This window comes from Ischnura elegans, chromosome 12 (genome assembly GCF_921293095.1).
Source record: "Ischnura elegans chromosome 12, ioIscEleg1.1, whole genome shotgun sequence".
In the NCBI taxonomy this organism is placed as follows: domain Eukaryota; kingdom Metazoa; phylum Arthropoda; class Insecta; order Odonata; family Coenagrionidae; genus Ischnura; species Ischnura elegans.
The window spans coordinates 20,966,442-21,038,329 of NC_060257.1; the positions used below are offsets into that span (position 1 = coordinate 20,966,442).

The following is a 71,888-nucleotide window of genomic DNA, read 5'->3' on the forward strand; positions in this document are numbered from 1 at the left end:
TCAAAAATCACAACAAACGACCACTATTTGAATAAAGTGCTCTTTTACGTTCATATGTATGTTCTTTATGTGTTCTTTTTGTCAAAAACCCACTAAAAGAACAGCAAATGAACCATGTGTTCTTTTTACAACCCTATGCTCTTTAGTTGCTCCTTTTCATATGTTGAGTTTACTGGGACTAGCCATGGTGATAACTGCATATGATGGAGTCACCCACAATGTATGCTCCTATATGGAAGTGAGGCATGGACAATGACAGCAGCAGAGAAAGCAAGGATAGCGGCCTAGCGGAGACCGGTTTATTAGACCATCCCTGCATCTCTAAGAATCTACCCATCATCCGTCGGGCTTTCCTCTGATTCCATGAGTTGAGGTTGAATTTCCCGCTCTTAACGAAAAAAAAAATCGTTACGCCAATGGGCTCATATGCCCGCGACTGGAGCGCGTTTCTTTTTTTTTGTAATCCTATCCTGGAGTATGCTCCTATACGGAAGTGAGGCATGGACAATGACCGCAGTGGAGAAAGCAAGGATAGAGGCCTTTGAAATGTGGTGCTACAGAAGAATGATGAAAATCAAATGGATCGACCGAGTTAGTAACGAGGAAGTCCTGAGAAGAGTAGGAAAGAAGAGAAGCCTCAGGAAAACCATAATAAGATGAAGGAACAACCTTATAGGCCACATCTTGATACATGAAGGCCTGATGAAGACAATCTTCGAAGGACAAGTGGATGGCAAGAACAGAAAAGGAAGACCTCGAAAAAAATATATGGAACAGGTAAAGAAAGATGTGAAAGAGAAGAAATATTTAGGTGTGAAAGATTAGCGGAAAGGAGAATTGAGTGGAGAGCACAAGGTTTCCACAATGCATTGCATTTTCTGTATGCCTGGAGATTACCAAAAGCCATAATTAGCATTATCTACTCATTAGAAGTTGTGAAGATATCTAAGAGATGCTGTAATATGTACACCTATATCCACTTTTGAACTTTGCTGCAATGTTGTTGGGCGGGTCCTTGTATATTTGACAGATATGCATACAACAGTAATTGGATTAACATGAATATTGTACGGATGTCATATGTTAACACCAGCAATGTTGTCTGGATGTTATAGGGATGTTGTACTGCTTGGGTAGAGGTCCCATGTCATTCCCTTTTCTCGTATTTAGGTCGATAATTTAAGCACATCAGAACTTCTGATCAAGAAATCGAGGCCATGATGTCATCGAAAGAGCTGCATTCTTTTGCCCTGCACTGCACTTTATTGATTTTGGCTGTTTTTGTCTTGAATATTACCGAGTGAAATTGATGGAAACCTCTAGTTTTTGGAAATTTATTGAGTGGGGCTTTCCATTAGTAGGTACCTCATTAAATTTCAAGCCTGCAATTCATTTGGAAGGAATGGAGACTTCTCGAAGTCACTGTGTGGCGGGTTGCTTAACTTAGAAACTTATTTTTTTCCATCCGTTGAAGTCTCCGGAAAACATTAGTTCTGTACTTAGAATTTGATGATATTTTGCAGTACTGTTGTTGGCAATAAGGAAATGAGTGGCAGATCGCATGGATTTTACATCTATCCAATATTGAAATTAGCAATGATATTCAAAGTAATCTTAAAATTTTCGCAGCTCGAACTATTAGAGTGGTGAAATGTACTTAAAAATTGTAATTTCCGCCTTTTTGAATTCTTTTGGGGGAAAAGAAGGGGATAGTCGGAATTTACGCAATTTTTCTTAGGACCGTTTTCGGTTCCGTGCATCCAATAAAATTTTCAGCTTCACAACTTTTCCGAAAGAGGCCGGGACTTTGTATGCGTTAGTCAGTCAGTGAGTCACGCAATCATCTGTAATATGGTATTCCTTACCACCATGTACTTCTCGGCTCGACGTGGAGAATGCGACCGAGTGGCCGACACTTCCCCGCTTTCCCTCCGCCGCCGTCTTTGCTGTGGAACCGTTAGATCTGCGTGATGACGCACTGCCGAGCATTTCCATTACTCTAGATGGGTGGGCAAATAACAGCCCGAGTGACCTCGTATGGTGGTCCGCCGAGTTAGTTGAAAAACCTTCCGTGAACCTTGATTCCTTCCCGTGCTCGACCAATGATTCAGCTAACAATTCATTAGGAGAGTCATTTCAAGGCATCTACGAAGTACTATGCAAGCCACTACCAGGGTGATTGGAACGGGGTGATTTCACACCAGGCATGCAGCACTCATCCTAGCCTTAATCCTTTAAAGTCCATAACGATTTCAGCTGTTAAGGCCGTTTTACACGGTACACGGAATTGCGCAGGTTAGAGCTGCATTAATTTCTAAAATGGCGTGGAATTGCGCGAATGCATGAACGAAATTAGAACGGGGGCTATTTTGCCGTCTCGCATCCACGCATTCTCGCATGTGTTCTAGCAATTCACCGCTTTACACGATGCAATTTTGACTGCGCCTTCGTACACACGTCAGATTGCGCAAGTACGTGCCCCGTGTAAAACGGCCTTTATAGTGTCTGAGATACAGTCTGAGAAGTGAAATAATACGAATACGAATTCTCCCTCCTTTATAGTTCATCGGGACACAAGTGTCACGTGACATAATAACACTACTTTTGTGAAAATGTAACCACAAATGCGCAGTTTTTCGTACCAATTCCACAGGATAGGTAGACATATAGGATTAACCGAAAGTCCTGTTAGGTACGACCTTCTCATTGATTTGTTCTAAAATGTCGAATCCCTACTTCGTAAACAGCATTTTAAGGGAAACTTCTTAACAATCTGGAAACTACATTGTTACTGCCAATGAACATTGTTTTAATTGGTTGAAATTCCTTTTAATTAAAGTATTTTCTACATAACTTTGTCGCTTTTCGTACGACTTTATCCTATTTTCATTGTTCCTTATAATTTTTTTGGAAGAAGGATATTTCAGATTTCGATTTAAACATTCCTTACTGAAAAAATGGTCATTTACAGGAGTAACCGCCAAAGATGGGTGGCCGGTTGGGGAGGTTTTACTGTATATGAATAAATATGTAGATGAATATCGTAGGATGTGAAGTTTGGATTCCCATTTCCGAACGCGACAGGAATAATGAAACTCAGTGATATTTTATAATTTAATATATTATCATCACCATTAGACAACAGTCCTAACATTTGTTTGACGCAGCCCTCCATTCCTCTCTCTTATTCGCTAACCTTTTTAAAGCGACGTATTTCTTCTCTTTTACATCCTGCATAACCTGTCCTATGTAACTCATTCGGGGCCGTCCCTTGCCCTTCTTTCCTTCCACCTGTCCTACAACGATGGTCTTTATCAGGTCATCATGCCTCAAAATGTGGCCAACTAAGTTGTCCCGTCTTCTGCTTAAGGTTTTCAGGAGGCTTCTCTTTCCTCCCACTCTTTTTAGCACTTGCTCGTTACTTACACGGTCAATCCATTTTATCTTCATCATTCTTCGGTATCACCACATTTTGAATGCTTCCCCTCTTGACCTCTCTGCTGCTGTCAACGTCCAACCCTCGCTTCCATAGAGAAACATACTCCATATGCAGCATCTGATGAATTGTTTCCTTACTTCTATGCTTGTATTCTCAGCTGTAAGAAGAATTCTTCTTTTTGTAGAAAGCCCTCTTTGCCAGCGCTTTTCTTCCGACTAATTCTTTCTTGCTTCATCCATCGTTGGTAATTCGGCTTCCCAGGCAAGAAAACTCTTTCACCTTTTCAAGCAAATTACTTATTAATAACTTATTGGAGTATATATTTTATTACTCATTCCTTTAACACCGAAAATAGCACCATTGGCCTTTTACATCGGGGTTCATAATCCAAAAATCAAACACACAGGAATATTCATGCCTTTCATAGGGGCAGCCTACCTAATCGGGACTCGAACCCACGACCTCTTATGTGGCAGGAAAGGACTATACCCGGCTGCCACTGAATAGGTCATTTTAATGACAATTTCAAAATATGTATACTCTACCGATTGTACTTTATCGACTAATGGTTACAAAAATAGGCTGTCCAAACAAATGTCTCTAGAAATTCGAATTGATAACCTGAATTTTTATACGCACCTTGCATGTGGATTCGATCCGCTAACCTTCAGTCAAGCTCTATTTTCTATACTGGCTAGCCAGGTTCGCATTGTTAAGACCGAAATGAGGTATGTACATATATTTCATGTACTCTGGACTTACAATTAGTTTCTTTCCGTCATAAACCTTTTTTCCATTAAACTCGAATTCTTCATTTATTCTTTTTAGGTGACAGGATTATTCATTGTAGATTTTTTCCATCTTACAGCATCGCCAAAGCAAAATACACCATTAAAAAACTTTAATAGGGTAGTTTGCTTCATCAAAGAAAACGAAAGGCATTGATTGCTATTCGTTACCCACCATTAGTGTATTCATAATATACAAATTACTTGGTTTTAGAAATACCGGTTTAGACGAATGGCAATGGTCAATTTTTATCCTCATTTGAAAAAGGCCAGATTGGCACCCATGCGATGCCACTCCACGAGACGTCACAGGGACCTAGTTTCTATACGAGTAGATAGGAGTTATACATCGTCTGAGATTACCAATGCATGCATGAGGCACAGAGCTCAGGGAAAGATGTCTCAATAACAACTTATTAAAACTGGCTAAGATCGGAAAGTTTTCTTCGTTTAATAAGGTTTTAATAATCCTTATTTAAGCCAAGCGCTACCAGCTACCAGGGTACTCTGCTACCTGCTAGCATCCTGCGTCGTATCAGCGCTCAAAGCCTCGCCCCTAGGTCACCTCACTTGCGGCAGCGGGAACCAGAATGACGTCACACGGAGTTTTCCCGGCATTCATACTTAGCCGGCCCGTTTTCTTGAGCTTGAACATTTCCAGTTTTCATTTAATCGCGAAAAATAGGTATCGTCATTTAAAAATCTAAAAGCGTGAAATGCGCACTCCAAGAGTAATAATCTTTCGATTTAGGCAATTAAAAAACAATAGGTAACCACCCTATTGGCGTAAGTTTACTGTTGCTCAAAGTTAGTGCGGCGGTATAGCGTATCCAATATTTCTCTATTTCTCTGGTCTTGATGATAACGAATTTTCCCCTTCTTTCAGGTAAATTGACGTCTTGATGGCTCCGCGCTGTCACTCACCAAGAGTTGCATCATCTGCAACGGTTGTCGCCTTACAGCCCGCTACGTTCGTCACTGGAGCAAGAAGAAATACTAGTGGCAGAGCACTGAGGCTCATCACATAAATAAATCTATTTCTTACCTGAAAGAATAATTTAGATATAATTCATCTCATTTAAGATGATTTCCATCAAAATGTTATAAAAAATAATAAATAAATATAATATATGTTGTGTACATTTTAATTTTGATTTAAAAATATCCTGCAATTTATAGAACCCGCACTGTAATCCAAGAATATCCTCCTGCGTTCGAGACCCGCACTGCAGATACTATTTGCTGCCATTAATGCTTATGAAACTGAGGAGGAATAATTATGGTACCCAGCGAAGTGATAAAGTTATAGATAAAACTTCAATAATAAAATAAAAATGGATACAATGGAAAAAATTAGACAGTCTTACCCTAAATTAAGACAGTAGGTGTCGCAGGTGGGTGGGGATGGGTTAGACTAGGCTCTACCTCCATCCTTAAATACTCAGTCTAATACTCTGGTTTGGCTCACGAAGTAATGCTGCCTGGAGACACATGTTTTTCAAATAAAACTTAACTTCCTGAGTTAATTATCGTAGGAAATTCATTTGAAATGATTTCAATGAACGCGATGATTACTGAGCATAAAATCCATCAATTTTTGTTACAAGGTTTTCGTATCTTCTTTTGTCAATCTGATCTGGAAAATGCTGCATGGAAATCATTGTAATTCAAAGTTACACTCCTCCAATTGCCGTTGTCAAGAGAATGAGAGCGACCTTCTCGTCTCGATCTTTTATGAAGGGGATGAGAAGCCAAGGGGTACAAGTGATTTTTTTCTCAACAGAGTTAGTCAAAGTTAATTGTTAAAAGAAATATAGAACTTGGACCAGATAACACGGAAGTAGTCTTCGAGCCTTATATAATGACGTTTCAAATGGTAAAAATTAGTGTATAATAACCTCAAATATTTACTCCAGAAGATACTACGATATCAAATTCCTCGCAGAAAAGCAGATATAAGCTGAATGGACGACGAGATGTACCGACATGTTGATAAATAAAAGCACCAACATTTAATAATAAACACGGATAACTTTCCTTGTCTAAGCATTCAACAGAACAAACTGAGGCAAGAGAATAGTAAATGAATGCTAGCAAAAAATCAAAAACAACTATAATCGAAAAAGAATAAAGAGTTATCCTCTCCAGCAAATCCACAAGCTTAAATATGTAGCCATTCTTAAGAGGATATATCAGCCCTTGCCCAATTCCTAACTTGTATATGACTAACTAGCATGTATAAAAGTGTATACATCAATTGCAGCGAGTTTCACGACGAGTAGAATACTGTGAATAAATAAAGAAAATTGAACGAGCAGAGAAAAATTGATTGTAAATATTTCTTGACGGGAGCCGATTCAAATATCTATCAATTATCAACATAATATGTTGCCCACCGCAGTTTTTAAGAATAAATGTTTCATAGTATGTAAAATACCAACAACAGAGAAAACCAGGACAGGTACGCAGTAAAATCACACGGAACAATAATTAAATTCAGCAAATATCTAAAAAGTAACTTCGTCAAGATTCGAGCTAATACTATAATTCACGGGATGGTCAAAAAACTCTATCGCACCTCTTCATTGAATAGAGAGTACTGGAAATTCAGCCAGAAAATGAATATATCACAATGAATGGTTATTCATGTTATCGCAAGAATAAAATCTCCACATGGACATGCATGAATAATGAGCAACTCATTTTATATTTGCTACATTTTGGTTCGTAACAAAGTCTCTTGAACTCATAACGGCACAAATCATCATATTAGTGGATTTAATAAATTTATAAGCAAATTAACATAACTGTCGTACACCCGCATTTCTGACGCGAAATTCTCACTCGTAATTGAGCTCTGTTCTATTCCTAAATCCAGTGGCGTAGCTATGGGAGATATGAGGGGATAGATCCCTCCCAAAGCCTCGGAGAAATAAAATAAATATTTAAAACTATTGTCTATATTTGATACATAATAACTGCATCTGCTCAAAGCTGAATTTTAAGTGACAAAATAATGTAAACTGTATTTCCAGGCATGTTTTTTTTCAAACATTTTCCCGGACCGGATTTTGCCTGGGGGGATCACCCCATACTGTCATATATCAAAAACTACTGCCTAGATTTGATAAAAAATAACTGTATCTGCTTAAAGCTTAATTTTTAGAGACAAAATAATGTAAACTGTATTTCCAGGCATGTCTTTTTTCAAACATTTTCCCGGACCGGATTTTGCCTGGGGAGATCACCCCATACTGTCATACATCAAAAATTACTGCCTAGATTTGATACAAAATAACTGCATCTGCTTAAAGCAGAATTTTTAGTGACAAAATAATGTAAACTGTATTTCCAGGAATATCTTTTTTCAAACATTTTCCCGGACCGGATCCGCCAAAGCATATTCCTAGTTAGGCCACTGCCTAAACCAATGATGAGCGTTGAAAGTCATTACAAACTAAAAGTAGGGAATAAATGAACAGCAGAAAACGCAAACAGTCAAATATTTCTAACACTTCGAAATAACGTTAGCTCCATTTTGATGATGAAATGTTTTTTTAAATATACTCGTAAGGCACATTTTTTTGGAAATTTAAGGGCAATCCTTAATCATCTGCTCAATGTTTCTGATGAAATACATACGCAGACGCCCATAATTTACCGATTAAAAACCACTGAGTTCGGGCGGCTCGATATTCTACCTTCACTCAGCTCTGTGGAACTTTCGAGGAATTTTCTTTTGTTTTGCTTTATTTTTTTCCGCCAATGTACTTTGAAAGGGGATAGAGACGTGTAACTCATAAATAAATTTAATTTTGTTTTATGGCAACCATCTACGTATTTTTAATAGACTTTGCATATGAGGGAGGAAGAGTAGCCCGTGACACATCGCAAATGCAGCTAATGTTAGGAGCCTTGATGCGGGGCTGGACTACGCGGAAAAGGTAGTAAAAATTCACTCCACAGTCAACTGCCCTAATGGTTGTGCAAGATAGGAATTTAGATTCGGAAAATAAATAAACGCGTAAGAATTCAGTAGCCATGCAACATCCTGTAGTGATAGGTATTGCGAAGTTTCAAGATCAGAAAAATTTAGTGCAAGCAGCATCAAATTTTCCTGCCACCGAGACTTGATCTGTGGAACCTCGGATTCTTTGCATGATACTTTACTCACTACGCCACCGAAACGATTGTGCCTTAAGGCAGTATCAAGCCCAATGTGTCGGCTGCGTCCACTGATGTCCCGATGAGAGTAAACCCCATTCTAGGTGAGCCGTGGGCGAAGCATTCTTCGGAGAATATAGGAAAGAATGCGTAGCTGGATCTTCTGCGCGGTCTCATAACGCCACGGATATGATTATTTTCCCCGTATATTGGGCATATAGCTTTTAAAATTCCCGGTTGTATGAGAGCATTACGAGGGCTAAATTTTTGAAGACAAGTAGTTCCTCAACTGGTAGCTTTCAGACCCCAATGAACTGTGCTTTAATTTTTTCCGCCACTGTACTTTGAAAGGGGACAGACACGTGTAACTCATAAATAAATTATATTTTGTTTTATGGCATCAATCTACGTATTTTTTATAGACTTTGCATAGTGGTGTAATCGCTCCAAACTAGTCTTACCTTAAAAAAGTCATCCTCAGGTTACTTAGGATGACGCCACCGCGTCGAAACAAAAATAAAAATTCGCTAAAATAAATTGGTGGATTGCAACAAAGTTTTTCGTTTCATTTAAGTTAAAGTTGGTGAAGGAGGACGAGAGAAGACTCGAGGCATTCGAGATGTGGGTGTGGCGAAGAATGGAGAAGGTGAAGTGGACGGAGAGGAGGAGGAACGACGAAGTGCTGGACATGGCGGGTGAGCAGAGGCAGCTTTTAGATGAGATACGGAGGAGACAGAAGGTATGGATGGAGCGAATACTTAGCGGGCATGGGATCTTGAAAACAGTGTTAGAGGGAAGAATGTTAGGTAAACGAGGGAGGGGAAGGAAAAGAATAGGATTTTTAGATGGAATGAAAGGTAGGAGGTCTTATTGTGCACTGAAGAGGGAAGTGCATGATGTAAGGGGAGGCTCCCGGAATTCTTCTTAAACACTCCATGGAAACCTACCTTGATCGGTAGAATACTTTAATAATAATAATAATAATAATAATGGTATGTAATTATTTTTTTATTACAGCCTACTATGAAGAGTAAGTTTAGCCACCACGCCAACCCGGGAAATGATGTTGAGGACAGGAGGGAGAAGTGGGAGGGGTAGGGAGGGAATGGGAACTCGCCTGTCTGGTGGACCTCCAAGCAGGAACTGGACTTGATCAAATATTGCATAGAGCCGAGATTTGAAGAGGACCTTGGCTTTATTTTTTCCCCTGTAGGAGAGCACCGAGCGAATGAATAAGAGATGTGGTTCCGAGGAATGGGTTGAACGGCCGTTATGACGACTGAAAGGAATCTAGTAAAAATGGGTGCGGGGGCTTTCAGGGAAGGGAGACGAGTTCGACGAACTGATGTTAAGACAAAACGGTCAACTTGGGGAATGCAGAATTTTAAGATATTCAAACGAAATGGCGAGAGCACCGTCCGTTTCAAAATTTAAAGCGGCACGTATTTGAATACTTACGCGTGGGTGTTTAGGAAGAATCTGCAATACTACAGGAGTTGGTAGGGGAGACAATTTTAAGCGTTTTATGTCCTATAATCATGGGATTGCAGCTCCTTAGTCACTGAGCTATGGCAACGTAAAAATTATTACAACACAAATGCACGTATACCATAAGTGGTTTTTTTATTATACCATATAAAAATTTTCTGAAGGATATTTCAAAAGGAATAGGGTAGTTTCCTTCATCAAAGAAAACGAAAGGCTTTGATTACGATTCGTTACCCACCATTGGTGTATTGATAATATACAAATTGTTTGGTTGGACGAACGTTAATGGTCAATTTTAACCTAATTTGAAAAAGGCCAATTTGGCAGACATGCGATGCCACCCCACGTGACGTCACAGAGAGCTAGATGTTACACGAATAGTCAGGAATTTCACATCGTTTGAGATTAACAATGCATGCATGAGGCACAGAGCTCAGGGAAACATCTCTTATTAATCACTTATTAAAATTGCCTAAGGTCGGAAAGTTTCCTTTGTTTGATAGGGTATTAACAATCTTTATTTAAGCCAAGCGCTACCTGCTAGCAGGGTACTCTGCTACCTGCTAGCAGCCTGCATCGTAGCGGCGCTCATAGCCTCGCACCAAGGTGGCCTCACACAGCGGAATCCGGAACCAGAATGACGTCACACGGTCTATTCCCTGCAGACATGCTTAGCCGTCGCGTTTTCGCGCAATTGAAAAGTTTCACTTTTAATTTAATTGGAAAAAATAGATATCGTGATTAAAAAATGTAAAAGTGTGAAATACGTACTCAAGGAGTAATTTTTCGATTGAGGCAATTAAAAAAATAGGAAAGCACCCTACTTTTAATGCCTCAGGAGGTGTTATGGGAGAATTATTTGAGCACTTTTTGTCCTATGAACATCAGAATTTTTAATACTCGTGTGAGTCACATCCTAAAGGGTATGGTGTATATTAAGATAGGCCGAAGAAAAACTTCATTTCAAGATCAAAATTTCCATACGCGGGAGTTTTAACAACAAATTTTCACCACATTTCAATTTTTTTATAGTATTAACCACGGCGGCTATGGCCCCTAAGTTTAAAAGTAAGCCGAATTTCAGGATAAATTTGGAGTCAAATATACATGGAGAAGAAATCTCTGCAACGTGGCCAATTTGGGTAATAACCAATGATGAGTATAACTTATGCATAATATACAGGTGCTTCAGGAGGAATATGCAATACTTCAGGAGATGGTAGGGAAGATAATTGTATGCATCATTTTTTTCCATAAATACGGGGTTGTAATTCCTTAGTTATTGAGCTATGAACAACGCCAACAGTTTTTGGGTTCACTTTGCAGTTACCATGAAAACGGCTATTCTTGGGTATGGGAAATTCCATTTGTGACGGAATTACCTTTAGAGAAAATTATGCGATTGGATATTTCCATGATATTTTAAAATACAAAATAATTACAAAACTTCTAACTGCGCATGACAAAAAAAACCTTTAAGGAGGTGATTTTTATGTACAGAAACAAAATTAATTATCGAAATACCTTCTAAATATGCCCAAAATTAACATGTGGCGGAATAACTGCCATGTCACCCTCCTAAGTATGATTTCAAACAATTTCAATACTCTGTGAATCGAAGTATAATTTAAAAACTTTTAATAAGGCTACTCATAATGTTTCAAATACCGATTCTTTAAAATTCAATCATTTAGCTGTTGATTTATCAAGATAAAATATTTCCAGCCTAGATTTTAGTATGAGAGAAAAAGTCGACATTTTCATAGAAATCTCCGTATCCAACCTTTTCCACATATTATTTAATACTCTGTATTTTAATGTACATTAAATAATTAAGGTTGGACGAAAATGAGTGATAGTAATTGTCTGAAACCATGAATTTTTTAGCTTTATTAAGCGAGAATTTCAAGCGAGTATCAACAACACGATTGCTGATATAATTTTGAGGTTGAAGTATCATTCATGAATCCGAAGAAAACTGTGAAGAACGTAGGACAGGAAGAAAATTTGAAGGGAGCTCGATATCAACTAGTATTTCAAAGAGCAAAATCGAGTAAAACAAAAGAGAATTTTATTATTATTTTATTATATAGCTTGAAATATATTAAAATGGGAGGGAATTATTATCATTACTACAGGAGACGACAAAAGAAGTTCTTGGAAGAAAAAGAACTGTCAAGAAAAATCCATGGATCACAGATGAAGTCTTAGTACTCATTAAAGAAAGAAGGAATCACAAGAAAGCTAAAACCTAAGGAGGCCAACTTTTCTGCAAGAAGAAAATAATGAACGAAATCAGTTGCAAAGCGAGGAAAGCTGGAAAAATTTGGATGAGAAATATCTGAAAAGTTGTGCACAATGACCTCTCACGATGTAAAGTATAGGGTGCCGATAAAGTAAAGAGGCATAAAGTTAGAGGATCAGAGCAATGGATGCAAAATCAATAAGAGTAAGATCAATGATCTCTTGTTTGAAAAGTGTGATAAATTGAAGAGACAGAAGGAGTACAAGGAAGAGTTCCACAGCGCAAAAAATCTCACAGCGCAAATTATTGAAGAGGAAATTGTAGTCGAAAAAGGATGATAAGGGAGCTTCAATATTAACCGAATCTAATGCCGCTATTGAAGAATTCCGGATGAATAAATCACCTGTAATTTACAATATTCCCATATAAATTATTAAAAATGCAGGAGGAAAGACCTAGAACCAAGTGTACACAATCATAAACGAAATCTCACTCAGCATGTGAGATACAAAAAGGCTTCGAGAGGAGTATCCTTATTCTTACTCCCATCGGAATATAACGGAAAAATGTAAAGATTTTAGGACATAAATACTGATGCATCGATTATATCAGCAGGAATTATCTACAAGAGACTAGAACGGAGATTAGAAGAGTTCCTGGATGAAGATCAATTAGATTTTAGGAAAAATGAGGGCGAAAATGAGGACATATTGGGCTTTAGGCTGGTCGTATAGAAGATATTGAAGAAAAAAACCTACCTACTCCCCATTTTTGGACTTATAAAAAGCTTTTAATAACGTGATTGCAATGCAATTCTCGCAATTATTAAGGAAACTGGAGAATTTTATGATGGCAAAAGAATTAAGATAAAAAAGATGTAGCTATGACTCAATTACAATCTAACTACAAAGAAGCAAGAATAAGGAAAGGCATGAGGCCAAGGGTTTGCTCTGCCACGCCCCCTAATTTCCAATGTCGTAATTGATAAAGCTATCAATGAAATAAAAGAGAAAAAACGGTGAAAACAAAAGCTTGATGCGGTTTCCCGATGAGCAACCATATCGGAGACAGAGGAAGACCTGAAGAAAACTCTTATACCTATGGGAAACATAATAAGTATAACATTATGGTAGATTTGCATGGTGTATTTACGAAGTATTCTGACAATATCACCTTCCTTAATGGACTTCCCTTTGCAATTAAGAAAAATGCCAACTCCTTTTTATGCTATCTAAAAATTCTATTCTCTTCCTTCCTCTCCCTCATTTACCTAACATTTTACTCCCTGAAACTGTTTTTTCGCCTTTCCGCTCGTACTACTTCTATCCATACCTTCTATCTCCTCCGTATCTCATCTAGAAGCTGCCTCTCCTCGTCTACCATGTCCAGCACTTCGTCGTTCCTCCTCCTCTCTGTCCACTTCACCGTCTTCATTCTTCGCCACGCCCACATCTCGAATGCCTCCAGCCTTCTCTCGTCCTCCTTCCTAAGTCCACGTTTCTGCGCTGTAAAGAGCTCCAGAATCTCTCCAGAGATAGTAAGTCCAGATTAGACTCCTCACTTACCTTTTCTTCAAACTCTTACATGGCGATCCTCTTATAATCTTCTTCCTGTTCATGAACGTCTCCTTTGCTAATGCGCTTCTCTTCCTTATTTCCTTCCTACTGTAGCCATTTTCCTCTAACGTGCTGCCTAAATTGTTGAATTGTTCTACCTGTTCAAGTTTTTCCCCACCCACCTTTATCTTTATCTCATATTCCTCGCTCACGATTCATTACAAAACCGCTTAACCTTGGTCCTCTTCTAATTAATCCTCATCCCATACTCATCGCATCGTTTGTCTAACGCATCCACTACAGCCTGCAGTGCCCTCGCTGACTGGCTAATAAACGCCTGATCTTCCGCGAACTTAACTGATTTCAACGTCACTCTTCTTCATTCATTCCAGATTCCAACTAATCCCACGCCTCTCTTACCATCTCTTCACTATACTTATTTAAAAATCAATGGCGATTGTGGGTAGCCTTGCCTCACTCTTCACCCAATGATTGCCCACCCCGATTCTTCATCCGCTACCCTATCTTGCGCGGTCTGGGCCATTTACAGATTGCAAATGAGAACGCCTATCCCTCCTATCTAAGCCTATATTCTTCATAGTATTCGTTATATATACCCTGTCCACTTTATCACAAGCTTTTTCCAAATCCATGAAGACGGCATACATGTCCTGGTTATATTTAAGGTTCCTTTCCCCTATGGATGGACTTGACGCTATTGAATCGCGAATTTACTTTCCTTTTCTGAAGCCAAATTGATTGTCGCCCAAATGCTGGTTTGCCCTCACCTCCATTCATCCGTTTAACCCTTAGCTACTGGCACGGTTTTTGGAGACGCTAGCACTGGCGTGGGGTCATATCAGATACCCAAATTATTTATTTTATTTCTTAATATCTATTGATATTTTGTCAAAACCACCATGCATTTTTGAAAGTTTAAATTGTTTTCAAAAGTTGTAGATCATTAGATTTTGATATTTTCAATATTTTATATTTTTTCATATTTTTAGGAAAAAAACCTTGCATTTTTAGCGAAAACGTAAAATCATACTTAATTTTCTCTTCATTCAGGTCCTGGGAACTCATAATTCAATTATTATAACAAAATGCAAAATAAATTAACATGAACCACTTCACTTCGCAATGGTAATTACTTTAAAAAAAACGAGGTATCTATAACGCAACTAGTGGCGCGGGGACATACCGAGTCCCAATATCACTTTGCATAGTGTTGACACTTCATAAGGGTGAGATAGACTGGCAAAAACCAGATCGGTGGGAGGGGGAGGAGTAGACTTGAAGCTACTAAGTAGCTAAGCGATGTTGCCAAATCACCATGGAAGTAAACAACAAATTTACCAGCCTTGGAATCTACCATCACCTCACGCCAGTAGTTAAGGGTTAATATCCTCAGTACCACTCTCGCCGCGTGCGATATAAGGTATTTACTCATATATTCTCCGCATTCTGCATTTCCCGTCTTTTTCGGTAGCGGAATAAGAAGTATTTTTTCAGGAAACCCTCCGGCCAAAACCACTACTCAACCTGCGACAGATCCTGCGAACAAGTTCAAAAAACCTTTTTCTTCCCACATTCCCTAAATTCTTCAACAGCCACAGTCCACCCCCACAGCTTTCCTAGCCTTCATATCAGGAAGGGCTCTCTCGATTTCGTCATCTAAGATCCCCGGTCATAGGTTATCCTCCTCCACTGCACTTTCCTCCTCTAAATTTATTCCCCTCGGCCTGTTCTTCCATATACGCCAGCACTGCTCTCGCTCGGTTATCATCCTTCCACCTTTATCTTAATTTTCGACATGGCTTGCCCTCTTTTCCCGCCCGATAGCAACTTAACCTTGATCTAAAACGCGCCTACCTCCTTCCTTCCGATTTTTCCTTTTTCTAACACTCTTCCTCCTAATTTTCCTCTGTCTTTTGGATCTTACCCTGTGTTTCGCTAGAATGAGGCTGTGACCTCAATTCCCATCCGCCGCAGGGAAGCTGCGCCGGTTTTTCACAACTATTCCTAAACATCTGTCTTACAATGGTGTAGTGTATATGATATCTCGCACACCCTGGACTCTTCCAATGGAGTCTTCCATATATATCTCCACCTTTTATGATGATTGAACCATGTGTTTATTTAATATTTTCCACTTTTTCCTGATATTCTCTCCTCTTCAGAGTATCAACATTTCATTTCCTCGCCTTCCTAACTTTCATGAGTCTTCTGAATAATACGTTGCATATCATAAGTACTAGATTGTGGTCTGAATCTGCATCCGCAGCAGGGAAGATGCGCGGGTTTTTCACACTAATCCAAAACCTCTGTCTTACATGATTTAATAAATCTTATATATCCCGTATCCCTTGAAATCTTCCTTGGAAAAGATAATGACTGAATATAGATAAAGATAAGCTAAAAATCAAAACAAAGAGGAGAAAAGTATTTGTCGGCAGTAGAAAAGAAAAACCTGTAACTAGGAAATCATAAAATTGAGGAGTTGAAGTTCTTCTACTTGGGTAACCAAGTAACCAACAATGGGCGACGCTAGAAGAAAATAGTCAGTTGTGTAAGTCACCCGAGCAAAGAGGGCATTCCTCAAAAGAGTCGTCTTACGCCTGGAAACATAAGCGTTGAAGTTAGAAGACACCTTATTAAGACTTACATTTTGAGCATGTTTCTTTATGGTAGCGAACCATGGACGATGACAGGAGCGGAGAAGTCAAGGTTGGAAGCTTTCAAAAAGTGGTGTCAAACAAGAATGACTAAGATCAAATGGATAGATCGTGTTGGCAATGCAGAAGTTCTAATATTAGCAGGAAAATGGCAGGGGTAAGTCGTGGATTAATCTATATAGCAGGTGATGAAGTATGTGAATCAAAAGAATTATAGAAGTGTTAAAAGATTAGCCGATTGAAGAATTGAGTGGATCACTCTTCCATACGAATTTTATGATTTATGACTCTTTTCAATTGTGATGCTTACCTCTTGAGCTGTTTGCAGCGAAAAATCAATGGCCGCAACCCTTTTACCGGAAAGTTGATGACGTCACGAACTCATGCCGAGCGGACCGCCGCGGTGCGCCGCTGGTCTGCCTCTCACATTGTCCTCATGTTATTCACTGATGTTTATACTTAACTAACTGACCCAGTAAACTTCGCACCACCTAGCAAACAATAAAAAGGTAAAGTTATAGCATTTATAAATTAAGAACGGCTGTACTGATTTCAATAATACTTGACTTGCTATAAAATAAGTAAAAAACTACAATAAAACTCCAAATATAAATGTAACAATGGCTTTTCAGAAATATATTTTCTTTATTCAATCTATATAGTAGATACGCATTCGGGTTTATCCTCGTGAGTGAAGCGCCTTCTGATATAAAAAAGTTTCGGTAAACGCAAGTTTCGGCTTAGGCGCAAGAACAAGTAAAGAGGGTGGTTTACCAAAACGTGAACATATAATTGACAATGAAAAAAGCATGGGATTTTTGGTGTTACTTGACAAACACTCAACGATTGCTCTTCTGATTTGTTAATCCTTAAATTTGTTTGCCTTACTTTCAAATTACGGAAGATTAGCTGAGTAAGGGAGACTTTTCTTTCATCACAACTTATCTTCCCATTTCGTCTATAGAATCATTTTCATCTACATGCTACCCCACAAGCCGCCTAAAAAGGCGTGTGGCGGGGGTGTTAGGACAACACACATTTACATATAACAAGCAAATGCTCTAACGAGATTACGACTAGCCTTTATTCAAGTCATGTATGGTTTGAGGGAAAAACTAATTCCCATCGTATAAAATCGTGTCCGGTTCGATTTTGTGGAATTTCTTAATATCCATGATAAAAAGAAGAACAATGGTAATATCCACACTTTTAATATTACAACTCAGCACCGACCATGGTTTCAACACATAAGCGTCATTATCTTCAAGGTAATACCTTGATAATGACACTTATGTGTTGAAACCATGGTCGGTGCTGAGTTGTAATATTAAAAGTGTGGATTTTACCATTGTGTTCTTCTTTTTATCATGGATACTAATTCCCATATCTATCCGTTTGGCTAAATATCTCTCTTAATTTATCGCTTCTGTCGGACCTGGAAATAGACTAATACGATTTTCTCCGATACGATTCTCAAATTCTCAAGCAATCAAAGCCTAGCGCAACCTCGGAGTCTCTAGCACCTCCCAGCCTTATTCGTTTAACATCTGTGTGACGTTTTCTGTACGACCGTAGCAGTTTTTGACGAATCGCGAAGCTCCCTTTTGTGTTGCATTCAATTCTCGGATTAAGTCGTTCTACACCAGATCCCATATGCTCGCCTAAATTCAACGTGTAGTCGGACGAGTGCGAAACAGCACTTCTCTTCAAATTTCTCACCCGAAAATCTTCCCTCAATACGCTAGAAGAATCCTAACTTCTTCAGGGTTTGACCAAAATGCTCCTTGCCTTTGTTGTTGATAGGTTCGAAGTTATGGTAACTTCCAAGTACTTAGCTTCGTTTGTGGCCTATATGTTAACACTTTTCACAGCACATACATGGAGATAGTTGGACGACCTCCGCAAGAAATGTCCCGCCGTGCATTTGCTCCGAAGTTTGATTTCCCATCTCTTGGCTCGACAAATGAACGTATTTTAAATCCGATGATAGAATTTAAAAATAAATGTGACCACTAAAACCGCGATAGATGGCACAGTCGTCAGCAAATAAACGTATTTTACCGCTAATTCGGGAGTAGAAGTCATTGATGAACATAATGAACAAAAAGGGACCGATTTTGCTTCCTTGTGGGACACCTGATATCATTTAAACTACACCAGAGATAATTCCGTGAAGAACTACTTTTTGCTCCGCAATAAATGTACCGCCGTGTATTTGCTCATTTGTATATTTTATTGTCCTAAGGTTTCAAAGTTATCGACCCAGTTCAATAATCTTTTCTTCGGTCATTCTCTTTCTTCCACAACGTGCGATGAGTTCACCGACATACCTCACCCATTTCCATAACATTGTCCTTTCCCGTTTCTCTGTAAACTCTTGGAAAACTCGACGTGAACGTTATATGAATACATATATATATACGATCCCACACTGTTGTGCTTCGTCATATCCCGTTTTGCTTCTCCAATATCATCTTACCGAGGAGAAGAGGAACCGTGACTTACGTCTGAGAAGGGTGACTTTGAACCACAGGCGACCTCGGAGGAAGTAAAAACAAGTCTTTCGACCGGTCACTCCCCCATGGGCAGTGTACTAGTAACCGAAATATGAGAGCAACAATGAGACGACGTGAATTCAGAAAGAAGCTTAATTATCATGCATAAAAAGGTAATATAAAACTTTCTGTCATATTTTTTTCTTCACTATGGTATAGGGTAGACCAGGGCTATTTCAATCATTCCACTACCAATCCGTTGTAGAAGTTGTAAAGGTTTTTAAAGCAATTAATTAGCACCTTATTTCAGCGTAAACACTGCTATTTGCTTTGCGACTTCAAAAATTATTTAAACATAAAAACTTTGGGCAATAATGCGGTATAACTCACGTAATGTAAAGTTCTAAAATAAAAAAATGACGTAAATATTAACATCATTTTAGTGTTTACAATTACAGCCAAATTTTATTTCATGTCTCCCCTTATAATTAGAAACGAAAAATATTAGACCATACTAAAGCAATAAAATAATCCCAACGTCATAATTACTTTTATTTCAAATCTAAAATATTATCCTTGCAAAATGAGGTGGTCTCATGAGCTTGGTCCTGGGTATTCTATGCAGATCTTCACCATAATATTTTCCGCCATTTTTCTTCTTTCTATTTGTAATATTCATAATTGCCTTGTAATTTCTCCCAACTATTTTCCCAATAAAAAATAATGCCATAGAGATTGAGTATGAACAATGTCCTGAAACAAATTAGCTTACTATCAACAAATCCCCGTAAAAGTGATCTGAATAGCCCCGCAGCGCAGATAAATAAATTGATTAGCTAAAAATAGGTTACAGCACTCTAGGATAAATTTGATATTTTATTACGAATATAATAAAGAGTCGTCAATAAATTGACGGAATTGATAAGCTCCAAGGTAATAATTAATACTCGCAGTTCAGAGAGTTTCATTTGTGCCTGAAAATTCTTTCAGCCTTGGATTCAGGTAGATTTTTCAGCTCCTGATTCTTTTTTGGTGGAATACAGGTACGTAGTAATATTATATTATTCACAAAATGTAAGTAACGAGAAAAACATTCGCCTTACTTCGCATTCCTAACAATCAAAATGCCTACACAGGCACTCCATAAACAAATATCACATATTGATAGCAACGCATTTCTGCACGTCGGACCCTAACGAATAAAATCTCAAAGACCGGGTAAAAAAATCGCAGATTTTATTACCCGGGCCTTGAGAGTATTATTTTATTCCTCAATTCTGCTCCGTTCAGAAATACGAGAAAAAAATATTTGGTATACATTTACACGAAATAATAATAACTTATTACAGAATTTTATAGGATCATTGTTACATTTCCTCATTTTTTTAATAAAGAAAAGATCGTAGCACTTTTCCACAAATTTTTTTACTGCGTACATCGCGTTTCGGCACACTGAGCCATCATCTGGTACAAGACCTTGAATCAGATGATGCCATGTACTCAGTGAACCGAAACGCGTTGTACGCAGTAAAAACATTTTGTGGAAAAATGCTACGATCTTTTATTTATTTAAATGTCTTACCTTAACCAATTAAAGCCTGAATCTGTTGACATTTTTCTCACTTTTTTTACACAATTTTGCCTTAAATAAATTATATTTTTTTAAATAATTTTTTATTTTTTATATTAAAATTTTAATATTATGAAGGGTGCATTTCACAACCTGTTTTTTTAGAGGTAAGTTTTGCGATGAGGCTTCCTTAGACTATAATTATTTCAAAAGTAGTTGATATAGCTTCTGAAGATTCCTATAAAAAATTCTCCATGGAATTTTAATTGAATTAAAAATTTTGAGAGACTAAAATAAATTCTTTCCGTAGTTCAGCCGCAACGGATAATTGCAATACTTCTTCATCGTCATTTAATATAAATAATTATATTTAACTGGAAAATATATAATTAATAATGTAATTTATCAATTTAAAAATGATTTAATCAATTAAATTAAATAGATACAATTATAATTAGCGATATAAATTACCCAGACAGCACAATCCCTTGTACACAGATTGTAAACCTGTTGCACAGTTACAAAATGCATTAATTTTTGTAAAACTATTTTATTACCGTTGCATTCCAAAACCTCGCAAAAAAATCAATCGTAATACGATTGTCATTCAGAACATATGCGAGAATACGTAATTACGAGGATAAAAAATATTTTGTCCGGAAGAATGTTATATGTACCGTACGACGGGTCCCTCAACTTGCAAAAGACGTCCACGGCCACTCCATAAGGTATTGACACAGAAGATGGTGTTTGTCCGAGATGGAAGAACTCCTTACCTTACATTGTTTGCTCACCCTTTCGGAGGAGCAAGCAAACCCCCCTTATATCTCGACCACCTATTCGTCTATTGACCGCTCTGTTGGCGGGGGATGGAGGGGAGTATTCTGTTCCGGCCTGAAGGGTGGGACCCAAGCGACGACCTGCGGGCGACAACCACCGATGTCCTGCTATATGTACATTCCAGCTCAAACACGTGCATAACTCTTAGATGGAGGGTGCCGACCATAAGAGTGGAAACGGAATGATATTTAAATAAAAAAAAGACCGGCTCAAAGGGTCGCGAGCCGTTCCCAACATCGATATAAGGGACCGGGAAGGAGAGGAGCCCCTCACTCAGGGACGTATAGAACCACCATCACCTCGGATATCGAAACCGACTTCGTCTTAAACGCCAGCGCAAAGGAAAGACTTCAATCCATCGGGAGCAGAGTTCCAAACAGCCGGCCCCGAAGCTTCATCCCTTAGCAATGGACTTGCGCGGTGTCTTTCTGGTGCTTCTCGTCGCTGTTCTGACGGCCGCAGACCCGTTGGACGAGGAAGGTGGAGGATCTGAAGCTATCAGCCGGAAGGAGAGATGTGAGTTCATTTGGATACACTACATCATCCATGATAAAAACTACAATGGTAATGTCCACACTTTAAATCACAACTCAACTAACGACCATGGTTTCAACAGATTGGGCTAGTTTTGTAATATAACTGATAACTTCAGGCTATACTTTGTGAAACCTCTCCATATTGGAAATAAAGGAGTAAAACTTTGTCAGGTTCACTATTATATTAATATGGGCACGACCCGGGTTTCATAATGTAGTTACATCATAGTCACCTGAAGATGTAACTACGTTACGTAACCCGGGTCGTGCCTATTTTAGTAAAATAGTGAACCTGACAAAGTTTTACTCATTCATTTCCAATAGTTTTATAATGTCTGGTAAACGCTAACAGTAGGATGATATAGCCTTTGACTTTTCCTACATGTGGTTGAAAGTTTTGTTTAGCTGCAGAGTAAGATCAGACTTCGGGCGATCCAGAACTTTCATTCACCCCAAGGTAAACCTAACGGATGTGTAATCCTATGGTTATCGTTAAAAGACATTATAAAGCCGGCTGATCATGTCATTTTAAAGATGAAAAGGATATAATATGTTGAAACCATGGTCGGTTGTTGAGGTGTGAATTAAAACTTGAAAATTACAAATTTTGTAGTTTTCATCGTGTATATTTCTGCACGTAGGACCCTAACGAATGAAATCTCAAATACCGGGTAAAAGAATCGCAGATTTTATTACCCGGCCCTTGGGATTATTATTTTATTCCTCAATTCTGCTCCGTTCAGAAATACGAGAAAAAAATATTTTAGCAAAAAAATATTTATAATACAGTGAAGCCGTCCCAAGGAACAAGCGGCGCAGCCGCTGGTGGGTTCATCCCCCCCCCCCCCCTGGGCGGCAAAGCCGCCCCTTAACAAAAAACGGCGAAAGAGTTCGGATCTGCCACTACCCTCTGGGCGACGAAGCAAACCCCTTACGAGGAACGGCGAAGTCAAAGCCGTTCCGAGGACTGAGCAACTTCCACCTCGTCAAGCCTGAAACTATTAAAAACATTTTTAATGGGATATTGGAGTTGGCGTGAAATATGTTGAAACCATGGTCGACAGTTGAGTCGTGAGTTAAAGTGTAGAAATTACCATTTGTAGTTTTTATCTTGGATATAACAAACTTCCACCAAGTTAATCCTGAAATGATTTTACGCAACATCATGGTTAAAAAAGTGCAGTAAAATTCGCTAATAACGAATTTCAGGGGATTATCGTTATATTTTTTATAAACGGGATTTCGCTAAAGTAAAACTAGTCATTAACTACTCATTATGAGAGAATATGTTGCGTTCCCTCTTGATAAAAACAGGTGAGTGCTAAAACCAATCGAGGTTGTACCAAACGAAGCTGTTTGGAATAGACGAGGTTATCAATTTACAATAAAAATTGCCAATAAAAATCAACGAAATCCTGCATATAACGAGGTCGGTTCCCGGTCCCTTGGAATTTCATACGATCGACAATGTTTATTTCCCCGTACGTAACGAGTTCGCATGGTGCTAAATTTCCGCAATTACTAACAATTCTTTTTTCTCTCGGTGAATATTTTCTCTTCTATAAATAAGTCATTGCCGCCTTCACTAATTAATCGTTCCTTACCTAATTATCAGTTGTTTTCACGTTTGGCTATGAAATTCATTTCTAATATATTTAATAATCAGATCTACTAATCTAAAATCAGATCTGCTAATTTCAAACAGATGAAAGCCGAAATACGGACCATTCGGCCGATTCGGCCAATACATCTCGGAGGCTATAGAATTAACTTACGGGGGTAATACGCAGTGCATAGTGATAATTGCTTTGAGTTCGGCGAATAAAATTGGTAAACGAGTCCATTTTACAGAGGCCTGCGTCAAAGTCCTCTTGTTGCTGGCATTATTGATCGGTGATAATGATTGGCCTAAAACGGTGAGATCGGTGTGACGCATATCCGTGCTTAAAACTCCCTAATCAGCTTATCTTTTCGCAATTATGGGTTGCGAGCGTGTGCTTACATATTTTCCTTAAATCTTCAACCATCTTATCTACATATCTCGTGAAAAGCCTTACTTTATAACCCATCCTGGTTCCACTGCGACCTACGTCAAAGCCCTCATATTGTTTGTATTGTTGATCGTTGATTATGATTGGCCTAAATTTGTGACATTGTGATGAACGTCCGAGCTTTAAATTCCCTGATGAACTTATCTTTTAGTTTGTGCGCATTTCCTGCACCGGCTTACCTCTTTTTTCTTAAATCTCCAATCATCTGATCTACATATCTTGTAAAAAGCTTTACTTTGTACCCTTCCAACTTCCACAGAGACCCACGGAAGGCGAATGATTTTTTGCTCTGTGGATTTTTCGCACAATTTGTGCATTGCGGGTGACTCCGTAAAGCCGTGGCTAGTTTTGGTGTAATTAAATTCACTCTAATCACCTTACTTGTTCGTTATTGGGCATAGAGAACGCCTGCTTACACCATTTTATATGAATCTTTAATCATCTGATCTAAATATCTCGTGGAAAGCCTTACTTTTTAATCCTTCCAACTTCCTCTACGAACCTCTTATTGCTCGTATTGTTGATCGTTGATAATGATTGGCATAAATTTTCGATATTATTGTGACGAACGTCCGCGCTTAAAACTCCCTGATGAACTTATCTTTTCGTTATTGTGCATTGTGAGCGCCTGATTGGCCTGCTTGTATGTTTTCCTTTACATCTCCAATCATCTGATCTAAATATCTCGTTAGAAGCCTTCTTTTGTCATCCTTCCAACTCCTAAAAGGGCCTGCGTCAAAGTAGTAGCGGATATAGAAAAAACTCAAGGGGGGCGCAAAATATATCTTGAGTTTTCTTTACTTTTATCGTAATAAAAAATGATCAAGTCACAGGCAGAGTATACGAGAATTTAATTTAAAGTGATTATACACATGTTAAATACAATGCCATCTTATGATATAAAAAAGTTATAATAGGGAAGTGCACTAGTGTTTCAAATGCACCAAACACATTTTTTAAATTAGAGTTCAGAATAACATAATGTCATAAAACCACAGTTTAAATCCTAATAGTGAATACTTGATTCGAGATGACCGTCTGAAATATGGAAAAATTCAAAGGCCGCTAAAACGGGTGTCCATGTTGAATATTGGCCGTGACGTCACAAGGCAGTAGCAGAAGGCATCTTCTACACCGTTTAGTTCTACCACTATTATTGCATAGAAAAATTACAGAATTTGAGGGTATCCGTTTTTTGCTGTCATAAAATATCTTCCGAATATATATGTGGCTGCTTCTCTTTTACAAGTTATATATATAAATTTAAAATATCCACAGTTCCTAATGGGTCGGTTGGGGTAGTGGTAGCGTGTACGATTCAAAGGAAACATCTCACCCGAAGGACCGTGGTTCAAGACTACGTCATGGCATTATTTTTTGTTGTCTTCATTGTGATCATGCGGCATCAAGTTTATCATTAATTATAATTGCAGCAATCATTAACATGAGACAATTTTTTATCATCATTATGGCGTTTAGGTATTTTAGCAGTGTCATTACAAACGCAGAGATACGATGACTACAAGGGTTGGTGTGCGCTAAAATGTTAATTTTTTCTTTGCTTATACTGACCAACTTCCACATTAAAAATGAAAACCACTCTTGCACGAGCACATACCATTAAAGGCTCGCGGCAAGCAACAATATGCGTACAGGCAATTAATAAGAACACAAAGCGAATATAAAATGCCATATATCTCGAACACTTGTAATTCACATTACTCCAAAGGGAGTTTACTTACTCAGTACATACCTCAGTACCTTGTACTCAGTACCTACCAGTTTACCTCAGTAGCAGTGCTAAAAGAACCATTCTAAAATATAATTTCAACTAACAAATAGGATGAAATAAAAGTTGATAACCCTGGACCAGGCGCGCTGGCGTATAAAATACGTCAATCTTTGAAAACCAAGGATTTCGACATTGTACGTACATTCTGGGCTATAATGGTCTCGTGTATTCTTACAATGTACTTTGACTGCCTATATTGCGAGTTTTCAAAGTTTGAGGTATTGTAGCTAATTTTTTAGATCAGCAAGATGAACCCGTCACCAGTGGAGTACAAATTACGCCGCGCGACCTGCCGTGTACCTTTATATCTGTATCAACTATAAATGTACTAATTTCTACAAATAAAGATTAACTTTAACAAAAATCGTTTGTTATCATATATGCACATATCATGGGCAAAGTACGCATTTTGCCCGGTCGTGTAAAAAAACAGTCGCGCCATAATTCTTTAACCAAACTACTTTCAGTTTATAAATTACGTAGGTCTACGCGGAAGATGCTATATTTTGACTCAACACACTTTCTGATGTGACTGAGGTACCTATTAAGTAAATTATTATAATATAAATATCAATTTGATCTCACAATACCTTCAAATGATCTTCAAAACATAATATCATCGATAGGTAAGAGTCAGGAGCAGCCTTGAACCATTTATTCCGTATGGCTTGTACTTAAGGAACGGGAATGAATATCTTCTCCAGGCTTTTGTTTCGACGTCGAGATGAAATTTGGAACAAAAAATCATTTATAATTCTATTTTGAATTCATGTTTTCGGTACTCGACGACATTTTTAGGATGCAAACTCCACCGATTCCCGGAAACTCTCGCCGCGCTAAAGAAGGCGACGGAATACAGCGATACTCCACTGGTGACTACTGCCTTGTGACGTCACATCTCAATCAAGATGGAGGCACTGTGTTTCAGCGCAACATGAAATTTTCCGACTTTCAAAACGTTTTAAAGTGCATACCCCAGATGCAGAAAATAAAAGTGACTATACTAATGTTTCTTTTTTAGGCTAAACTTTCAAATTCAGCAATAAAAAAAAATTAGTGCACTTCCCTATTGTGATTTTCCAATGTTTGTCTATACGGGCGGACCCGCAAGGGGGGGGTCTCGCCCCCTGTGCCCCCCATCTGTATCCGCCACCGAGTCAAAGCCCTCTTGTTGCTGGTATTGTTGATTGGTGATAATGATCGGCCTAAAATTCTAAGATTAGTGTGACGCAAATCCGTGCTTAACTCTCTAATCTGCTTATCTTTTCTTAGTTACGCATTACGAGCGCTTGATTACATATTTTCCTCTACATCTTCAATGACCTGATCTTCATATCTTGTGTGAAGCCTTCCTTAGCAAGCCTTCCAACTCCCACAGAGGCTTGCGTCAAAGCCATCTTGTTGTTGGTATTGCTAATCACTGATAATGATTGGCCTAAAATTTTGAGATTAGTATGACGCACGACCGTGCACAAAACCGTAATCATCTTATCTTTTCGTATTTCCGCATTGAGAGCGCCTGCTAACGTATTTCCCTTTAAATCCTAAACCCACTTTAACCCAATAATAATGAATACGAGTAGTAATTACTCTGATTACCTTTACCTAACTCTGTTGAGAAAACAACCACTTGTACCCCTCGGCTTCTCAATTCCTCATATGCTACATAAGGATAATATTTGAAACAGCAATTTTTTAATATCACGGATATTACAACCTGGGACTTTATGTAGTTATTTTTAAGATTCGCCGTGGATGTTACTAATAGGATATCTATGTAACGTTGACAAAATATCTAACAGCGGGTTTTGGATGTTTAAACCTTATTTAAATATCACATGGATATCGTCCGCTGTTTGGGTGGGTTTCCCGAACACAGTGCTAGTGTCTTCACTCAGTGGCAAGGGAAACAGAGATCCTGCAAAATTATGTCATGCAATGAATTTTATTCGGTCCTCATTTTTAGCATGTAGACAGATGAAAATATAAACAATATAACCATTAAAAAGCGGAGTTTTTCAGCACTGCATATCAGGAAATATATTTCAAACAACCATTACCAAACTTTCATTTGAAAGTAACTGACAAAGGGAACAGAAATAGATAGCATTACGTCAACAAATAGAAAATAACGCAGCGTTCAAGATTTTTTGTTATAACGTCCATAATATTGGATTAAATATACCAAAACATGGTGAGAAATAAAGATAATAGATGTATTTACCATTATCAATCAGAAAACTTGTAAATTCAGGCTAACTTTGGAAGATAATAAAAACAAATGACGCAGCGCCACTGCGGCGCCGTAAATCCAGCGACGTAACTAAATTTTTAAATCCATATGAGGGTTAATAACTGCCCTTTGATATTGAAAAAGAAGCCGTTGGCTTCGACAGCTCCAAAAAATTTTCCCCTGTCAAAGTATATATATATTTTTTATTTGGTGCTTGTGACTCGCTGATTTACTATCGTTATGTTCTCCGCGCATCATTTTTCGAAATTACTGAGTAATGCATATATGTATAACGACTTATCGACTTCTGCTGCAAAAATATTTGCTTATTCCACGTCAATTAGGGAAAAACTGGATATTTCCTAAATAAATCCCTTCGCCTACTCCTAAATCTACCCCGCTCTGTCTGAATGTCTGACATCCTTTCTGATCACAAGCTGCTCGTAGTAAATGTCTTAATCTCAAAGTTAGTCAATAACTTCAAGTCCAAGCTCGGGGCAACCCAGAATGCATTCCTCATAAACATCTGGAATTATGACCCAGCAACTCCAGCTACATACAAACTGCCTCAACAAATTACTCGTCCACGAGTCTCCTCTATGTCTTTCCTTCTTGTAGAACTATTGAGTAAACTATTAATAAATAAATTGTGAATACTTATGTTACAATATTACTTGCTTTATTAAAAGGATATATAAAATAAAGATAACTTCTCTTTGCAATTTAAAAATATAATTAAAAAATCAACGATGATAATGAATGAAACAAGCAAAAGACCGGAGAAAAAGACGGAAAGTAGACAAATTCTGTTTTCAAAGTTCAATGCAATTATTAGTGTTAAATTTCCGCTTACACTAACACAACACCACTCCCACACCACAAAAAAATGTGCACAATAATAAATGTACTGTCAACTGGTTGGTTAGGGTGAACTTGGTTTACCGAGACAGCATTAACGTGCCTCCGACGCACCACATAATAAGTGAGATTATTATTTCTATTTTGCCTGATGATGACGCTAAGCGTCGAAACACATTATTATTATTGATAAACCAGTGGACAGAACAATAATTATTTTTTATCATTTTATTCAGCATGCTGCTCCACAATACCTCGCCAAACTCAGTTGAACTTTATCCTTATTAATCTTTCGCAAATCCTTTTTTTATGATTTTCTTTTCTTTTGTAGTTCTACTGGCGACTCTGAAATTCCGGAACGAGCGCTGTCAAATCAACAATGACCGAGGAGTGTGCAAGAGTTGGAAGGAATGTTGGCTGCTGGGCGGAAGAAGTGTTGGACAATGTCCCCTAGGACATGGAGTTTGTTGCTCAGGTGAGACAACGCCTCAAGGATTATATCACCGTCAACCCAACCCAACCGTATTTTTGGCCCAACTTTTTATGATTTCTTCGCAAAAAAACACACTTATCTAATCATCACGAATACCTTAAATTCTCAAATCGGCCTCTAAATGTGTTGTCAACTACCGTGCATTTGAATGGGTTTACAAAAGTCGCCACTCGCGTCGCTGACGGACAAAGTGATCCTGATCTCGGGGAAAATAAGCTATAATCAGGGGTTTTCACCGAAATTTATAATCATTATGATGAGATCTATCAAATTCATAAACTCTTACTGCTATTTTTCGTAATTTTAGACGTAATAATGCAAAATATTGAAAAAAAGTGGATCGCGTAGCACTCATCATCCGCGCCGCGGATATTTTTGAAAATAATTAAAATGCGACCGAAGTGGCAACAGATATTAGTCTTCTAAGGGATGGAATTGGGCCTCCTCTATGTAGTTCTCTTGCTTATCAAATATATTGCTACAGAAAGATCTTTCTCCAGTCATTGTGCATATGCTCCGTTAATATTGCATCTAAAGTGATAAATGAGGTATCATTTTTAAGCGTCGAATCACCTGCTCCTGACGAAAAATACAATCTCAATCTCAAATTCAACCATTTACCTATTAATTTTACTTAAATGTTTTGATTATGAAATGCATGAAAAGTTCGTTATTATTTCCTGCTGACCATTTTTCTTTTGCATTTTTAAATTAGAGATAACGGTCACACATAGTTGAAACGTATACTATTGGAAAGAAAAATTAATACACATTTTTTTTCTAGCATTCGAATTTCATTTTTCACGTAAATTACGGTGAAGTTTGAAAAAAGGAATTCATAAAAATGCTGAAAATTCAGCGTTTATTCGCTTATTATCCCCTTGATGACCGTCAATATTGTTTGTTTTTCGACGTCTCTTTCTGAGTTTAGTCACTAAATAAAACCTTTATCCTACATATTATAACGTAAAGGCCTTTTTCTGTCATCCCGTATATGCTCCGTGAATACTGCATCTAAAGTAATACATGAGGTATCATTACAAACTTTGAATCACCTGCTTCTGACGAAAAATACAATCTAAATCTCAAATTTCACTATTTACCCATGAATTAGACTTGAAATTTCCTATTATTTTTAAATGTCGAGGAGTCACTCGAAGTATATCGACTCCACACATTCATTTAATTCTAACGACGACTAAACGACTGCTAATTTCAATAATGAGCTCATTAACCTGCATTTAATGAGTTCACTAGTCAGCAGAAGTCAACCCACCATCGGCAACGAATTAGGCGGCTTTAAGATTAAATTAAACTAATTCTGTAATTAAAAATGTCCATTTTTCTTCCTTTACAGTTCAATACACTTGCGGGAATGTTACTTCGGAAAGGGTCTCTTACTTCGTCAATCCGAATGTTATACCTTCTTATTGCTCACTAAGAGTGAATGTTTATGACCGCAGAGTTACTCAGCTAAGGTGAGTGAACGTTTTCATTTAAGTATTTTTATTAATAATTGCTTATAGCTTAATCGAAACTAAATGAAAGTCAAAATAAGTAAAATTTCAATGTAGAATCTGAGTTTTTCCCGGCGTATGCTCTGCAGGAATATTTCTCGGGTTTCCCACCGGGTGTCGTATCGGGTTGTAGTTCCCAACGTTTCCATGACTAAGTCCGTCATCGTCATCAGGGGTTAATGTTGAGCCAAGTTTTTTCTCCGGTATTTATACACAAGAGGGCCGTTCAAGTGGGCCCTGATTGGTCCTTTCTGAATTGGGGTGATTTATAGTGATTGATCACTGACTTCCACGTATTACTTAACTGGAAGCCTTTGTCTCTGTTTAGGTTCTTTTGGTGTATGTTGATTTGTATGGCTTCTTTGACAATTCGATCCCAGTAGTTGTCTGTGCGGCATAGCACTTTGGTACTTTTAAAATCCACTCGGTGACCGAGGTCCAGGCAATGCTCTGCCACCGCTGATTTCAGTGGGTGGAACAAGCGTATGCATCGTTCGTGTTCCGTCAGCCTTTTTTCTATGGTGCGGCCTGTTTCCCCAATGTAAACGTGGCCACATTCACATTCATACATGTGGCCACGTTTACATTGGGGAAACAGGCCGCACCATAGAAAAAAGGCTGACGGAACACGAACGATGCATACGCTTGTTCCACCCACTGAAATCAGCGGTGGCAGAGCATTGCCTGGACCTCGGTCACCGAGTGGATTTTAAAAGTACCAAAGTGCTATGCCGCACAGACAACTACTGGGATCGAATTGTCAAAGAAGCCATACAAATCAACATACACCAAAAGAACCTAAACAGAGACAAAGGCTTCCAGTTAAGTAATACGTGGAAGTCAGTGATCAATCACTATAAATCACCCCAATTCAGAAAGGACCAATCAGGGCCCACTTGAACGGCCCTCTTGTGTATAAATACCGGAGAAAAAACTTGGCTCAACATTAACCCCTGATGACGATGACGGACTTAGTCATGGAAACGTTGGGAACTACAACCCGATACGACACCCGGTGGGAAACCCGAGAAATATTCCTGTAAAATTTCAATGTTTTCGTTCCCGTTAGCAAAATGTTGAAACGAAACGAAATGGATTTAGACCCGGGGAGCTAAACTCAACATCTACATAATACCCTGCGAGCCACCTCTAGGGTGTTTGGCAGGTGGTGATCAATCACCAGCGTGCAATTGGACTCCCACATGCACACCGCACAGTACAAAAAGCGTCACGAATACTAACAAATAATACTCCCATATGCTGTTAGAAATAATAATAAAATTAAGAAACATGCATTGAATTTTACATAGGTTATTAGGCTATACTATAAGTCATCTAATGTATTTATGAGTTCCATCGCTGCCGTCATAATCTCTTATTGATCGTGGAAATGAAATTCTGTACCTGTCTGTTCTACAATCTATCTCTCTTATTTTATTTATATGATCTGATCTTCCGTAGTATGTAAGCGTCCGTAAGATATGGTTAACTTCGTTGGAAAATACACTGCTCTTGAATTTATCTAAAAGTTTTAGTCTATTTTTCAATCTACGATCCGACAGAGATACCCATCCGAGTTTATCTAAGAGGTCAGTTACACTAACAAGACTATCGTAACGGCCTTTCACATACCTGGCAGCTCTTCTTTGCACGCGTTCTAACTCTGTTATTAAGTAAACTTGATTGTTTCTGGCTTTACTTTGTGAAAATCCATTCTTAATAATTAAACCGTGTGGAAAAGTACAATAACGTTTTATTATTCTGTTATTAGGCCTTTTTCATGAGGGTCCCAAACACTGGCAGCGTATTCCAAATGTGGTCTAACGAGGGAAAAGTAGCTAAATTCTCTCACTTTAACGTCACACTTTCCTTATATTCTTTTAACAAAACCCATTTTACGATTAACTTGACCGGTTACTTCTCGGATATGTTTATTCCACGATAGATCATTATTGAGTCTACCTCCTAAATATTTCTCGGAGTCAACAGTCTCTAATTGGGTACCCCGAATTATATTATTATAGTATTCTACCGATTAAGGTAGGTTTCCATGGAGTACTAAAGAAGTGATCTGGGAGCCTCCCTTTCCTTCCAGCACTGCCTTCTTTAATTCACTGTAAGGCCTACTCTCTTTCAATCTATCTAAAAATCCTATTCTTTTCCTCCCCCTCCCTCGTTTCCCCAACATTCTACCCTCCAACACCATTTTCAACATCCCCTCACCGCTAAGCACTAACTCCATCCAAACCTTCTGTCTCCTGCGTATCTCATCTAAAAGCTTTCTCTCCTCGCCAACCATATCCAGCACTTCGTCGTTCCTTTTCCTCTCCGTCCATTTCACCCTCTCCATTCTTCTCCATACCCACATCTCGAACGCCTCCAATCTTCTCTCGTCTTCTTTCCTCAGAGTCCACGTTTCCGCACCGTAGAGAGCAACACTCCAAACCAAACTCTTCACTAACCTTTTCTTTAAACTCTTACACAATGATCCTCTCAGAAGCTCCTTCCTGCTCATGAACGCCTCCTTCGCTAATGCTATTCTCTTCCTGATGTCCTTACTACTGTATCCGTTTTCCTCTAACGTACTGCCCAAATAGTTGAATTGCTCAACCTGCTCAAGTTTTTCACCACCCACCTTTATCTTGAGTCTCACATTCCTCGCTCGTGATGCTTTACAAAACCGCATTACCTTAGTTTTCTTGTGATTAATCCTCATCCCAAACTCCTCGCAACGTTCGTATAACGCATCCACTAGGGCCTGAAGCCCCCTTGCTGACTGACTGACCAACGCCTGGTCATCCGCGAATCTCACTGATTTGAACATCATTCCTCCCACTTTTATCCCAGCTTCTAACTCATCCCACGCTTCCCTTACCATCTCTTCAGCATACACGTTAAAGAGCAGTGGCGATAGAGGACAGCCTTGCCTCACACCTCGGCCAATGCTTGCCCACCCAGATTCTCCGTCCGCTATCCTCACTTGCGCAGTCTGGGCCATATACAGATTACAAATCAGTCGTCTATCCCTCCAGTCTACACCTATTCTCTTGAGAATATCCATTAACTTTACCCAGTTCACCCTATCAAACGCTTTTTCAAAATCCACGAAACACACATATACGTCCTGCTCATATTCTAGGTTCCTCTCCACGAGGGCCCTCATTATTGCTATTGCATCACGAGTTGACTTCCCTTTTCTGAAACCAAACTGATCTTCGCCCAAATACTCGTTTGCCCTCGCCTCCATTCGTCTGTTCAATATCCTCAGCACTACTTTAGCCGCATGGGATATTAGGCTGATAGTCCTATAATCTCCGCATTCCACAGCTTTCTTCTTTTTCGGAAGCGGAATTAAAACCGTCTTCACGAAATCCTCCGGCCAACATCCCTCCTCGTAGATCTTGCGCACTAGTTCGAAAAACCTTTTCTTACCTTCCTTCCCTAGATTCTTCAGAAGCTCACACGGGATGTTGTCCACGCCTACTGCTTTCCTAGCCTTCATATCACGGAGTGCTCTCTCTATTTCTGAATCTAATATCTCCGGCCCAAGATTATCCTCCTCCACTTCACTTTCCTCCTCTAGAGTCAATCTCTCTGGTCTGCTCGTTCCGTCATACAGGTCCTCCACGTATTCCTTCCACCTACCCTGTACCTCTTCTCGCTCGGTTAGCATCCTCCCATCTTTAGCCTTAATTTTAGAATTGGCTTGTCCTCTTTTGCCGCCCGATAGCGACTTCACTTTGGCGTACAACGCGCCTACTTCTCCATCCTTCTGGAACTTTTCCATTTCCTCGCACTGTCTTTTCCACCAAGCCTCCCTTGCCCTCTTAGTTTCACGTCGTAATCGATTATTCAATTCCCTATACATTCTTTTGCCCTGTTCTGTGTCCACGTTCTTCCACTTCCTCCTCTCCTCCATTTCATTTACCATTGCCTCCGTTATCCACGGCTTCTTTATCCTTCTACTGTCAACGTAACCAATTGACTTCTCCACCGCTTTGACTATTCCCGTTTTTATATTATCCCATCTTTCCTCTACCGTCTTGGTACTATCAATCTCCCGTGTACTAATGTCCACTAGCTCCTGATATTCTCTCCTCATACTCCCCTTCAGGGCTTCTACGTTCCATTTCTTCGCCTTCCTAACTTTCATAAGTCTTTTGAATCTTACGTTGCATTTCATGAGCACTAGATTGTGGTCCGAATCCGCATCCGCTGCAGGGAAGCTGCGCGAGTTTTTCACACTGTTCCTAAACCTCTGTCTTACCATAATGTAGTCTATTTGATATCTCCCCGCATCCCCTGGACTTTTCCACGTGTACCTTCGCCCTTTATGATGATTGAACCACGTGTTTGTGATGAATAATTTGTTTCTCCTACAAAATTCTGCTGCTTTCTCTCCCCTGTCGTTCCGTATTCCTAGACCAAAATCTCCTATTTCGTTTCCATCCCTCCCTTCCCCGACTGAGGCGTTCCAGTCCCCCATCACTACCAGATATTTCTTACCCGGTGTGTCTCTAATTATTTCCTCGAGCTGTTCATACACCTCGTCTACTTCTTCCTCCCTATGATTGCTAGTGGGCATGTAAACCTGGACCACCACAAGGTTGGTGGGCCGCGCCTCAATCTCTACCACCAGAATCCTATCGCTTACCTGGTCTATACCTACCACACGCTTACCCATCTTCCCGTTTAATACTAAAGCTACCCCTCGCTGGCTTTCTTCCCCTCCACTATATATAACCCTGTACCCATCACTCCAATAGTCCCCCCCATCCCTCCACCTCACCTCGCATAATCCTAAGATATCCATCCTCCCTTTATCCATTTCCCTTTTGATATATTCTAACTTTCCCGCCCTCATCATAGTCCTCACATTCCACGTCCCCACATTTATAGCAGACTTCTTCTTCTCCATCTTCTTGGTCTTCTTTTCTTCTTTCTTCATTGCTGCTGCCACTGATGTTGATGATGATAAGTCTCTGCAAGGATTTCGCATGTTGGCGACCCCGAGGACCTTGCCGACCTCGTTGCCGTGCCCGACACCCGCCCTTTGCGGACGGGTCCCGGGCGATGAGATTCCGAGGCTCATTTGGTTGTACTCCATGTGTTCAGGGAAGAGATAGTTGGTAGGGTTTCCCACTTCCATTCCAACAGTGTTTTTTACGTGACACCATCACGCGGACTACCTTTCGTCTGGCTCCTACCCTTCGACCTATCTGGCATGGGTGGCCCTACCGGGAATAATTTAGAATTAATCCCGCCAGTGCAGCTCTAGGGGTCATAGGAGCGCGCAAGCCTTTCCACCGCGACAAGGTTGTAGCCCAAGGGAAAGGCCGAATTATATAGCTAATTATATTATATAGCTCAAGTTCGAAACGAAATCGGAGTCAACACTACATGGGAACGAAACTAAACTAAACCTCAGGGACGAAACAAAACACAGATTACGTTTCGCACCGGAGGGACGACGTGCTTAACCTTCGAACAGTATAGTGTCCACCAACACACCGAGCACGAAGTATGGTTGAATCGAGTGGAGGTGCGGCCTACCGCCATTAAATGCATGGGGCACTCATATCTTTACCACAAACAGGAGAACGGTTAACGCAAGCAAGCCATTCATTTTTTAGGCTCAATTTTTTAACCTCTCTACAAGGTCTCCAAACGTAATGGGTCGAAACTATTCTCTCTTATCCCCCTCCACTCAACTTCAGAGATTGAAAACTTAACTATGAGCAGCGGAGTTTAGATTAATTTAGTTTTGTTCCTGGGAGTAAAGTTTCGTCCCGGGTTGAAACTGAACTCCTTGTTGATTCTTATTTCGTTCTGGAACGAAACTAAACCAATTCCTTTTATTTTCGCATCGCTCCGGGTAGAAACGACACATTTAGTTTCGTTTCAGTTGCCATCCCTGCTTTTAGCCATATACTAGAGGGAAGGAAGTATTCCATGGTACAATCTCTTCAAGTTTTTGTTTCTCTAGTTAAGCTCTTGACTTGGCTTAAGTGTCTTATACTACATATTAGCTACTTGTCTTAGCCAATCCTAACTATCATCATTTTTATTTTCAGCTGATATTTGGCCACTTTCCTTCGCATATTTACCACAAAAGTTCTTCTGTCCCCGAAATGAATGCATTCATATATCATATGTACTTTACATTATGCGTTGTCACTGGTTCATCAAACTCTATGATTGCAGTAAGAAAATTTGAAAGGCTGCATATGCAATTCCAATAATTTAAAAAAAAAATTATGCTACCGTTTCAAAGAATCTTAAAATTGAAAAATCCTTCAAATGTCGATTTTTCTGGAAACAGCCAGAATCAACCGCCTGTAGTCCTAATATCCGCGCATAATAAGACGTCACGACCTGCACTTGACGTCATTCGTAAGCACGGAAGTGTGTACATTTTATTTACAGTTTAAACATTTCCTTAGCGTACTCAATTTTGGAAATCAAACCGAGAAACATAGTTTTGGCTTTTATCCTCACTTACCAAGCATTGAAATGTGATAATTATTTTTCATGAGAATCTTCATTGATATAGAATTATTTGGAATATGAGCTCGGAGATGCCCATCTATTCACAATTTTAATATGTAAAAATACGAAATATATATCACACCATATAAAATTTCTCCATATTTATATGATATCAAGCATCGGCCTGCTCTTTAAAAATTGAAATATATGTAAACTACTACTTAATTTAACGGATAGTAATGTAGTTCTTACACATTTCGTAATGACTTTAAAATGTCCCAGTTTAATACGCATTTTTATTTCAGGTTGGACTTCGAAACATTCAAATTAGATCAGCCCACTATCTCGGGCGCTAATCCAGGGGCAAACATTTATCCGCCGTATCTCTGTAATAACGACACCTTCACAGTGTCATCGCCCTCAACTGGACTGTCTGGCAACCTGGGATTCGAAAATCTCTGCGGTGAAAACTCGGGGCAACATAGTAAGTCATTTAATGCATTTAAAACCACACCCTATCCATAGAAATGTCCTCATAAACACTGGTCAACGATCCTATGATTAAAGGAATATTACAAAAAGGTTTGTTTCTGCCATTCTGTATATGCTACATTATTACTGTACCTTCAGTGATAAATGAGGTACAATTTTAAACACTGAATCACCGGCTTCTGACGAAAAATACATTCTCAATCTCAAATTCCACGATTTGCCCATTCATCATCTGGTGTCCTGCCAGTCGGCAGCTCCCTCGCACCATCTCCACTCCATTCTGTCTCTGACCATCTCTTTGAAGTCTCCCTGCTTTCCCATCTTCAAACTGTGAATCGACTTCAGCCTTGTCCTTCCCCTTCTTCTTATCCCTTCCACCGTTCCCAAAAAGGCTATCTTCAGAATACCATTACCTCTCATCACATGTCCCAGCTAGTCACTCTTGCTTTCATTTATTTTAGCCACCAATGTTCTTTCCTCACCCAGTGGCGCAGCGAGGGAGGAGTTTTGGGGGATAAAATCCCCCCAGAGCTCACTGAAATTTTAAGGTGGATTTATTTCGCTTAAATGGATTAATATTACTCATGAAATAGTGTGAGGATTGATAGAATATCCCTCAGAAGGCCGTAAAACTATCCATTTAAAACCATTTATTTATCTTAACTTTTTTCTTACGGAGGGCCTCCGTACCTCCCGCTTATCCTGGCGGGTATTCCATGCCCCCAAACCCCCCAGTATTAGTTGCGCCTGAAACCCCCCAGCCTTAATTCCTAGCTGCTCCCCTATCCTCGTCTTCAGCACTTGCTCATTCCGTACTTGATCCGTCCACCGTATTCCCTCCATCCTCCTCCAAACCCACATATCGAACGCCCCAATCCTACCCCTGTCTCTCTTCCCCTTCGTCCAAGTCATAGATCCATACATAAACACCCTCCACAAATAACACTTCACCAATCTTTTCCTCAATTCTAAGTCCAGTCCATAGATACACAACACTCTTTTCTTCTTCTAAAAAACTTCTTTCGCCATTCCTATCATTCTTTTTATTTCTCCCATACTTTTCTAGTCCTCTGTCATCAAAGTTCCCAAGTAGGTGTAGGTTCTCATATTCTCTATTTCACCTTCTATTGTCTTCACTCTCATACCATTTACCCATTTCTTTGACTTAAAAGTTTCCACTTTTCCATGCTGATTACTAGAGGTACATCGTCCTATTGACTCCACAAATTTTTTATTCTAAACTTCATAAGGTTAAAAAGCCCATTAAGTCATTAACTAAACCGAAAGCAGTTTAACAAAAAGCAGAAAAAAATGGCATTCAAGAAGTATGAAGAAAGTTAAACGTTCTCTAAAATAGACATCGTGTGTAAGGAACTTAAAAGATAACATGTATCACGAATAAATAAAAAACGCCGCGTCAAAAGCATTCAAGAAGTATTATCAATGGAAATTGACGACAAAAAATGAAAATAGTGTGAAATGCAAACAGTGATAAGTATTATGTATAAAAGTGAGAGACCCCTTTTTCCGCATGGGCAGTTGTGTTTAGCATTTTCTAAAGTTCGCACTTTCCGTGATATTTACGTTTGAGTTAAAGAAACTGATAACCAAAAAGTTACAGACGACAAAATTGTTGCTTCTTATATTGTCTTTAAAGAAGTTTTTTAAAATGCGCGCTATATTCAGTAACAGACGTCGTGGTTTTCCCACTGGTACCAAACTATCTTGCATGTATTGCAATCATATGTTTTGTATATTTTTACAAGAAAACAAGTATGAAGGAAATACATTATGATACATCTTCTTCCCTAATTAAAACCCAATCACACCGTATCTTTGACATGCTTATTCCCTGATAGCGTGCTAGTGCGAAATTTTCGCACGGGTCACCTAGTCCTATGAGTAAAGGAATAATTATCGGGTTTCCAACCAGGTGAGGTTTTGCGTAATTGGTCCCAACGTTTCGACGGCTCTGTCTGCCATCGCCTTCGTCTACATTGGCCGCGCAATCGAAAAAATTAGCCGACAGAAAAGCATGAAAGATGCATACGCTTATTTTACCCACGCTGCCCAGTAACTTTTCCTTGGAATGTTAACAATTTTTGGTGCACTCATTTTATGATTTCGTGTCATTTATTTAAATTTTAAACGTGGAAGATTCCCCACAGAGATTAGATGAAATGACATCCGCAAACGAAAAAAATCTTGATATTTATATTGCGACGGAACACGATGTCACGTACGTGATATGAAGGGAAACAATCAACTGTCCCGAGCAAAGGAATGATCGAGTGAAACACCTCATTAATCACTCTTAGCATTGCATGATATATTTCACCTTTTCTGCACATTACATTATTCACAACAAAAAATATACCCTGATGAGGATAAAAAGAATGAACTGATTAACAAAAAAAAATTCCCCCCTCCAAAATAGTACAAGTTTCAAGAAAATATAACATTCAATCTTTGGGCCACTGTTAATTATTGCCTTCCGATAAATTTTCTGAAGTTCGCTAGGAAGTTGATTGACCTTTACTTTCTGAGCACTTTTTAAAATTAGTTGCGAGGACAAGTTGCACTGTGGACTGGGAGAATAGAGCTTTTAGCTTCTGACCGAGAGAAGTGATTGGTCGTCTGATCTAAGCAGATGATGGAAAGGTCGCTAATTGCGACGTTCTTACAGTTTTTGTTGAAACTGGAACAGTAGAAAACCGTCTGTAGCAAAACGGTTAGGACCAGATGATCCAAGACACCGGGAGTGAACTCCTACCGCACCGGGCGTGGGACACGGCCGTAACTGGTCCGGTCTCCTTTCAGCGTACGCCGCGAGCAGCACTCCGATTTCACTTATGATGGCATGCACATCAGCATTTCCCCTAATCTCGCTCCCTTGGTCGTCATGCCAATTATGCCTCTCGAAGCACACCTTTTTTTTTGGGTTTATATACCCCTCGGGAGGGGAAATATCACTTGTGGAAAGGGGTTTGCGGGGAGAGAGGATGATTTTACTCAGGCCGGGGATAAGTGGGTCCCAAGGTAGCCCTTGTTGACTGGGGCCAACACACCGGCCACCGCACACCTGAATCACACACACGCAAGCATACACACAACATCGCTACGTGACCATTCCCTGCTCGAGACAATACATTGCCCCCCAGCGTGAATGAAATTCTTTTCCGGGGTGAAACGGTCCGGTACGTCACAATACATACAAATATTGATTTTTTTTCTTTTCCTTTTCAGTTTACGTCCCCGTGAATGCTACAACGGGTAGTGCAACGGTCGAATTGGCTTTCCACCTTGCTGACCGAACCCAGTATTCTGGATTGATTCAGCCTCAATGGAAGATAAGAATAACACAAATTGACTGCTGTGCCCCTGACACAAAGGATCTATGCGGTATGCACTTTCATGACACTCTCAGGAGGGTTGGACAATATTGTTATAGCCCTTTCGAGGCGGTGGAGTTCTCTCCTTAGCATGACTGCTGGACTGAGTCGCAAGAGACTTGCCCGTCCCCTCAGTGCGGGGAATTTTTGCTGGAAATTCTGTAATAAGGTTCTCGTGGATAATCACACACTCTCACCTCCAACGTTTTTCTACCACTCCTAGCGGAGTGGTTGGGCTCCCTCTTTCCGGGCTTATAACATAAGTTACATGGATAATTGTCATGGTAGATAAGAGTCTTGCACTTAGGCCCGTATTCTTAGTCGACCCTGTTGGGCCAACCGACCCTGGATGCGTCATCAGGCCCTACATAAACCGATCTCGCCCTACATACGCCACATCAAGCCCTACATATGGCCGTTTTTGGAACTAAATGGGCCCTACTTGATGTAGGGTACCCGAATCAGCCCTACACCCTACAAAAACATGTCGGCCAAATATCGTCTGCTGATCACTTCGATTGAAGAATCTACGTTGTAATGCATATTAAGCGAGTCGAGCTCACACGAACTATTTTAAAATGTACAGAAACACAGCAGAAAGGTAATAATACTACCACATTATAGACACTTAGTTAAATAAATTATAAAATTGACTGAACTAATAAGAACAATATAGCGGTAGGTATACATCACCTTGTTTCTACGAATATATAATAATATTTTTCACGTTTGGCACTTGGTATACTTTTGGGAAACTAATACTTCGTTTACGTATAACCATAGAAAACGTATTTTATGCCACTATTTGCCACATAATAAACTTAACTACGGAATGTCCAAGCGAATGACGAACCTTGATGATGCAACGTAAGTTCCCACGTCAATGATCATATTTGCTCCGTACTTATTACTATCTTGTACAGACCGCTTTTGAAGTAATTTTAAGACAATAAGGTTCTACTTTTTGCTCGATATGAGAGTATTTTCAGCGATAATTAAGGTACCGACACGACTTGGCGGACGACACCGATTTCTATCCGTTGCCCTAACAATACGCCCGAAAACTATCAGGCGTCTTTTCTTAATTTCATAGTTAGTTCCCATTACGCCAACAGAGTGGGAAATTGGCGCTGGGCCATCATCTACGTCATTTCAGAGAACTTGACGACAGAATTACCCCCACCACTTATCCATATAGGGTCGACTGACAAACATGTAATGTTCTTTTGTTATGTAGCGACGGATATGTAGGGTCGACTAAGAATACGGCCCTTAAATTGAATTGCAGACTTTGAATTGATTTCCTCAGTTTTTCCTGTGCATTGTCAAATTTTCAAACAAGCCCTACCGTCAATATCTACGGCTTTAATGCATAAATAATTTCCATAGCGATGATTATACTGAAATCGAGATATCAGTTAATATTTACGGTAGAATTTTGTCTAAACTTGTAAACGCGGATTAAAAGACAAAGAATTCAATTTTTAGTATGTAAACATATTTTTGGGAAAGGAACAAATATTTATTTCGCGAAATTACTGAATAAACAATTGAATGACCGCGGTCCCTTACCGCAAAGAGGGGTAATATAAGACGAGGTGTCCGGGTACCTGCTCTCGGATCTCAAGGATAAGGGCTCAGCCCCGCTGCGTTTAGTCCTGAAACTAAGACTTCGCGGACCCGCGACCGCCATGAAAGGGGGAGAGCAAGGAGCCGGATATTTCGGACCTTTCTAAGCCTGCGTAGAAAAATCTCCGTCGGATATCTCCGGCTTTCGTATCCCAGGCCATGAAAAACGTATTGTTATTATTTCGCGACGGGTGACGGGGTGCACTATTTTTCTGGAATGTGCCCCCCTTTGCCATCGGTGAGACGCTATTGTAACTCTTAATGAAATGGTATAGCTTACTTTGTGGAATTTCATAAATACAACAGTAACTTTTACAAACCTGGATTTCAATTCTGGAGTATCGCAGTCAGGTGCTTTTTTTCAAATGACTATAATAAAATAGCTATTTTAACTCATGAATGAAATTGTAATGCTCACTTTTTGGAATTCCGTTAATTACAACAGTGACTTTTACAAACCACTATGGTCGAAGAAAAGACTTGCACAATCCGTATTTCAATGCTGGAGCATCAGAATCAGGTATTACATTTAAAATTATTAAAAAACAATGTATATTGTCAATATTTTGCCAAATAATATTAACTTCTCGCCAATGTTACCAAAATTGTTACAATAAAATTTACAAGCAACCCAAGCTGCTCCAACGCTGTCTATGAGCCTCGAATCGCTCAAAAGTCTCCTTCTTCAAGGCCGTGGTTACGTTACTTCAAAACTTCGTAACATGCCATGAAAAAAACAACTCAGGTGCAAGTCTTCAAGAATGGGTCACTTGCGTAATTCATGGGAAGATTTTGAAATGATAAATATTAAAAAAAAAAAAAGCATTATATGCGCTTCAAAGACATGGTGTTATGCTCTTTTCCCTGTCCAAATATATTTTGAATCCACCTGCTTAGACAGGCCTGTCATTCTAAATATCTTCATGAGGGCCCCATTAGATTCAAATTTAAGGTCAACCTAAGGTCAAAACTGAGTTGAGTGTGACTATTGATGAGAATGGGTCGGACAGAGACACTCACTGCCAAATAATTATCTCGCAGGTGGGCTAGATCTTATGCAAACCACAATTCCCTTTAAATTCCAGGAATAAAACATTAAAATCGTTGTATATCACATGTTATTAAGAGTCCTAACAAAATTGTTTAATGTTGTTTGATTAATATTTTATAAAATTAAAATGGATACATTCTACCTTAATTTACGTTCAGCTGGTAGCACTAAATAATATTTGTAATAACTGCACATTTTTTCTGCGCCCTCAAACCCCTCTTTTTTGCCAGGTGCCTCGTTACTATCCGGTTCAATAAATTTGATGTCTGGCCTCCGTTATTTTTCTAACAGCTCCTCAAGGGTGCCTGCAGTACTATCCAGAACGCACTGGACAATTTGAAAGCTTCAACTACAACAATGGCAACGGCCACTATCAAGGATATCTGAATTACGCCATCTGTTTCAAGAGGTACGATGGAGTCTGCAGTATCCAGTATACGTCTACGGGTTTCCAATTAGCCGCAAACAATTTGATGAATTCATATGGAACTGCTGGATGCAACCTTGCCACGACTGACCCTACAATGCCCAACTCACAGGACTACTTATTCATACCAGACGCCCGAGTTGATCCTACCGGAACCATGGATTCACTTTTCTGTGGCGACTCCATCAGGAATTACACGACCAGAAGTGAGTAACATATCTCTTTATTCTAATACGGACGATAATCTAGTCATTCTGGGCTCATGCCTGGGTCACATGACAGCGGGGTCATTCACTCGGAGGTCAAATTATTCCCCCCTCCACAGTGGGGAACATGCACAATTTTTTTAAATATTAGAATAAAAAGGTCCCTACCTGAAAAGTACTCGTAGATGAATAACGTTTTTTAGCAGAGTTATGAGCATTCAAAAATAAATCTTCATCGGCTGCTTGAAAACAAGACGTCATCGGACCGTTACGTCACGGGACGGTATCCACTGATGACAGACTGAGGAAGTGGATAGAAAATCGGTCTATGCAAGGACTCAAACGCAAATTTGGAGAAAATAATTGCTGTTTTAACGTCAAACGGCAAATTGTGAATATTTTTGGTTGCCAAGGCGTTGGGGATTGTTTGGGAAGATTTGGAAAGATTAAATGAAAATAAGTTGATTGGAGATTGTGGTCTACGCTACACACCCACATCATTTTCTCAATGGAACAAGTGTATTGCAGCATGGATACTCAACAGAAAATCGTAAGAAAACCATATAAATCGTGTACAGTGCCCTGTAGCTCAGGTATCTCTATTTTCTCGCCAGAGAAGGTTTTTTTCTTGTGTCCCAATGGACAAAATTAAGAGAATAAAGTGGTTGATGACCTACAGAATAGAGTTAAATACCTTATATACCTTGTCAACGGGATATTTCTCGACGTAATTACACTCTTGAATCTGGGTTACCGAAGGGTTTTATCTAATCGACGGATTTTCTCCGATGGCCACCAAATTTAGGATGTAACACTTATTTCACTTTGTAAACAACCCTAAATATGTACCTATGAGACCCATTGCAGGATTAAATGTATAGGTAGGAGGCTATTTACGAGAATAAATACTGATTGAGATTAAAAAACGGTGAACAGTAAGGAGTATACGAGAAATATGAGGATTTTGGCAAGGTAAACTCAATACGTATTACTGTGATACCCATAAAGTCCGCTGCATGTCAACGCAAAGCCTACAATTTCGACTCATTTTTGCCGTGGCCTTGGTTCAAAAACAGGAACTAGAGTAAATACAGCGTACATAATACTTTAAACTTATTTTTGTGTCAATCAAATACTTTTTTACTATCTTTTAACGATCATTTGGATCTCAAATCCGGCCAATTGGGAAAACTATGTAAGCTCTGATTGCTAGGTTACTATGTAAACACATAAGATGAACTTTCAGCTGGCAATGGATCTATTAAATCTTACTGGTCAATAAATATTTTAAAAAGTTCGTAATATAAGACCCCCGATGCTCGAAGGGGTGTCGCCGATCAATTGGCAGGGATTTTTGGAAGGAAACTCATAGACTCCGGAGGGATGATTTTATTCACCCGTTAACGTTATTCGCCGTCACACGTCTGACTCCGCGTCGTCCTTCTCCCAACGGCCCCCTCCGCAGACTCAACTGCGGTCCCCATCCTTTCCACGCCCCCAACCCATCACCTACACTCTCCTTCATATTCCTTCCCGAGTCATGAGCTTCTGTCTCTGCGAAGAGTCGGGTCGCTTTACTCTCACTTCCTGTGGCCATTTTCCATCCTCCCGTGGGAAACTGCAGAGCTGGGTGAAAGACAAAGACAATGACTGAGGATGGGGAAGCGGGAGGAGGGGAGGTCAGCGGAGGGTGCCGTTGGGAGACGGACGACGCGGAGTGAGACGTGTGACGGCGAATAATGTAAACGGGTGACTAAAATCATCTCTCAGGAGTCTATGAGTTTCCTTCCAAAAATCCCTGCCAATTGATCGACGACACTTCTTAGAGCATCGGGGGTCTTACACTGGTGTCAGAAGTGGGATATTCATTTACTGCCGAAAGCTTCGATGGATCGGGAAAAACTCCGTCCTTCGTTATCACATGGCCCAAGTAATTCACCTTGTCATGGGCAAAGTGGCATTTATCAAATTTCAGAGTCAAACCTGCATTTCTCAATCTCTCCAAAACCCCTCAGTCGTTATGCATGTTCTTCATTTGTGGAGCTAAACACTACCACCTCATCTAAATAAACGAGACGGTGCGCCGGTTTGAGCCCGCGCAGAACGCTGTCCATAAGCCGCTGGAATATGATGTGTCACCAATTTTGTCGGCGGTGGAAGACCCTTACCGGAAAACAGATCCTTATATTCCTCAAGAATTGGCAATAGAGCTTCCCGTTCCCCGCAGTTTAAATGCACAAGTTTATCCACAAAACAGACTTCGCCCTCCCAACGCCGCACCGCATGCACTCGCAGACCCCAATCACCTCACTCTTCCACCCCTCTATCTTTCCATTGTGTAGCGGAAGCTAAAATCGTTCCCTTCCTTAACGTTACCTCTCCTTCGTTGAAGTTAGCTACTTGAACAATTACTTCACGGTTTCCATTCACTCTTGACATGCTTCTAGCCACTACAAAGCCCTCCAGATCTTCAAAGTTTGGTTCAATAAGGATATCAGCGCCGATAGGGATTTGTGGGTCAGGTACCTTGACACTTATTAGTTTTTCACACCTACTCGGCAATGTTTCTGTCCTTATTGACCGGATTAAAAACCCCGCGTCGCTCCGCCATGTAATGTCCGTGTACTCTGCATGAATTCAAATCTTTTAACTTTGTAATAAACGAAGACGAAGTCACCAACTATCTATCTGAATATTTAAAGTCCTTGGACGCACCTGGCTTACCACGGCACGATTTACAGCTAAAGGTAGGCTCTGTGTTCATGATCTTTCGAAACCTAAATCAACCAAAACAATCCAACGGAACGTGTTTGGTTATTAAAAAACTGATAATGAAAGTGATTCACGCCAATATACTCAAAGGAAAATTCAAAGATGAGGAAGTTCTCAATCCGAAGATTCCATGATCCTAACTTGTATGCCCTTTTGAGCTTAAACGTATTCAATTTCCAATTCGTGATAACGATTAACAAATCGCATGGTCAGTCTCTCAGTTTTTGTGATGTTTGTTCTCATGTGCCAGTGAAAAACCATGATTTTCTCATGGTAAATAATATGTGGTATGTTTACGAGTTGGTAAACCATCCGCTGTATTTCTTCCTTCGTTTCAAGGGCGCAGCTAGGAATTAAGGATAGGCGCAGCTAATACTGGCGGGTCTGTAGGGTATAGAAAACTCGCCAAGGTAAGCGAGAGGTGTGGGAGCCCTCCCCAGACATTTTTTAGGACATAAGGTTCAAAATGGTAGGTTTTGCGGCTGTGTGAACAGTTAAATATTTTGTGACTCATCCGTCCCCCTAATATTAATAACCAAATGTTTTATAAAAAGATTCTCTGAGCTTTTGGGGGGGTTTTAACCCCCAAAAACCCCCCTCGCTGCGTCCCTGCTTCGCTTCGCTATTTTTATTTAGCTTCATTCGCTTTATCTTGCGCCTGATAGCAAATCAAAAACCGTTCTTTATCAGAAGGCGCTTGACGCAAGACATTAAACCCGAATGTGTAGGGTACACCGTGGTGCGTTTACGCATGCAGCACGTTTACGCAGTGCATTTTTTCAAAACAGAGATACTATAACTGGCGCGCCTAAAGTCATTTGATACGAATGCTGCCTCATAGGGGCTTTTCTTGCACTATTTTGAACATCAGTCAAGCGTCGGTCAAGCGTTGCGTTAACCTTCCCCGTGAACGAGCCAAGTTTACGCTACGGACTCAGACCTAAAAACATTTTTTTACGGTTAATAACACAAATAGCCAACAACTGAATACGTATAATTTTTATTTCATCAATATTTTCTCATTTAATTTATAATAAATTAAATATGATTAAAACGATACAGCCGCTCTTTATTTATAAATGGTGCAACTAAACTATAAGTTCATTGAATGTTAGGCGGTACGAAGTTCGCCGGGTCAGCTAGTCTACAATAAAACACATAAATTGACCATTTCTCTAAACCTTGAAAAAACACTACTGGCCCGTGAAATAATTATGAAAAATTAATTGGTTCTTTCCAAAAATAAAAACAAAACAATTATCAATCAATAAAATAACAATTAGTCAAAAACTTTGCTTTTGACGAATGTCTGGCGTGAATACCAAAACGAAACAGTTGAACTATAAACAACGCCAATATTAATTTAAACACACTGTCCCAAATATTACAATTACTCACTCACTTACGGGGAAAATGGGAGGACAAACAAAAGTAAAAAATGCAAGGGACTATTTTCACGATTCTTCTGGTCTTGAATGGGGTAAAAAGGGGCTCTTCGGGTATCTTCTGAATTCAGGGGGGGACGGAATGTAGAGTGACAGGAGTAATTATCGGCTCTCTGTGTCGTGGCTAGAGATGGCTTTCTTGGCTGGTTCCGGTCAGGGTCTACTTTCACTGTGGGCTGAGAGAATCTCTGAACTCGGGCGTCGTGGAGTGACTTTCCTCTTTTTGCGCGCGGGAAATCTGCCGTGCGTATCCTCTTTCCTCACCTTCACCTTTCTGTCAATCTCCACGCCTCGTTCATCTTTCTCTCTCTTGCACGGGACAACAGGGATGCCCCCCTGCTGACAAACATAGCCTCCGGCTGCCTCTCAATGCCAAACAATGATCCCTCTATGCCGAAAGAACGCGGGTTTTATAACCCCGCGAGGTTAATCTTCTGGTGTTGGGATTGGTAGGGGAAACCCAGAGAGACTGGTTTTCTCCGAATCGTCCATTGAGAGGGGGGTTTGCCAAAGTTTGTGGAGGGTGGGGTGGCGAATTGCATCACCCTCCCATCGCTGCTTGCCTGGTGTTGTTTTCTTGGGGGGGGGGGGATGAGGTTAACCTGGCACTGGTCACGTGCACACGGGAAATTCCCTGACTCGGGAAGCGGGCGGAAAAATCATGGGAGGGGGAGAATACACTGCACTTGGGTTCATTCACGTTTCACTGCTTCCTTACACACATTCACACACAAAATTACATCAGCCTTCCCTACCTCGTGAACGCCGATTTGAATGCCCGTGAACCACGCCGAGTGGCATCGGTTACAATATATGTATAGAGTTAACCATTGCCAGAACGGCGTTCTGGCATCATGAGACCACTGCCCGGGTGTCCTTCCAAAGTTTTGAATATATGTTCATAACTAGATTTTGAAACAGACACACAGAAAAAGAGACACTCACAACGTTTTCCCCCACGTTTCCGCGGGATAGAACGCTATTCTGAATGAGATTCTCTGAATATATAATATTTATACTCATATGCCAACGGTAAATTGTCGATTTAAATTTCGTATTAAGTATTAAAACGGTTGTTATTTTATTTCAGCGTCTGCTCCTGGGCCAATGTACGTGTTCTTCCACACCGATGGTTTGGCTGAGGAAGCCATGCTTGGACCAGAAATAGGATTCCAAATGCGATACAGTGAAAGTGGAACAGGGTGCTACAGGACAAATTGGATAAACGGATAATTCAAGCCACGATGAGAATATTATATATATATTTATTTAAGTCAAAACTTCTAATTTATGATTCATTGAGCACATGTAATTTTAGGGATGTTAGTAGGAAAATTGTAAAGTATAAAAAAACCGAATCGCATTACTCAGCCAATTTGAATCCCAAAAAACATTAACTTAATTCATGTAATAGTTTTTTGATAAATTTTATAAGCTAAAGCATCACTGCAAATTATTTAAAAATCATCTGGTGATTTCCTTTTTATATATTATTGCCAATGAAATTGAATCATTGCACGGACATATATTGATGATGAAAATGGATAATAAATATTTGAGCGCAATTTTTACACCAATGGTGAAATTTCATTTTTCAGATTATTGGTTTGTGAATTTCGTGATTCTGAACAATAACAAAATGTCACACATGCTAATTTGTCGTCTTCCTGGTGATATAATCAGTGGTATCCCGTGATAGCCTAAGGTAAGCTGGATCTTGCAGGATATCAATGACCTTCCGATGGTAATCGTCCGTATTCAATAAGACGGTGGCATTCCCTTTGTCTGCTGGCACTACCTTAACCGTGTTGTCGTGGCGAAGAGCACGAATATACGAATATTCCTAATCTCTGTTCCCCACGAGAGGATCGAGATTATCATTTCTCCAATGCCTCCTTTATGTTAATACCATCTACAGCATAACAATGGTTGTAGTTGGACAAACTCCGCAAGAAATGTACCGACATGCATTTGCTCAGATTAAGTTCGAGTCCCCACTCATATAATGTCTCTACGGAAAGGAACGATATTCCTATGGAGAAGAAAAATCCTACAATTTCCGTATATGGTTTCCCTGGTATCCTCAGAGTTCTACTTCTGAATTAGGCCGGTAGTTGGCGTCTCATTTTCCTGGATTCTCGCGCTTCAGTTGCACCAAGAGGACTTTATACAAAAAGATGAATCTTCTTACAGCCGAGAATACAAGTTTTTCATATGAATAACAGATCGTAGCACTTTTTTTTACTGCGTACAACGCGTTTCGGCTCACTGAGCCATCATCTGGTACAAGAGTATCTTGTCTACGTATGTGCTACGATCTTTTATTTATATAAATATGTCTAACTTCCACCAATTGAAGCCTGAATCTGTTGAACTTATTGAGAATACAAGCATAGAAGTAAGGCACCCAATTCATCGGATGCTACATATGGAGTATGTTTTTCTATGGAAGCGAGGCTTGGACGTTGACAGCAGCAGAGAAGTCAAGAGTGGAAATGTGGTGCTACCGAAAAATGGTGAAGATAAAATGGATCGACCGTGAAAGTAACGAGGGAGTGCCATGAAGAGTGGGAGAAAAGTGAAGCTTCCTAAAAGCCTTAAGCAGAAGACGGGGCAACTAAGTCGGCCACATTATGGGGCATGATGGCAGGGATGCCGACTTACAAAAAATATTGGGGAGCCCAAACCGGGGTTCTTGCCCCGAAAATTTTTATAAGTGGTGAGTTTTAAGTGTTTTAAGCATTGTAGAAGAGTTATATGATCAAAATTAGAACCCTGATAACTCGAATCTCGATATGTAAGATTTTACACTCTCACGATACCGCGCGGGTAAGATTATGTAAGAGCGACGACGTTTCGGGTAATCTCGATATCTGGGCACTTCGGGAAAAATCGACAAGCCTGACACATTTTTTTCCTCACACCCATGACGAAATTTTTAGAGGGCTCGGACCCCCTCAGGCTCCATGGAGTCGGCGCCACTGCATGATGGCCTGATGAAGACAACCGTTGAAGGACAGGTGGAAAGGAAATGTGGTAAGGGACGACCCCGAATGAGTTACACAGATTAGGTTATATATTACGGAAAGGAGAAGAAATATATCGCTATGAAAAGGTTAGCGGATAGGAGAGAGGAATGGAGAGCTGCGTCAAACCAATCTTTGGATTGTTGACTAATGATGATGATGATGGTGGGATCAGCTTAAACCCCGCTTTACGAGGGGGGGGGGGCAAAAATAACCGAATGGAAATCACTGCGCACGTAGCTCTTAAATTTTGGACTTCTCCCACTATATTGGTATTATTTCATCATTTCTGAGTCAGTATGAAAAACGGCGTGGCTTTAGACGGTTGTAGCTAGCCCATGTGATTCGAAGAGTTTTTGATGGCTGATACTCGAGAACAGCGTGCAGCGTTGAAAATTTGTTCTCCGCTCGGTAAAATGCAGTCGGACACGGTTAATCTTTTATCTACAGCTTATAAAGAACACGGCTTAAAAATAAATGAAGTGCACGAGCGGTATTCGGAATTCAAACGCGGCAAAATGTCGATCGAAGACATTCAGCGCCCGGGCCGGGCTTCCAGGTCCAGAATTGATGAAAATGTAGGAAAAAATCGTGTCCTTGTGCACGAGGATAAGAGGCGTACTATCTACGAACTTACAGAACAATCTGGTCTTTCTTATTAAAATTGCCTAAGGTCGGAAAGTTTCCTTCATTTGATAAGGTAATAATAATCGTCATTTAAGCCAAGCGCTACCTGCTAGCTGGTTAATCTGCTACCTGTAAGCAGCCTGCATCGTAGCGGCGCTCAAAGCATCGCCCTAAGGTCACCTCACTTGCGGCAGCGGGAACCAGAAATACGTCACACGGACTTTTCTCAGCATTCAAACTTAGCCGTCGCGTTTTCGTGCGCTTGAAATTTTTCACTTTCATTTAATCGCGAAAAATAGATATCGTCATTTAAAAATCTAAGAGCGAAATGCGTACTCCAGAAGTAATAATCTTTCGATTTAGGCAATAAAAAACTAATAGGAAATCACCCTATTGAAACTAGGCTCCCATGTAAAAAAAATGGGAAAACGCCTGACGCTGCCGCATTGCAGAAAAAGATTTCCACGCAGAAAAATAAATTTATTATCGAAAATCATGGAAATGATGAACATCAGGATTTTTTTAAATGAAAGGTAGAAAAAAATTGTGAAAAAAGTGCCCATCCTAAAATCGAACCTAGGACCCTGGGTGGAAGTTGAAAGCTTAACCCCTGAGTCGCCCCTAGATAATAAATAACTATTTCTAACGAAAGATCCACAGAGAAAAAAATCATCCGCCTTGACCGGGATTCGAACCCGGATCCCCCGATTTCCGGTTGAGTGCTTTAGCCAGTTAAGCTACAGAGATGCATTTTCTCGTTAATCTTATTTTGTGTGCAAATGTAAATTAATACGGCGTTATTGAAAGCTTTTCCCCACTAACTTTGTTGTACGTTAATGATTAATTAGGCTGAATAAAAGGTTATTTATATTAACTTCGTGCATTGGAAATGCTCTTGGATGTTTCCAGAGAAGTAAAGATTCAAATTCTGATATTTTCACGACATCTTATGATCATCTTGTATGGTTAATTGCATACGGTTGTTTGAACTACATGTAAGTCGAAGTTTGATGGTATACGTGCATTAAAGGTGGGTGAGTTAGTGAAATTCTCTCGCGTTAACTTGATAGTGTGCCAATTCATTTGAGGATTTGCCAATCAGTGGTTGTCTCAGGAGGATGCATATTTTGAAAGAGGTATGGGTGTGCATTGAATTTTTTTGTGCTTACCAATATTTTAATTCTTGGAATGTTGACGCATAGGGCTGTATATACTAGAGAAATGGACACTCAAGAATACCTACATCATCAAAACGAATGAACGCATGACTGCACAATGAAACATGTTGAATTTGAGAATGATTTTTATCAATAAATATCTGTGATTACTCCAAATGATGCCTCTACATAAGTGAATACGTAATACGAAGTATCCATTTACGAATTTTGTAGTAAAAAACCTCAACGAAGTTTGCGATGCTGAGTAAAGAAATTTTCATAACAATCCTACATCCTCGAGAAAATATTGCTTTGCTGCAGATAATATGACTATGAAGGAAAGTATGTTTAATTTTTTTATTGCGGCCCTTCATGACGAGATCCTATATCATCATTGTAAACATTCAAATGCGTAGTCGAAAAACGAAACAGAAACTCTCTAGTTTCAAAATGATATAAACATGTTAAACGTGATATGGCATTTGGGAAGAGTACATTAAGCAATTATGGAATGAAAACGCATAAAATGCGTACATTAACTAGCATTTGGCTGGCCAAACGACATGAAAACCAAGTCTTTGCTTACGAAGACCATTGACGCCAATATAAACAGAATTTCGCTATAATATTCAAGTATCTTCTATAATAAAATTTAAACACATAAATAATCTAAGAACTTAATAATTATGGTTGGTAGAAAATTACTTTGCTTTTCTACAAATACACACTTTATAGCCGACTAGTTTCGGTACACCGTACCATTTTCAAGACTAGTGATACACATAAGATTTTGCGTTGCGTTGCGTTGTGTTTTGTAGAAAAGCAATTTTCTTCCAACCATATAATGAAATTCTACAAAGTAAAGGCTTCAACAATTCAGTGCACTTAATAATTAGCTTATATTCAAAATCTACATAAATTATGCCAACCTGTTCAACCACTTATTGTGCTGTAATTATCACATACTCATATAAATGTCCTAGGTAGTATGACGACCGATAGAGTTCAACAGCAGAATTTTAATGGGTCATCTCCATCAATACTGACTCGATATATTTTCAGGGAAAAGAGACATATTATGTGTCTGATTATTTCTTGAAACGCGCCTGTCTGCTGCTGTGTTCTCACCAAAAAATTAGTTCGTATTCATTTCCGTGACCCAAATATCTTCATATTTCAACTTTAACAACAGCCGGTGCGGCCATATTTATTCAGCCATAAAGATAACTTTAGCCCTAAAGTGAGCTCCGGTTGGGCACTTTACAGTAAAGTGACGATTATGCCATTTTTCATCTAAAACGGCGTTTATGAAACGGAGAAAGTAGACTTTAGCCCGGCTAAAGTATACTTTAGCCTAAAGTGCCGTCTATGAATCGCACCCTAAATCCCCGTGGTGATTTTGTGGCCGATTTTGTAAAAGTATAAAAAAACCGAATCAAATTACTAGGCCAATTTGAATTCCGAAAAACATTAACTTAATTTATGGCATAGTTTTTTGATAAATTTTATAAGTTAAAACATTACTGCAAATTATTTGAAAATCATCAGAGTTCTTTTATTTTATGTATGATGGCCAATGATATTGAATCATTGCATGGTCATATATTGATGATGAAAATGGATAATAAATATTCGAGCGCATTTTTTACACCAATGGTGAAATTTCATTTTTCAGATTATTGATTTGTATATTTCGTGATTCTAAACAATAACAAATGTCACACATGCTAATTTGTTGTGTATTTAAATTTATTTCCAATAAAATAAAACTGGATTCACCCGTAAAAGTTAACTGCTATCGCAGTCGATTGTTAAGCTTGACTCGTTTTAAGGACGGCGACTGCGAATAGAGCACGAATCTATAGTGGTCTTGATTAGATATTTAAGCGACGTTGAAGCAGTTCAACTTTAAACGCACTATCGGTCCATGGATATGTATAAACAGCGATGGAAAATTTAACTCCGGGTCGAAACGAAAACGTTTCGTTTGGACCGGGAGTTTCGGGGGGAAACGAAAATACAAGGCCTAGGTTTAGTTTCGTTCTAATTAAAATCACCAAGGAGTTTAGTTTCCACCCGGGACGAAACTTTACTCCCGGGAATGTAACTAAATTAATATAAACTCGACTGCTCATAGTTAAGTTTCGATCTCTGAAGTTGGGGGGGCATAAGAGAGAATAGTGTTGACGAATTACGTGTGACATGAGTGGAGAGAGGTTAAAACTTTGAGATTAAAATTCAAATACCCAGTTTGCGTTCATCGTTCTCCTATTTGTGATGAAAATATGAGAACCCTATTAATTTAACGGCGGTAGGCCGAACCTCTACTACATTCACCCATTATTCATACTCGGTGTGTGGGTCGAAACTAAACCTTTCGAAGGTGAAGAACGTGGTCCCTCTAGTGCGAAACACTATCTGCGTTTCATTTCGTCCCTGAGTTTTACTGAAGTTTCCACCCGCAGTACTTTTGATTCCAATTTCGTTTCGACCCCAAGTTTATCTTCCGGGTTTGAATCCATTTCGGTTCCTTTCTAAATTTCGCTCCCGGGAACGAAACTATTGAAATTTTACTGGTTTTGACTCTCGTATAGTTTCAATTGGCATTCCTGTGCATGAAACGTAATAGGCAATCATTTATTTGACTACTAAGGCAAAGAATATAAGGAAATTGTTTTTTTTTTTTCTATTTATTATTAATCAAGGATGAAATGAAATTAATTCATTTCATTTTTTCACAAAAGAGAGGAGAGAAAATATTCTTTCTGCGAAACTGCCACTTTCTGTTTTAGTTTTCCAAATATGTCGTCACGAAGTGCATTGATACCGTCGGGAGACCTCTGTATCCATATTAGTAGGGTAATGCCTTCCTTATTCCAATGCCATACCAGAGTTCTTTCATCAGTATACGTTGATTGAGCTTAAAAGTGGTTGCCCCCAAAATTTGTCCCTGGCATGGCATTGCTAGTTATAGTTTTTTCAAATTTCAACTTACAATGTTAATATATATGTCTAAGTTAAAAGAAAATTCCTCAAATAAATTGATAAATGACGTGCATGTTAAATTGCCAACGTAATAAGAGAAAATTCTCCTTTTTTTCAACGATATTTAAACTTAGCCAAATGAATAACTCGCCCGTTTTTATTTATATCCCTTTAAGTTGAGTGAATTAGGCCATGGAGAAAAATATTTTATTACTACTCATTAGAGGCAAAAATAACCGATGACAGTGCGGGCGAGGGCCACTACCAGCGAAACCATAATATATATCTACATAATACCCCACAAGCCACCTAACAGGCGTGTGGCAGGGGGTATTAGGACACAAGCCGTTTAATCATAAAAATGAAGAGCGATAGACGCTGTGACCGAGTCTGCCGTCATTCATTCTATGGATAAGGATATCCAGAAACGGGATTCGATTGTCTTTCTCGATTTCCATCGTGAATTTTATATTTGGATGCCGACTGTCCATTTGGCTCCGAAAATGATGTGAGTTCTCCCTGTCATGAGGCTAAATTATGAATGCATCGTCGACATAGCGGTAGAAGCATCTGGGCTTAAGGGTAGCAGATGAAAGTGCTTCTTCCTCGAAAGCCTCCATGAAAAAGTTGGCTATCACGGGAGACAGTGGAGAAAGCATAGAAACTCCATCTGTTTGCTCGTAGAAGGTGTTGTCGTACTTGAAGTAAGTCTTCGTCAGGGTGCGATGAAAGACAATCACTGTGTCATGGTCAAATTTGGCCTTCAATAGCTCCATCGTATCCAAGATTGGCACCCGAGTAAAAAGAGATACGACATCTAAGCTGACCCTTATGTCCGTGCACTCCAATTGTATATCAGCTATTATCTTCACAAAGTTAGATGAGTATTGGATGTGATGGTCGCAATGGCCAATATGCTCGGATAGGATTCCCGCGAGGTATTTGGCTAATTGGTAGGTGGGCGCCCCAATGGAACTAACAGTAGGCCTCAATGCTACGTTGGCCTTATGGATCTTTGGAATACCGCAGAGACTCGGTGGATGAAGTCTCTTGACAGCCTCAAAAGGAAGCCCAGATTTCTTAATTAGTACTATCGTCTTCTTGGTGATAGAATCAGTGGGATCCCATAGTAGCCTTCGGTAAGCTGGGTCTAAGACCCAGTGGGTCTTGCACCCGAGTAAAAAGAGATACGACACCTAAGCTGACCCTTATGTCCGTGCACTCCAATTGTATATCAGCTATTATCTTCACAAAGTTAGATGAGTTTTGGATCAAGGACCTTCCGCTGGTAATCGTATAACGTATTCAATAAGACGGTGGCATTCCCCTTGTCTGCTGGCAGTACCTTAACCGTGTTGTCGTTGCGAAGGGCACGAATATACGAATATTCCTAATCTGTGTTCCCCACAAGAGGATCGAGGTTATCATTTCTCCAAGGTCTCATTTATGTCAATACTATCCACAGCATAACCATGGGTATAGTTGGACGAACTCCGTAGGGGAGACTGGGGCACAGTGGGACACGGGGTACAGTGGGACAATTGATTTATTTAAACAATTTACTCGGTAAAAGGGGAAATGTATTAAAATTAAGGAGTTCATATCACGAGGAATAATACACAAAAATCTTATTTCGTAATCTTATGTAGCTTCGCTTAAATGTTATAAAATATGTTTTTGCTATAATTTTCGTAACTTTCATGTTGTGGATATTAATGCAATTCTCCAAATTATAGCAAGTTTCATGCGGAAATATTTGGCGAACACATAATTTAGAGACTTTGCGCTATTTTTCTAAACATATTTTACGAAAGTAACATGTTTAAAAATTTTTTTGACAAATATAAGACTTCAGGACATGCGGGGCACAGTGGGGACAGCTGAAATTGGGGCACAGTGGGACAACTCGGATTGGGGCGCAGGTGGACGCCAACTTATAGCCCAGGTGCTTCGAGCTATCAATCTCTGAAACCTAAACGCACTGAAATTTCTCACTTACGCTTACTTTATAGTGTTTTGGCTGCATATTGATGCTTTAGGATTTTAGGATTTGAGCAGTACATTTCAATTCAACAATGTGAGGACAAAACTGCAGAATGGCAACAGCAATGAACGTAAGAAAAGTAAAGCCGAAGTGAATAGTTAGTGTGAACCCCGACTGTATGCGACAATTTGTCTACATTTCCTGAATCTCTCATCTGTTTTATAGATGTGCTCTATGTACGGAACAGTTTTGGCCGAAAGCGAGCTTGAGGTAGTGAGAAGAGAGAGTCTCATAAACATAAGTTGCTGCGACGTTTCTCCTTTTTACAGGCATGCTCAAGGAACATTCAATGTTTTTCGTGAAAGGAAGAGTATCAGGAAATTGAAATTAAGTTTTTAAAGAGAATTTTGAGACAAGAATGTTTGTTACATACTATCTATTTAATGCAAATTATTTATAAATTGAATTTTTGAGATTCATAGCTTATAAAATAAATTACCATCATAGTGAACTGTGACTTACAACTGCAGCACAACTGCACCACGGACTATCTCCCCTGCTCACGAAACAGTTAGCATATGAGTTTGCTCAGAGAAATGGAAAGAAATAGCCGCCAGCCTGCGATCAGAAATAAATCGCTGACGATGGTTTGTTTTACGGTTTTATGAAGCGGAAACCTTCGATTAGCATTCCAAAACTAGAGGCAACCTCACGGGCAAGAGCCATTGACTTCTATAGGACGGTTGTGAGTGCATTTTTTTTCCGATCCATCAGGTATTTATGTGAAACGTATTTTCCGCTGGAAGTGTAACCATGATGAAAGTGGTTACACTGCCGTTCCTTAATGACATTATGCTATGTTATAAATGCTCAGATTAATACAATTCCTCCAAGTTTTGTGTTATCTGGAATGAAATCCTCCCAAAAATACTGTTTAAGTGTCCCATAGGATCAGTAGATGCTGCAAACCCTTCTGGATGGATGACTAACAATTTATTTTTGCTGGTTTTAAAACATTTCATCATTCATGCAAAATGTTTTAAAGAAAATCCTGCATTGCTAATTTTACATAACCATGAATCGTATATTTCTGCCGAAGCTATTGAGTTAGTAAAAATAAAGATACTTTTTACTTTGTCTTCTCACTGCAGTCACAAACCGCAGCAATTAGATAACTGTGTGTCAAAAAAATTAAAAAAATATTAAAATGACCGCAAATGGCCAATAATCCACCCAGGAGAGAGAATAACAATTTGCAACTTGGCTGAGTTGGTGGGTACAGCATACAAAAAAGCATTAACATCTAACAATACATATTATTTCTACGTTTAGTTCAACCGGGATATGCCCTGTTAACCCAAGTATTTTTAATGACAACGACCTTACCCAAGACACTATCAAAGATCAGTTTGTTGCACCTTTAGAATTTAATTTAGAACCCGAGTAGAATCTCGAAAGCCCAGGACATCCCGGGTTGAAACTTTGTTTTAGAGGGAAAATTTATATCTAAAAATACTAGACAAAAGAAAAGATAGGATATACCTACGTATACACCAGTTAAAAAGAGACTGGAATATTATGTCATCAAAGGAAAGGGAGAATAAAACAGCTTCCTCATAAGAAAATGTTGAAAAATGAGCGTTAAAAATGTCAAGAAAATTTAAGATTTTCACAAAGGACTACAAAAAAGGATTGAAAATGGAAGAAATGGCTACAATTTTAGAATAAAGTCACTAAATTTATCACAGAGGACAATTGACAGAACTTAAGTCATTAAATAATTTAATTTTGAAGACAAAAAATTGTGACTTAAAGTTTATAATGACAAGACTTCGTATTTTCTATCAGCACATGTATCTTGAATAAAACTTTCTTGATTGATACGTTTGCTTGTATGTCTATTTGACATATTAATAATAATTAATTAATTTGTACCCTTTATTAATGTAAACTTTATATTTTATTGACAAATGCAAGCCTGTCCCACTCTGCCCCGTGCACTGTCCCACACTTTTCAACAAAGAAGAAGCTTAAGTATTTCAACTATGTTAAGTCAATTGTATTACTTGCGGATTTTTTTATACGTTTTAGAATATACTCTCCAAGCAATGGTACCAAAATTTTCCATTTTCCAATAATTCTGTGGGAAATAAAAATGAAATACTAAAACTGTCCCACTGTGCCCCAGTCTCCCCTAATACATGTACCGACATGCATTTGCCCAGTTTAAGTCCCCACTCATATAAAGGCTCTACAGAAAGGAACGATATTCCTATGGAGAAGAAAAATCACTACCATTTCTGTTTATGGTTTCCATGGTCTCTTCAGAGTTCTACTTCCGAATTAGGCCGGTAGTTGGCGTTTCATTTTCCTGGATTCTCGAGCTTCAGTTGCACGAAGAGGGCTTTATTCAAAAAGATGAATCTTCTTGCAGATGAGAATACAAGTTTTTTATACAAATAAAAGATCGTACCACTTTTCCGCGAGATTTTTTACTGCGTACAACGTGTTTCGGCTAACTTAGCCATCATCTGGTACAAGTCTATCTTGTCTACGTATGTGCTACGATCTTTTATTTATATAAATATGCCTAACTTTCACCAATTGAAGCCTGAATCTGTTGAACTTATTGAGAATACAAGCATAGAAGTAAGGCACCCAATTCATCGGATGCTACATATGGAGTATGTTTCTCTATGGAAGCGAGGCTTGGACGTTGACAGCAGCAGAGAAGTCAAGAGTGGAAAAGTGGTGCTACCGAAGAATGGTGAAGATAAAATGGAACAACCGTGTAAGTAACGAGGGAATCCTAAGAAGAGTGGGAGAAAAGTGAAGCTTCCTTAAAGCCTTAAGGAGAAGACGGGACAACTAAGTCGGCCACATTACGGGGCATGATGGCAGGGATGCCGACTTTAAAAAAATATTGGGGGACCCAAACCGGGGTTCTTGCCCCGGAAATTCTTGTAAGTAGTGAGTTTTGATCAAAATTAAAGCCCTGATAACTCGAATCTCGATATGTAAGATTTTACACACTCACGATACCGCGCGGGTAAGGTTATGGAAGAGCGCCGACGCACAGTGGGCTAGAAACGAAAAAAGCTGGCCAAAACCTTAAAAACGGTTTTTTTGAGCTAGGAAGTTGAAACTTCGCATATATATTCTCAACTAAATTGTGCATTACTTGCCAGATTGCTTTTTTTCCTGTGTTTTCACGTTAACAATATATTTGAGGTCAAAGTTGAACAAATTTAGCGAAAAACGACCACCCTCGATTTTTTCTGAAAATTGCCAACTTTAACCTCGTGCAGTGATTTTATGAATAGTTTTATTGAAAAAACTGTTATACCATCTTAATGGCAAATCTTTTTCTTCTATTTGAAGGGTTTTTAAAGATTTTGTTTCATCAATTATCATATATTTATAACAAAATGGCGGAGCCTGTTTTCAGCCCATTTTTTTACATAAACGTAGAGAAAAAGTAGATATTATCATCGACTTACACTGAGTAACTTATATCATGTTGTTCCTTGAAGATTCTTTACTGTGAATCTAAAGTAAAACCTTGCACCAATTTGCAACCCCGAATGTTACATCGTTCTTTCGAGCATGCCGTCAACTCGTGTTCTGGCCGCCGCCCGCCGGCGGAGAGTGCGGCGACGCGGCAAGCGGGTGGGTACAATATGGCCAAATTCATTTTCATATTTGGATGATCGTTATTAGAGTAATAGAAAATAGTCACTGGAAAATAAAATAAATAAACATTGATGAGAATCATTCTTATTATAGAATCGCGGGGCACTGCAAGAGGTATAATGAAAGACTTCTTTCTTTGAGTGCATTCCATATTCTTCTAAGGAAAATGGACATAAATCGTGCACTAAACGTAGGGAAATGTGCTTCCAAAGTTGACAAACAAACTCTATAGGCACGAGCCGTCATCTGTGTGCTGAGGTTATTTGCGCCATGAGCGAAGGGTAGTTAAGGAAGGGTGGAGAGAAACCCGGCGTCGGCATTAGCCTGCTCTTAACGAAAGGCGCCAAGGGGACCAAGGCTTAACGCCCCATCCGACGGACGAAGTGTTGCGCTTGAAATGTCCTCCACACAACATTCAAGCAGGGATCGGGCAGTCTCTGAAAATTCTCTGCCGCTGCGGGGATTTGAACCCGAGCCCACAGGGTGGGAAGCCAACACTCTAGCCACCACACCAACCCCATCCCCGACTGACAAGTTCCATCGGTGGAAGGCTCGGTGGCGTGTCTGGTTGCCTCGGATAATAGAGGCCTTATAGAGGTACACATAAGGAAATAAAGGGAGGAGAATGACAGATGCTACAATGTAAACTTCTGAAATTTTCTTTTAAAAAATATCACTGCCTTTCTTTCTTAACTCCTATCAAAGTGTGTGTTAGGGATTGATAGGTGAGTACATCTCTTGAATAACGTGTTCCCCTTAAGTCAACGTTAACTAAAATCATACGGTCGTATTCATAGTTTCCTTACTAAGCTACTAACGCCTAAGTAGCGTTCTAAGTAGTAGCATACTAGCACAATGGTATTCATAGATCGTTAATAAGGGCTAATAAGCTTAGTATGCTACTATCTTAGTAGCCGGCTCTTAGTCGACCTCCAGCCTTGTCTAAGAGAGCTACTAAATATGGCGGACCGTTGTGGATGATCGAACTCCGGTTTTATTTGTATACTGTTATAGATTTTTTTACGCATTTGAGCCAAAATGGAATACGAGAATCCATTCTTCAAGTAAGGCAGAACTTCAAGTAAGGCAAACTTATGTAGTGTAATTGTTAACAGAAATAGAAAGTTTTGTGTAGCTGCGAGGAAGCTACGACCTGCAGTGAACGTGTGCCTTTAGTGAAAGTGAACACAATTTGTGCATTCAGTGCGCCCCTGAGTGAATTTATTGCATTTAGACGATGAAATGAAGAGTGAAGCGACAAAGTGAAGTGATTTGTGATTTTATGGGCTTCGGTAAAATTATTTATTACTTTCATACTGGTTTAATCAATCGTATATATTTCCATCAAAGGCATCTAACTGTTACGAAGGGGATATGTTTCATATTTGAAGTAGTTGTTCTTTAGGAATACAGCGAACGCGCATTAATTTTCATTCGTTTGTACGCTCACAAGTTCTGTTAGATTTTATTATTTTTCTGGTCACTTCATCGTGAGCTATCATCAGTGATTACATTTCACGCATTTCGGTGCGCTGTTGTGTTTGTTTTGGTTACGGTACGAGTGATTGTGAGATTGGAAGTTTGTTGATGTTACAATAACTGGTTTAGCAATTTGTTTCAGCCTATTCATTTCATTGTCTACGTAATTGTAATGTAAAATAACTTGAACTGATTCTAAATCGTAAGTGACGAGTGGGAAGTGAGATGTGAAGAACCCTTTCGAACTTCAAAGAGTGCAAATTCTTTTATTGTGTGCAGAGTGACTGGAAAACTGATTATCATCCTTTATTAGAGTTACGTTATAGTGTTATAAATTAATTATGAGCTAAGTTTTTCTTGGAATCAGTTGATTCGGAATGTACTGATTATAAGTATCATAAAGACAGCTCGTGAAATGTAAATTGAAATTTTGTGTGCGTTGTAGGGCTATTTGTGATATTATCAGCAATAAATAAGTAAAACAAGGAGGTTAATTACGCTTTGTTTTTTACATTAACCACCCTTAGTAAACTATATGCCCTATGATTCCGCACTTCTACGCTGTCAATATTTGAAAACTTTAAATGTGGCGAGGCAGCTTGTTATTTCCTTAAGTATAACTTTTTATAAGTGCAAACATTTTCAAGAAATTTCCATGAGAAAAATTCCCCTGGACCGGGAATCGAACCACGGACCTTCGGCTTTCCGGGCCACTGCGCTATCCATGTTTTTTAGTTCTCATGGCAACTATACCGAGGCTCTTGGTACTAGGTGTTACGCCCTCGCGGTCCATCAAGGATGGCAGCGGAGAGGAGACGGCAAGGGAGAAAGGACTTCCAATGCGCAGTCTTGAATTTGATGTTATAATGTTATTAAACTTTGTTTAAGATACCTGTGTCTAACCGGCCAAATTTTAAGATACGTGTTGTTAGAACTTAGCCATCGATATTCTTTTGTCAAGTAAGTAGATCATTTGTATGTCCTCTTATGTTCCTGTTCCCATTCCGATATCCTGTGTTTCATTCCGTCAAGAGTTGCGTGCATGTCTGTCTTTACATGACCTTCCGTTAATGTTGGCTTGATTGCTGGCATGCCATGCTTTGTTTCCAATGTATGACTGTGGATCTATCTTGTAAGAAGTTAAGAGCTTGGATGAATGTGTACTTTTGAATGCCCTTTCACTGATACAAAACGAGTTAGTGCCATTTACAGCCATCTTTCCGCCACATTTTATGAGTTGTGTGTTTTATCAATGTTATTCTCATAAACTGTTGATCATAATTCTATTGAGGCCGCATCTCGGGCCTTTTGCAAATTTCTTTGTATTATTTTCCTAAAATAAAAGAACATATGAATGAGAAAAAAAAACTCCTTCCATTTTCCTTTTACATCCCTGTCTTCTTTTCAGTTGTGCTCCAGTGTGGAAAGGTAATAAATAGTAAGTTGCATTTCTGAAACAATTAAGGGGCCAGTCACTTGTGGATTGCCTTACTTCCCTGAATAACATTCAACAATCAAAATAGGTACAGCATTTGATGCTTGGTTCTCGGAATGTCTTTCTTTTCATTAGAGCTGGGAATATCAAAATTCCGACGGGAGTCTCATCTTACATTTCCCGCCCAACAATGCTGCCAACGTGCGCCGTCTAATATTATACATTTGGTATCCTTGATTGTGATTACCATTCTGGTTTAGGCTCGCTGGGTAGCTGCTGTAGTGACCAATGAGATTGTAAATATATGGAGGCTATATTTCCGAGTTTTAGCGTGGTCAATGTTCCGCAATCTTGGTTCGACAATGTTTAGACTTACTTAGTCTTCGACAAATATTTTGAGATGACTAAGTTTTGTTCTGAAAATGAACTACATCACGCGAAAAATGCTAACATAATTCATTAGTATTTCGTCGGTGATTTTCATCGGATTTTTCCCATCATTCGCGATACTTCTATTCAGGGGCGGATCCAGGATTTCTTCCTGAGGGGGGGGGGGCACAAGAAAGGCCGCATCCAGGATTTTGTTCCGGTGGGGGCACAAGGATACCTCGTAATACAAAATGAACGCAATGATTATGGGACCGCATTAAAAATCTTGCATATTTTTATGGGTCTGGGGGGTACTGGCCCCCTTGTCCCCCCCTAGATCCGCCTATGCTTCTGTTAATGTATAAACTCTGTGCCTGTTCGTCACTTTACTGGTGGGGATATCCTTGAAAATATACTTTATTAGAGTAATTGATAGATTTCCGTGGGCTGTAATAAAATTTAATACCAATATAAGGGCAGGTAAATGATTAGTTTACTCTCGTAAAATTTTATTTTCAGTTGAGCCAGTTGTAGAACGTAAACGTGGGGATTGATATCAATTTTTCCTGGGAAAAGATGTTTGAGTCATAAGTTCGCGAAGCCTGCCAATGAAGTAAGAAAAAAAGGTTTACATTGGGCGTTCCATAGGTTGTTCTAATGTATTAACGAGTTATGACCACAAAATTCAACCAATTAGTAAGCATTGAACCTTATGTGATTGTCCATTTTTGGTCAAAGTGGGCGTGGCTTGTCCTACCCAAGCACCCCTATTCCGGCCACACTTCCCTCCACGCTCGAAACCAGTGGTGCCCCCTCCAGATATTTACAACCTCGTTGGTAGTGACTAATTTCCCATAGACTTTTTGGAAGTAAGCATACTGTTTGTTTACACCGCGCCACTACCATACCGCAGTCCTTGGACGAGTAAACGTGGTTAAAGGAACATTGGATTAGATCTGCCAGGCTACTGTTCTCACCTTGTTTTCATGATATATCCCAAGCAGCAGATGATATCCATCGGAAACCAAGGTAAGTTTAATATAACAAAAATATGTCTTTATTGCGCGGTGGATATTTTGACAAAGTTATTTACAATAAATGTCCTATTTTTAACAGCCATGACAGGTTTTAACATTTACTTTACATACATATCTAAATTGTAATATACTTGATATTCCAAATTGTTATTCCAAATAGTATCTAAAGGCGCCCCCCCACCCCCGCCCCAACCCATGAATGGCCGCCCGCATAACCAAACATTGCAGAACTATAATTTTAACTTTTATAATAATAAGATGGCATTGCATTTCATGTGCGTATAATCAGTTTAAACAACACCAGACAGAACACTGGTAAACGTATACATATACCGTAAGTATACCAGGTGTCAACTGTTTCCTTGAGAACTGTGTACATTTTTTAGATTCTAAGTATGTATAAACAGCATATACGTTTACAGTTTACGAAAGGTATATAGATACCTCTCATATACTGTATACGTATGTGTTACATATGGAAACAATGTATGGCATATATGGAAAGGTATCAGTAGCGGATGCATAAAGAAGGCGTCCCCCCACCCTTGCATAGCCGCCCGCATAACCAAACATTGCAGAACCATAATTTTAACTTTTTTATATCATTAACAGGAATTGTATTTCATGTGCGTATAATCAGTTAAAATAACCCCAAACGGCACACTGGTAACCGTAAATAAACCGTAAGTATAACTGGGGTGTTTCCTTGAGAATCTGCATACATGTTTCAAATTCTAAGTATGCATAAACAGTATTCTGGAGCGTATACGTATACAGTAAACGAGAGTTATATAGATACCTTTCATATACTGTATACGTATGTGTTACATATGGAAACACCTTCCGTATACATTTTCCATACGTAATCTCAGCGGCAGATGCATATGAGACGTGCGTCCCACCTCACCCTTGCATCGCCGCCCGCATAACCATACATTGCAGAACTACAATTTTAACTTTTTCATATCATACGAAGCATTGCATTTCATGTGCGTATCATCAGTTTAAATAACCCCAGACACTACACTGGTAACTGTATACATATACCGTAAGTATACCAGGTTTATACTATTTCCTTGAGAATCTGTATAAATGTTTTAGATTTTAAGTACTTATACATAAACAATATCCCGAAGCGTATACTTATAGAGTATACGAAAGGTATATAGATAAATTTCGTATTTTGTATACGTATGTGCTACATATGAAAGCTCGCACGCTCCGCGCGCTCGTTAAGGGGCTCCGCCCCTTAAGAACCCCGGTTCCGGCTTCGCCGTCTACATTTGTGGTCGCTCGAAGACTTTTAAATTTCGAATAATCTCACCTCAGCTAGGGGCCAGCTTCGCGGGCCAGGGGGTAGGGAGGCGCCCCTCTCATTCCTCGAAACGGCTTCGCCGTTCCTCGCTGAAGGGCGTCTTCGCCGCCCAGGGGTTGAGTGTGAGTTGAGATGGGGGGAGTCTACAGCGGCAGCGCCGCTTGAACATCGAGGCGGCTTCGCCGCCCGAGGGTTACTGAAGCTCCCCCTCGCCTACGCCAGTTACTCCTCGGAACGGCTTCGCCGTTCCTCGTTGTGGGGCGGCTTCGCCGCCTTGGGGTTGAGGAGCCCCCCCCCCCCCCGCGGCTGCTCCACTTAGTCCTCATTAATGCTCTTCTCCACCGAGAGGGGTGCCCAGGGGGACTCGGGGGTTTTAATGTGTTATGCATGCGGTCACTAATCGTCCACAGCGATCACGTAGCGATGATTGTGAAGGGTAGTGCAATGCGGAGTAATAGTGGCGACAAGTACCCATAAAAGAAGACTTAGCGGCATGTTTTTCATTTTTTGCGGGGCGTTCCAACGGAATACCGGGGGTTTTATAGTTGTGTTAAACCAGTGGTCACAAATCGTTCTCATAAATTCCCTGCCGATAAGTCCTAGGGGTCCGGAACAGTGGTCTGACGATTCTTTTACCTGGAGAGGCGATTTATTAGAAATATTTTGGGAGGTTTCCCGGGGTTATCGGGGGTTTTAATAAGTGGTAGGGGAACCGGTGAAATTGTGACGAAAACTATTCGGAAAGGCGACTTTAAATTTTTTTTATTTTTTTTTGGCGATGTTCCAGGAGGTGATCGGGGGTTTTCTGGTATTTTTTCCCGTATGGTTTACGGTGGTTTGCCCTCACCATTTATTCCGGATCTAGAGCTCAGAGGGGACGGGTAGTGCGGCGTAATGTTTGCGAGAAGTTCCCAAATAGGAGACTAAATGACACATTTTACATTTGGGGTGGATTTCAGGGGGATACCGGGGGTATATATGTGTGTACTCCTGGCGGTCACCATCCGTTCACATAATTGCCGTAGGGATGAGACGTTGGGGTAAGAACCAGCGGTGAATTAGTCACGAAAAGTACCCAAAAAGTAGACTTAAATGCAAAATTTTATTTTTTGGGGGGGAGGTATGTGGGTTTACCGGGGGTTTACTGGTTTGTACTGCCAGGGGTTATCAATCGTCTACATCAATTCCGTAGCGATGAGTGGTAAGGCTTGGAAAAGCGGCGGCATTGTGACGAAAGTACCCGAAAAGGCTACTTATATGCAAATTTTAATTCTTTAGGGGGTTTCGGGGGGTTTAAAGATGACGATGTTATATGGTCACATCCATATACTATCATATCTAAGAGAAAATGCCCCTATGACATCCATATTTCGAGAGTAATACAATAAAAAGTAAATCTCTCCCTGGAAATAATTAGTAGTGCCCGCAATTTTTATTTTTTCGCGGTTATATTGATTAAATCATTTATTAAATATTTATGTTTTCTGAAATATAATGTATAGCTGCATGTAACTACAAAGTTTGAAAGAAAACGGTGAGGTAAAAATTGACAAAATCCTATGTTAATCTTGTGGAAATCGTAATTTTCGGTGATTTTCGGAATATTTTAATTTTTTTCTGAGTAACCAAGGATGACGAAAGAAAATTGTTACCTATATTTCGTAGATGATGTTATTAACATATATAGAAAATCATTTTCGTTGTCCAACTCACAAAATTAGTCCGACGGTAGTGGAAATTACGGAATATTTTCCGAGAAATTAATTTTTGGACGCCATTTTGAAAGCGTTTAACATGGAAATTAACTTCAAAAATTACATAAGTAGGTGGCGACATTTATTGGCTTTCATAATATACAACAAGGGTCTGTTTGACGGAAATGTATCGCCTGTATAAAGATATATAGTAAACGGACTCCCGGGAAAAAATGGGAAGTGTCCGCCATTTTTAATTTTTTGCTGGTTCATCGATGGCAAAATTGTAAAAATGTTTAAATTTTCTAAAACAAAATGCATACTATTCTGTAAATACTAAGTCTAAACGAAATCGGTCGTGTTATACTGGACGAAATCTTGTGTTAATCATTTGGAAATTGTACTTTTTGGCGATTCTCGGCATTATTTAATTTTTTTCTCGGCAACCAATGGTGACAAAAAGAAATTGTTGCCTAGGTTAAATGACTAATGATGTAAGTATATATAATAATCATTTTCGTTGTGCAACACTCAAAATTAGATTGATGGCAGCGGAAAGTATGAAGATGTTTCGGAAAAATCATTTTTGGACGCCATTTTTGCGGCGTTAGACTTAAAATATAACTTTAAAAAATACATAGGTACGTGGCAGCATTTATTGGCTTTCTAAATGTACAACAAATACCTGTGTATCACGTACGATTCGCGCGAAGTAAATTAAAAACCGGAAGACTGTCCCCGAAAAAAGCCCGATTTCGGCCATTTTGTCGTCCTAGCGATGACACGTGGCGGAAACTTCCGGTTATCGGATTTTTCCTCCGAATCATTTCGGGTTTCCCGCACGCGTGCCAAATTTCAGCTATCCAGCACATCTAGAAGTGGTCGGGAATTTGTACCCATCAGTCAGTCAGTTACCCCAAGCGCTAATAGAAGACAGTATCTGAAAGGTAAAGGTATACCTTTCGCATGCTCTTTCCATATATAATCTCAGAGGCAAATGCTTATTGGTGACTTGCCCGTAAACATATACCGTATTTTACCAGGTTTATACTTTTTTCCTTTAGAATCTGTATACATGTTTTAGATTCTAAGTACACATAAAAAGTATCATGAAGCGTATACTTATACAGTATACGAAAGGTATAGAGATACATTTCGTATACTGTATAAGCACGAGCTACAAAAGGAAAAAGTATATGAAGTATATATGTATACCTTTCGTACACTGTTTCCATAGATAATCTCAGTGCCGGATGCATATGGGAGGCGCCACCCCCTCCCATGAATGGCCACCCACATAATAAAACTATTGCAGAACTACAATTTTAACTAGTTTATATCATAAGATTGCATTGTAATTCATTTGCGTATAATCAGTTAAAAGAATCCCAAGCAGCACACTGGTAACCGTGTACACATGCCGTAAGTAAGGCAACCTAATGCGTATACAGAAAGTATACCAGGTGAATACTGTTGACTTGAGAATCCGTATACATATTTTAGATTATAGACACTTTGAAATGTTCATCGGCAAGGTAAATAACATAAAAAAACCTAGGATGTGCTTTATCACACAGAACACACAAAATAAAGATAAAAAACTCACATTAAGAACTGAATTTTCGGTGGCATTACCACCTTTCTCGGAGTTAGGTAAAAGACTGTAGGTAAAGGGTGAAAGATAGCTGAGGAAAGGGGAAATAGAGGGGAGGTAGTGTCCAAATGGGGGGAAAGAGTGTACTACGGCAATTAAGGGATTATCGGTTGATATATTATAAGTATAAAAACAGTACTCTGGAGCATATACGTATACAATATACGAAAGGTGTATAGATACCTTTCCTATACTGTATACGCATATGCTACATATGGAAACAGTATCTGATAGGTATACGTGTACCTTTTGTATGCTGTTTCCGTATGTAATCTCAGTGGCGGATGCATATGGGAGGCACCCCCCTCCCCAACCTTGCATGACCGCCAGCAAAACCAAACATTACCGAACTTCTATTTTAATTTTTTTTTTATTATAAGATGGCATTGTATTTCATGTGCGTATAATCAGTTTAAATTACCCCAGGAAGCTCACTGGTAACCGTACACAGACGAGCAATAAATGAGGAATTGGGATTTAACTAAGACATTCATACTAATAATGTATGTTGAAATTTGGTAAAAACTATAACTCGAAATCTCTAACAATAAACTTATGCTATGCCAGGGACAAATTTTGGGGGCAACCCTTATACTCTCATACAACGTATACTGTTGAAAAAACTTTGGTATGGCTTTGGAATAAGGAAGACATTACCCTACTAATATGGATACAGGGGTCTCCCGAGGGTATCAATGCACTTCGTGACGACATATTTGGAAAACTAAAACAGAAAGTGGCAGTTTTGCAGAAAGAATATTTTCTCTCCTCTCTTTTGTGAAAAAAT

General features: G+C 39.4%; 1 protein-coding gene across 1 annotated transcript; it reads left to right on the plus strand.

Annotated features, from left to right (window-relative positions):
• The first annotated feature begins 21,553 nt into the window (after positions 1-21,553).
• On the plus strand, positions 21,554-49,981 carry LOC124169542. The gene is made up of 7 exons (XM_046548179.1): positions 21,554-21,779; positions 29,065-29,208; positions 30,584-30,704; positions 37,538-37,716; positions 40,971-41,126; positions 44,088-44,429; positions 49,737-49,981. The coding sequence occupies exons 1-7, from the start codon at positions 21,671-21,673 to the stop codon at positions 49,877-49,879; spliced, it is 1,194 nt and encodes a 397-aa protein (XP_046404135.1). The 5' UTR covers positions 21,554-21,670; the 3' UTR covers positions 49,880-49,981.
• Positions 49,982-71,888: the final 21,907 nt, after the last annotated feature.

Excerpts from the sequence above, each read along its gene's own strand:
- LOC124169542 (XM_046548179.1), top strand. The coding sequence starts at position 21,671 with ATGGACTTGCGCGGTGTCTTTCTGGTGCTTCTCGTCGCTGTTCTGACG. Across the intron at positions 37,717-40,970 it reads TGAAAACTCGGGGCAACATA|TTTACGTCCCCGTGAATGCT; the intron begins GTAAGTCATTTA and ends TTTCCTTTTCAG. Across the intron at positions 41,127-44,087 it reads TGACACAAAGGATCTATGCG|CTCCTCAAGGGTGCCTGCAG; the intron begins GTATGCACTTTC and ends TTTTTCTAACAG.